At 38.1% G+C, this 70896-nt stretch overlaps 3 protein-coding genes across 6 annotated transcripts in view; 2 read left to right on the top strand and 1 right to left on the bottom strand.

Moving 5' to 3' along the window:
• The window catches only part of LOC118766654 (melatonin receptor type 1C-like), a 32231-nt gene extending 25956 nt beyond the window's left edge, over positions 1 to 6275 (top strand). For both annotated transcript variants that reach the window (XM_036510209.1, XM_036510210.1), the window contains exons 3-4: positions 1 to 229; positions 5721 to 6275. The exon at positions 1 to 229 is cut by the window's left edge. In XM_036510209.1, coding sequence (XP_036366102.1) covers positions 1 to 229; positions 5721 to 6059 — 568 coding nt within the window. In that variant the 3' untranslated portion in view covers positions 6060 to 6275. The remainder of the gene's footprint in view (positions 230 to 5720) is intronic.
• A 26619-nt stretch (positions 6276 to 32894) lies between these two features.
• LOC115220857 (zinc finger CCCH domain-containing protein 3) lies at positions 32895 to 53366 on the top strand. Its single transcript, XM_029791038.2, has 12 exons — positions 32895 to 33044; positions 37589 to 38869; positions 42786 to 42849; positions 43647 to 43786; positions 44127 to 44240; positions 44462 to 44576; positions 45644 to 45811; positions 46068 to 46263; positions 47525 to 47670; positions 48648 to 48805; positions 48922 to 48973; positions 52185 to 53366. The coding sequence occupies exons 1-11, from the start codon at positions 32969 to 32971 to the stop codon at positions 48951 to 48953; spliced, it is 2490 nt and encodes an 829-aa protein (XP_029646898.1). The 5' UTR covers positions 32895 to 32968; the 3' UTR covers positions 48954 to 48973; positions 52185 to 53366.
• A 6215-nt stretch (positions 53367 to 59581) lies between these two features.
• LOC115220713 (clumping factor A-like) overlaps positions 59582 to 70896 on the bottom strand; it is a 40044-nt gene continuing 28729 nt past the window's right edge. For 2 of the 3 annotated variants that reach the window (XM_036510423.1, XM_036510425.1), the window contains exons 3-4: positions 60735 to 60824; positions 59582 to 60686 (exon numbers count right to left, since the gene is read on the bottom strand). In XM_036510423.1, coding sequence (XP_036366316.1) covers positions 59673 to 60686; positions 60735 to 60824 — 1104 coding nt within the window. In that variant the 3' untranslated portion in view covers positions 59582 to 59672. The remainder of the gene's footprint in view (positions 60687 to 60734; positions 60825 to 70896) is intronic. The other variant, XM_036510424.1, reaches the window with a different exon arrangement.

Raw genomic sequence — 70896 nt, 5'->3', positions numbered from 1 at the left:
GATTGGCCTGTGGGTGTTTGGGATCATGCTGGAAACTGTAAATTTCATGCCATGGGGAAACCACGGTTACGACAAGAAGACGCTCACCTGCATCTGGGATCGAACCGCTAGCCTTGGCAATACCATCTTCATCACCATTCTCGGTATTTCATTGCCAGTGGTAATTACAACGGTGAGCTACATTATGATATTCTACCACTTCTACCAAGCGAAGGAAAGGCTCAATAAGGTGAGACCCATCGTTTCTTTCCTATCGAATTAATGTAAGAATAACTGCTCTCTGCAAAAGGCCACGAAGGGCAAAAAGGGCTCGGGAAATCTCTGTTTCACTCTTTAAGTAATTCAGCATCAAACCTGACTCTCAGGTTTGATGCTGACGCACTTTCAAATTAGATACAGCACGAATGATAAGTTGAAAAATCAAAAAAGAAAAATAACAACACCCCAAAACAACATGGCCAATGAAAGTAATAGTTGGAGGGTTGGTCGCCCTAAAAAGAAATGAGGTGGATGTGTTTAGAGAGGTCACTAAGTGGGAGGAAAAGGATGGCATGTAAAGGGAGGTGGGGAGGGGAGAGTAAAACTGCTCTACACAAAGGCGCCATAGAGATAGGTTAAGAGGCAAAGAATTGATAGTGTGAGGTGAATGTACTTAGACCGAGTCTGGCAACTAAGGGATAAGTAAAAGCATCAAAGAGTACTCAAGAGGACAACATTAGAAAAGCAAGTGTCCAACATCAAGAAAACAGAATCCCGATTGAGGAAATTTTCAAATGTGAATTTCATTTGTAAATCATAAGAAATATTAACTTCAGTTAATACTTCACATTCGAGTGAAAATCTACGAAGTCAGTGAAAGATGAACAACCCAAATTTGTCATATTTTTGTGGTTTTCGCAGCAGCATAGAAAGAGGATTACGTTCGATGTTGTAAGAATTAGCTGCCAGTTTCCATGGACAAATCAACGCAAATAAAGCACAAGAGTTCGACCACAACGTATCATTGATTTGGGTGCATCTTTACAAAGTTTATCAACGTTCTTGGAGAGCAGACAACCAATGGATGACAGTTCAGGAAGAGAATTTAGACAAAAGCTGAAAGCTATCATCCATAAAGAAAATTACGAAGTTGAGTATTTGTGCAATGCAAATGGAAGTGATATTTTTCGGTGTGTGTTTCAGAGTAAATCGCAAGTGTCCACCGAAGAAAAGCAGGTATTTGGACATAATATGCAAAAAAGGATCACATTAAAATTTAACCATTCCACAACATCACTGGTACATACTCATAAATCACTGCTTGTCCGCATCTAGTAATACACCTAATTTTGGGAAGCACTCCGTCGGTTACGACGATGAGGGTTCCGGTTGATCCGAATCAACGGAACAGCCTGCTCGTGAAATTAACGTGTAAGTGGCTGAGCACTCCACAGACACGTGCACCCTTAACGTAGTTCTCGGGGATATTCAGCGTGACACAGAGAGTGACAAGGCCGGCCCCTTGAAATACAGGTACAACAGAAACAGGAAGTAAGAGTGAGAGAAAGTTGTGGTGAAAGAGTACAGCAGGGATCACCACCATCCCCTGCCGGAGCCTCGTGGAACGTTTAGGTGTTTTCGCTCAATAAACACTCACAACGCCCGGTCTGGGAATCGAAACCGCGATCCTATGACCGCGAGTCCGCTGCCCTAACCACAGGGTCATTGCGCCTCCACACACCTAATTTAAGCTGCTTCAAGATCTACGACAGGATCTCATTTACCATGAAATACAAACCACAAACAAATCATGGATGACGCATTCAGTTTACTTCTTATTCAGGTTTCTGCAAGAATTTGTACCTATCGACCTATTTGTTGACAACACGAGATCATACGGTGTACAAGGTGACCAATTAGAATTGTGAAGCCTAGCTGGCCAAGCGGTTGTTTTTATTCCAGAACACCACTTCAAAGGTGCAGTCGCTCGATCAAGGAATCAAAGAAACAATACAAGAACTAATGTCGCCCGAACGCGTTGCGTGCTGCCTTCGATGAAGAACAATACAGGCAAATGATTGCCATAAATTATCAACTCATTCACAGTCAGTGATAGTTTATTTATTATGATCTCTGATTCTTGGAAAAACATCGAGTCGTTGATTCTACCTGGGGGAATTGGTACATTTCTGTAAGCATCTCGTACACGCACTAAATGGATCTCCATTGTTACATCGTGTTTCATTAAACTTCGAGCTTTATATTTTTGTTGCAGAAACGACTTACGGCTTGGTTTTATTTGTAAAATTTCTGAGCAGCAAATGTTTGCACTGAATGACCTAAACATTTCGTATAGCAAGAACAATAACACTGTTAGCATGATAGTAATTTCTGTTGCTACATACGTTACATATCAACACAACATTGTGTGTGTGTGTGTGTGTGTGTGTGTGTGTGTGTGTGTGTGGAATTTCTGTGGCACAAGTGAAAGGTCGAAGTGCACATGAACCTGGTAACTCTTCAACTATTTATAAATATACAGTATTTCTTCCTATCTCACTCACTCACTATAGGCGTAGGAGTGGCTGTGTGGTAAGTAGCTTGCTTACGAACCACATGGTTCCGGGTTCAGTCCCACTGCGTGGCACCTTGGGCAAGTGTCTTTTACTATAGCCTCGGGCCGACCAAAGCCTTGAGAGTGGATTTGGTAGACGGAAACTGAAAGAAGCCCATCGTATATATTTACATATATATGTATGTGTGTGTGTATATATATGTTTGTGTGTCTGTGTTTGTCCCTCCTGCCAACATCGCTTGACAACCGATGCTGGTGTGTTTACGTCCCCGTAGCTTAGCGGGTCGTCAAAAGTGACCGATAGAATAATTACTAGGCTTCCAAAGAATAAGTCCTGGGGTTTATTTGTTCGACTAAAGGCGGCGCTCCAGCATGGCCACAGTTCAAATGACAGAAACAATTAAAAGAGTATACCAAATTTACCAGAGTTTAAAAGAAGCGGAACAGGGGATTCTCAAATAAATATTTTGAAAAAAGTATTGGAAAAATGACTCCTTAAAGAGTAAAGCTGTTTAAAGAGTTTTGTTTGCGAAATATTTTTTAAAAGCCAGACATCATTGGCAACAGCTGGAGGATGTGGCTGGATAAATGCAATCAGAACTCTGAAATATTGTGAAGATGGAGTGGAGCGTAAGAGAATAATGTCGTGTTGGATAAGAAGAATGATGAATGAAGACACTATGGAGCTGAAACCGGTGGAACAGATAAGAACTAAACATAGAATACAATTTTGAAGTGCTGAAATTAATTGTAGCGTTTATGAAGTGTTTCAATGAAAGGTGAAGAAGAGCTCATCAAATAATGGAAACCTTATGGAGATTATTGTATTCATTGCAGACAGGTTCTAAAAGCTATCCGGCGGCTTGCAAAGAAAATCGAACCAACTTTGTTTAGAAGATATAAACAAGATTATAACAATGGGCAGAATAATGCAAGGTTTATAGTGTGATAATGAATGAACACGTATACAAAGCTATTACCATTTAGTCAATAAAATTTATAGAATGTACGTTTTTATGTAAATTGAATTATGTTTGTCACGCCTTTGTTTACATTGCCTACAAGTAGATCTTCACATCACAGTCAACGGACAGGAAAGCAAAACAGGCGAAGTCTAATGATTATTTCCTGAAAGACGAAACTAGTTTGATTTATGTTTATACTTAAAGCTAGTGAAAGGATTTAGTTGATCTTTGCCCAACGTGCCGCGGAGTGGGATCAAATCTGAAACCGTAATGTTTCGAAGCAAATTTTATGTAGCCATGCCTGAAGCTGTTAATCTGGCAACAAGATTTATATTACAAAGAGATGGAGGAAGGCGATTCGCCAAAACAAAACTACATCAGTAGAGTCAAGTTTAAGAGTTTTCCATCAGGAATTGAACGTACGGAGTGAACGGGGCAAACCACGAACTTTTCACCTCTAATATTTGCCACTGGAAAGAGACTATTGTCATCAATTGTTAATTTTTGCTGCTGTTGTTTAAATTCTACTCATTTCTCATCGAGCAGACAAACCAGTGAGCAAAAAGCGTTCCAGCCGCGACCAGCTGCCATTTTTTAGGCACCGTCTGTTTTCATTTTCAAATATGTTCTTTCTTTTTTAGAGTGGGATTTCAAGAAAAAATTAGCCATTTTTAGCAGGTCGAGCGACTATGTAAAGACTTGCTTCAAAGAAAAAAAAATTATCAGTTGTTGTTTAGTAAAAGGTCAGTACTGACTGAACAGGCCTATGACCAAATGTACTCCAGCTGTGACCATCCCGCTTAATTATTTATATTTTTTAGATATAGTCTATCTGAAAACTCCATTAATCGTTGTGTCCTTTTATTTTTGTGAGATGTTTGAATGTGGTTTTGTGATTTGAGAGAAATTTAGCTGTTATTTCAAGCACTGGTCGGGCGACCTCGCGGAGGCTTCCTTATTGGTTTGTATATTGTTAGTAGAAACAGACAGTGACTCTGAAGTCGTGAGAAGTAGGGGAACCGGCGGAACAGATTGCACTCGGCTGCCATTTCTGATCTTGAACATTTTATGCGAGAAAATAGTTGCATTTGTTTGGAGAGTATGATGCGGGTGACGCTTGCCCGAAATCTTTCTTTATAAACTGGAGATTTAGTTCTAGTAAAAAGTGAGTGGCTATTCGTTTGTCTTTCATCTTTTATTTGTTTCAATCATTAGACCGCGGCCATGCTGGAGCGCCCGCCTTGAAGAATTTTAGTTGAACGAATCGCCCCCTGTCCAATTTGTAAAAGCCTGATATTTATTCTTTCGGCCAGTTTTGCTGAACCACTAAATTACAGTGACGTAAACATATCAACACAGGTTTCCAGGTGGTGGTGTGGGACAAACACACACACAAACACATCTACGACGGGCTTCTTTCAGTTTTCGTCTGACAAATCCACTCACCAGGCTTTGGTTGACACGCGGCTAAAGTAAAAAAAAAAAAACATTTGCCGGAGGTGACACGCAGTGGAACTGAACCTGGAACTATATTGTTTGGAAAGAAACTTCTAACCACACAGCCACGCCTGAACTTATATTCCTCACTATTTTCACGCCATAAACGCCATATTGAAAAGACCGTGCAAGCTGGCTTAGAATATAAGACGAGGAATTAAGGGATCAGATTGATGATTTTAGTGTAAGATCAAGGGTTACTCTTTTACTCTTTACTCTTTTACTTGTTTCAGTCATTTGACTGCGGCCATGCTAGAGCACCGCCTTTAGTCGAGCAACTCGACCCCGGGACTTATTCTTTGTAAGCCCAGTACTTATTCTATCGGTCTCTTTTGCCGAACCGCTAAGTGACGGAGACGTAAACACACCAGCATCGGTTGTCAAGCAATGCTAGGGGTACAAACACAGACACACAAACACATACATACATATAAATATATATATACATACATACGACAGGCTTCTTTCAGTTTCCGTCTACCAAATCCACTCACAAGGTATTGGTCGGCCCGGGGCTATAGCAGAAGACACTTGCCCAAGATGCCACGCAGTGGGACTGAACCCGGAACCATGTGGTTGGTTAGCAAGCTACTTACCACACAGCCTCTCCTGCGCCTGGGTTAAGCATACGAAATCCCTATTTTATTTTCTCATTTAGTTTTCATTTTTTTCTCTCTTTTAATCCAATTCTTTTTTTCTTATAGAACCGGAACGAGTCGGAGAAGAAAAATACTTTGCAAGAATCCAAAAAGCTGATGACGACCCTCTTCTCGCTGTTCGTCGTGTTTGCCGTTTGTTGGATGCCCTATGCTTTCATTGCCCTCTCAGACATCCACGACACTTTCAATCCTCTCGTCCACATCTATTCGGTAACAATTGCACACGTGAATTCCTGTCTCAATCCGGTGGTCTACGTCACCAACAACGAGCATTTCCGGAAGGCTTTCAAGAGAATCCTCTTGTTTCAGTGTCGAGACGAGCAACGGAAGGTGGCCAACTGTTCCATCCAAGAGACTCAAGTGTACTCCATCACTAAAAACTGATGAAATTACAACTGTAACCGTACCACCACCACCACCACCACCACCACCACCACTACTACTACTACTACTACTACTACTACTACTACTACTACTACTACTACTACTGTGATCATCTTTAGTGTTTCCACTGCTTAACCCCCGTCTCTGTCACTGCCACTATCACCAACATTGCCACGACTACGAGATCATTATCTCTTCATAATCATTACCCATTATCATCATTATCATCATCATCATCAGCAGCAGCAGCAGCACCCCCCCCCCCCAAACGGCAGTCCTTGGAAAAATTTGAAGCCATTATTATTGGTGTTGTTTGTTTTGTTGCCGTTGTTTTTGTTGTTATCTTCTATAACCGACAATGATATGCATAAGATCTGGTCATCAAATCTAAGTAGAGACTTCAAACTTGAAATATTCAAAGCCACAGTCGAACCAATTCTACTATATGGCTCAGAAACCTGGACGTTATCAAAGAAGCTTGAGAGGCGGTTGGATGGAACCTATACTCGCCTCCTTATGAGAGCTCAAAATCTCTCGTGGAAGCGCCATCCAACCAAAATGCAAATATATGGGAAACTACCACCTGTGTCATCTCTTGTGAAAGGTAGGAGAGTCCAATTTGCTGGACATTGTTGTAGAGCTGAAAAAGAAGTAATTTCTACTCTTCTCCTCTGGAAGCCATCTACTCGCAATACCAGAGGGCGCACACTCTCCTACCCTGATGTAATCTCCAGGGATACAGGCATCCAGCAACAGGACCTCCGTAATGCTATGATGGACCGTGAAGTCTGGCGTAACATAGTAAATTCCATTGTCTCGACCACAGTCGAACAATGATGATGATAAACCGACAATATATCACATAGCTGCAGAGAATATTTAGATTTCACCATGTTTTATTCGGTGGGAAATATTATATTCTTCTTGGCTTATTCTTACCAGCAAAGGATTTGCGATTGTTGAATATACACTCCATTGCCTTGAGTGAAAAAAAAAAAAAAAAAATTAATACATTAATTTTTTTTTTGCAAACATTCAAAATATTGAATAGAGCTTCTTGTAAAAGGAGAGCAAGACCTGCTGAGCAAAAACGTGGTAACAACGAATCTGACCAGAAGAATTTCCAAGAAAATTCGAAAACTTTGCGAACACAAGCAGGCTAAAAGAGGAATGATAAAACGTTACTACAGTTAAACAAACTCAGTTGTGATCAGATATACAAATGCAAAAAGAAAAAAAATAACGACAGGTTTAATACTTACTAGCAGTATCGCCCGGCGTTGCTCGGGTTTGTAAGGGAAATAACTATATAAGCATTTTTAGAGAGTTACTTCCCTTATATGATAGCAAAAAAAATGCATTAAAAATGGAAAAGAATGATGGTAAATTTTTTTTTAAATCGTAGACTCATCGTAGACATTTTTAGAAAGTTACTTCCCTTATATAATAGCAAAAAAAATGCATTAAAAATGGAAAAGAATGATGGTAATTTTTTTTTTAAATCGTAGACTCATTGTAGACGTGCGCTAATACCCAGAAGGGCTCGATATGAATCACGACTATGAGATACCCGCTTTTGGTTAAACTGCACCGCAAAATGTGGAAGTAGTTAGGAATCTAAATCGTAGGAGACAGAAACCACACAACTTCAGTTTTTTTTATATATAGATTTACATTTGACAGATATTTGTCCTCATCTTGTTTGTTGTTAACACAACGTTTCGTCTGATATACCCTCCAGCCTTCATCAGGTGTTTTGGGAAATTTCGAACCTGGGTTCTCATTCCTAAAATACTTTTCGATGTTGTAATTATTATTATTATTATTTAGGTCACTGCTTGGAACCAGACTTGGAATCTTGGGGTTAGTAGCCTGCGCTCTTAACCACTACGCCATATGCCCGTAGGTAATTATGGAGTGAATTTTTAGGGCTTATAAATCTAATATTTTCCTATCCTTTCTTAATAGCAGTTCCCATATGCTATTCATATCTGCACTCGGTCTGCTTAGGAGGTTGTTGTGTCCTAGCATATGTGCTGCTTCTTTTAGTTTTCGTATTTTCCAGTGCTGTTCGCTGTCAATTATTTTAACGTCATCCCACAGGATAATGTAAATAATGTAAATAATGTACATAATTCCTCATCTCTTAAATATGGAACTGAGCTTTAACACTATTATGGCAAGAGAAATATGGCAAGAAATATGGCAAGAGAAGCTCTGCGCATGCTCAGCTCTCTTTCGAAAAACGGTGGGAGAATTATATCAAAAGACAGCGCTCGAGAAATTCATAAAAGAAAAGTCGAAGAGTAAAATCACATCCTTTCTATTTTTATTTTTTTACTAAAAACAGGGGGCGCTTTCGCATACTTACAAAGAAATAGATAGAAGATGCCTGTTTGTGCCACGATGTCTGCTCCACTAACCGAGGCAGAGAGGACGGGGAATGCATGCATAGCCTTTGAAACTATGAAGTACCTATCCACTGTCTGGTACTGCAGTATACAGGGAAACGCAGTACGTGGGTCACGACGAAGAACATTGGTTGCAGACGCTGGTCTTCGGTTCCTCATCAATTTTGCAGCACGATAAAGTAGAAGCGTTGAAGCGGCAAATTCACGTGCAACGACATATTGTCATTTGGAAGTCTGCTGCGACTTGCATTTCTTGTAGAATTCCGAAGACCACAAAGCTATGCCATAGCTGCAACCTTTGAGAAATAGGTAAAGAGAACAACCGAAAAACGCATCGAATCACATTTTCTTTCTTTCAGTAAATGAATTTAGAGAGAAACCCATTGTAAACTTTAAACAGGCTGAAGGCAAAAACTTATAAATTTTGTTTCTATTCTCACAACACACGCGCATCTAGGTATATATATAATATATATATATATATATATATAATATATATATATATATATATATATATATATATATATATATATATATATATAGCCCTCCTTATCTTGTTTTTCCTTGTCCTGTCTTTTACTGTTTATAATTTGTACTGTCGTTACTGTCCTGTTTTTGTTACCATTTTTTACCCCTCTGCGAAAAGATCTCAGAATTTTAATTGATTTGCTTTTCGCAGGAAGGAAAGTTTCTTGTCGAAGATACGTCTCGCTTTCAGCTTCGAAACGTAGAGTAGATGAAACCATAGCGACTGAAGAAGGGGTTTTTTCTTTGTGTTAATTGTCCTGTACTCTATTTTTTTGTTGTTTAAAAAAATGTCCAGTTCCTTTGGTTTGTGTCTATGTTTTCGTTTCTCATTGTGTTCGACGTCCCTTTGGTGTCCTGTACTCATATATGCGTGTATATGTACATGTAGAGGTAGGTACGTACATATATGTTTATATATATGCATATGTTTATTTTATTTATTAATATATATATATATATCCATATATATATATATGCAACGAATAGCTTCTTAGATTCTAAGCCAGGATTCGAAACCGAATCTACATTTTTCTACATGTTGTGTTCCTGCTGTTCTCAGCTTTTGCTCTAAGAAATTTACGAGGTCAATAGTCACACTTGATTAAATCTGTTGTGTAAATTAGCATTCTTAGGTGAAATAGAGTTCAAAAATATAAATACGGAACCCCAAATCAGTTCTGTCACTTTGGTCATTTGGCACGTAGTCGAAGAGCATTTCTCTCCCCTCACTTACGGATAGTCATCGCACGACAATAAAACCTTCTCCCCATCTACTTGTCCGGCCAGAGAGGTAGACTCTCTTACGCTTTCTTTCTTTCTCCCCCCCCTCTCTCTCTTTCTTCTATCTGTCGCCAAAAGATAAATATAATTACTTACAGAATGGATATCAGGACGGCAAATTATCATTGTATAACTACAATTCGAAGAAGTATCTTACACTGTAACAGCGAAGACAAAATAAACGGCTATCACAACCAGTGACGGACTGGCTAGGTTGCCCGCTTACTCGATGGCAAGTGGGCCCCTGCGTCATTAGAATCCATATATGGGGGGACCATCTTAGTATCTAAGGGGCCCATCTCCTCAAGTTTGAGAATTTTTTATTCACTCTTGAAAGAATGCATTAATTATTTCAGAAAAAATAAAATTAAAATTAAATGATGGCATTGTAGTTGCGGCTGGGACCCTTTTAGTTGCAGTTGGGTCCTCTTAGTCTCCTGGCAACCAATATTTTTAGACCCAGTCCGCCACTGATCACAACTATTATTTCTCTGTAGTAAAGAGATACATATATATTGTTTTGAGCTGAGTGGGAGTGCTAGATTTCCTTGTTCGAAAATATAAGGACACAGATCGTGTCGTATAGCCGGCTGTAGACGATGTCACCTGGGGATAAATTACAGCAACATTCGTCCTAAACCAGGACTGCCATGTTATGTTGGCAAATAATCTTTACTCCAAAGTACTGTTGCTGAATATCTCTCGTGAGATTTACAAATTGTAATTTTCTAATAGAATCTCTGCCTCTCATTTATTTGCAACATAAAAATCGTCACAATTTTGGTGACGCCAACGTGCAAACATGTGCACAAAATTTTTACACATCCATCCATCCATCCATGCATCCATCCATCCATCCATGCATCCATCCATGCATGCATCCATCCATCCATGCATCCATCCATCCATCCATGCATCCATCCATCCATGCATCCATCCATGCATGCATCCATCCATCCATGCATCCATCCATCCATCCATGCATCCATCCATCCATGCATCCATCCATGCATGCATCCATCTATGCATGCATCCATGCATGCATCCATCCATGCATCCATGCATCCATCCATGCATCCATGCATGCATCCATCCATCCATCCATGCATCCATCCATGCATCCATGCATCCATCCATGCATCCATGCATCCATGCATCCATGCATCCATGCATCCATGCATGCATCCATCCATCCATGCATCCATCCATGAATCCATGCATGCATGCATGCGCAAATACTTAAATGGTGTTTAACGAAACTAACAGGGAATCCTGCTGCATGGATGCTCGCGAGTCGCAAGGATCGAATCCACCTACAAATTATTGCATTCATCCAAAAGAATAGAAACGATGAGGAATCTGAAATAGTAGAACATTGCAGTGTCCGGTTCCGCTTCCTTTTCTTTTAAAGTAGATCGATGGCAGTTGTATCGGTAAAAGTCTTTGGTCGATTCACTAAATCAAATCTTCCCAATCACTTGGAGTTTTGTCTTTGTTTACTGTTAAAATAAATCAATTTAATTCAATAAATTGCGATGTAAAAATTGTAAACATATTTGTTTTGTTGTTTGTGTTGTTGTTGTTGTTGTTGTAATCATTTACTTTCAGATCAACCCTGGTTGAGCAGGCCAATGACCAAAGCTAAGAATTTTCCAGTTCTATATTTAAGAGATGAAGAATTATTTACATTATTTACATTTGACAGATATTTGTCCTCATCTTGTTTGTTGTTAACATAACGTTTCGGCTGATATACCCTCCAGCCTTCATCGGATGTCTTGGGGGAAATTTCGAAATGGGTGGTTGCTAAGGTAACAAGATGAGAGCAAATATCCGTCAAATGTAAACAATGTGCTAAGAATTTTTATCCAAAACTAGCAGTATCGCCCGGCGTTGCTCGGGTTTGTAAGGGAAATATAAGCATTTTTAGAGAGTTACTTCCCTTATATAATAGCAAAAATGCATTAAAAATGGGAAAAAATTATGGTAATTTTTTTTTTAAATCGTAGACTCATCGTAGACGCGTGCTAATACCCAGAAGGGATCGATATGAATCATGACTTTTGGTTACACTGCACCGCAAAATGTGGGAGTAGTTAGGAATCTAAATCGTAGGAGACAGACACACAACTTCACTTTTATATATAAAGATTTAGCTATCCGGAAAGTTATTCATGGTTGCAATATATATTGTTGTGTGAGGGCGCGTGGCTTAGTGGTTAGGGCATTCGGCTCATGATCGTAAGGTTGTGAGTTCGATTCTCGGCGACGCGTTGTGTCCTTGAGCAAGGGTACACGCGTTGTGTCCTACGTTAAGGGTACACGTGTCTGTGGAATGCTCAGCCATTTGCACGTTAATTTCACGAGCAAGCTGTTCCGTTGATCGTATCAGCTGGGACCCTCGTCGTCGTAACCGGCGGAGTCTTTAAAATATATTGTTGTACGGCAAAAGGGAAGCAGAAAAGGAAAAAAAAACAAAAAAAAAACAAAAAAAAAAAAAATGCGAAACAATTTGTTGCTGCATAAACTGTGTTAGATATACTCAATGTCCATTGGATTAAAGTTTTGCAATAACGCAGAAGTACCATACCCCTTTTGCTATAGTATTATATACACCTAACTTAGATAACTGCTTCCTGCTGGCCACAACGAATGCGGCTCCAGTTTTATTTTTTAAAAGACTAATCTATATCTATAAAACAGTCCTTGGACGAAAATTTGCATGCACATTTTGCTCTGACGGTTAATGGTGGCCAAACCGAAGCTAGGATCGAGCTGAAAGTTGGCAGGGATACTAAATGCGTGTAAGGATGAGACCCGCAGTGGTTAAAATTCGCAAGCTATAAAGATGTGGTTGCTATGGCAAAAAGAGTGATTTTTTTATCGATTCAAGGGGGCTCAGAGCCCCTCTAGGTTTGTGCGATTGGCTTTTAATGCCCAGCGCCATGCACTGTAGGCTGTTGTGCTTAATAAACATGCATTTTGTCGCGAAATTCCAGCTACTGGGAAACGATTTTTCATTGTGGAAAAACGAGTGCTTTTTGCCCTCATTTTCTTTTTAATTTTTAATAAAATTTTCGTTTTTTTTTTTTAAATTCCCCATCTTTAAAATGTGGCCCGAGTAGACCTGAATGTAATCGGGTTATAATACTAGTATAACCAAATATGCTGTTCGTTTTACGATACACAAAGAGATTTCCTAAATAACAGCGGCAAGATTTTCTAAGATAAAAACGCAGTTTCTTAGATTCGTGAATGTAAAGGAGACGTTACAAATGTCAGCAGTCTCATAGAATTTAGTATGAAACAGGAATGGTCCTCTCTGCCACTTCTTGTATTTTTGTTGACGATGGTGTGGAGTTAAGGGAAGAGGGAAGTATTGGGTCATTGACGCCACGTAAACGCCAGAGAGGCCTCGCCGGAAGGAGAGGAGCGAGGAAGATCATGTGAGCGGAGGGTCAACTAGCGTGAGCCTCTTCTGTTTTGGGATTGTCGGTCGGGACGGACGTGGTAACCACGTGAGGTGAGTGAATTTGCCGTTAGGCTGTGTTCGGAGGTTATGTGGGTAGGGGTCCCACGGTTATTTCCCTGCTGAAAAGGATCAACGTTACGAGAGGACCTGCGAGGGAGGTGAACTACGTTTTTATATATTTTAATATATTACAGAGTGGTTGCTGAGGTATTTCATTTGCAATAGTTTCCAAAAGGAAAGGGAAAAAGAAAACTGTTTTGCTTGCTCTGTCAGATGTCATTAATTTCAAAGGAAGACCGACAGGGTATCAACAGAGGTTACTGACAAAAGCATGGTAGTCCAAGCAAATCCAAAGTTCAAATATTCGTGACGCGATAAAGCTAATAAAGAGAACGAATCGAAACTTCATTGGAGGACGATGTGAAGTGCAGGAGGAGCTCAGTGGACGACAAGATCCCGATTTACAGTGAAGTGAAAGGTTTTTTGGTTCACGAAATACGTTTTTCTTGTCATTTAAACTGGTCTCAATTGTAAATTTTGCTGTACATCTCTGTTAGAAATTAGGGATCTTGCGATACACATATAAAGTAAGCTTATTTATCTAACTTTGAGAAACTTTAGACGATTTTATGGAATGCCTGTGTAGCAGCCTAAATGTTGGTATTTTCGCATCTCAAGACATTGTAATAAGTTAATGAAAAAAAAATATTTAACTTTCAAATGATTTACCATTTCGATGAAGAATGTGACTGTTGTTACGACAAGCTTTTAGAATATTGTCTCTAGAGATGAGTTGCAATTTTCCCATGTGTTTTGTCTGGAGGAAGATTGATTCTGCTACACTAATTTGTCCTAAGTAACCGGCATGAAATCGAACCTTTCAGATGGTACCTTCATGAAAAGATAAACGGTGAAACACTCCAGTTTTCTTTTTTATATCAGTTTGGGAATCGTGCAGCCACGATTTTTATTTAGACTAGTTTTGGTAAGTATATAAATGATGAGTATTATTTTTCGTATGGGGGAAAAAAGGACAGCTTAATGAAACCATCATTCTCAGAATGATAATGACAGACGAGGAATTTCAAAATAGAAAATTGGAAATAAGTTCTGCGTCACTGATTTTAATTAAGATAAAAATGTTGCAACCTCTTAAAAAGGGAAAAGTTTTATTCAGTAAAAAAGGAAAATGTAAACGAGCAACGTTTATTTAAAAAGAAGGCAAATCATTACGAATGCGTAATGTTAAAAGGTTTTAAGAATAACTTCGGTTTTGCAGGAGGTTTTTATTCTGGAAACCAACAGAATCTACAGAGTAATAAAACTGAACCAACGAATTTCTACATATTTCTTTGTTAACAACGGGAAGCAAGCATCTCTGTAATTTTTTTTTTTTTTGAAAGATACTCTACGAATGTAAATATGTTTGCAGACTTTTGAAAATAACCGAAAACCATTTCATCGCCGTACCCCATCACGGGACAAGGGAGATTTTTGCAAAACCGACACGTCATGTTACTCCTTCCGCTCCATGGCTCACTTCCTGCAACACTTCATCAACCAAGATGAGGTGGAGGCTTCGGGGATGAAGTTCTTCGCCTCGAAAGACAATAACTGGTAATAGTTTCAGGCTGTGAAACACGATGGCCTCAGTTGGAATGCTCAGCTGCTTGACGAATAAAGCAATAGGTAACCATATATTGCAAAACTTTCGACTCAGCACAGTAAACATATGGTAACACATGATACCTGAGGTAAGAAAGCTGTAAGGGAATTTTATTGCCTGTTGTTGAGCTTAAGATATACGGAAATAAACGACCGAGACATGAAGAATTGGCCAATCAATTAAAAATTGATTATAATGGTGGTGCCCCAGCATGGCCACAGCCTCAGAGCTGAAACATGTATAAGAATAAAAGAATAAAGAATATATAAATATAAACACACAAACACATATAAATATTTGAAAATATTAAAAAATATATAATGTATAATTTTAAAATTTAAATGACTAAATATATATATATATATGTGAAGTATATATACCTCGTTCAGAGATTTATTATATAATATATATATATATAATATATATATATATATATATACTAACAATATAGGATGAAGTCCCTTTCTCTACAGAAAAGGATCCCATCAAAAAGCGTGGCAGTATATTAAAAAAACCATTACGGTTAAAGTATAAACATCTTATAATTAAGGGCTAAAGAAAGTTATTCTATAGCCAATACACTGATTTATCCACTTATAATCCACTTGTTACAGGAAAATCGAACTGAAAGCGGGCAACTAACCTTTAGAAAATTTTAATTTCGTTATCTCTATATTGAATCAATTTCGGAATTAATCCCTATAAAGGATATATTCTTCTTCAGTAGAGCTTACGAGGGAACATAAATAAAATACTCACATGTGATCATGGAAAAAGCAGAAGCTAAAAACACAACTACATTTAAGTACATCATTTATATCTAAAAATAAAAATTCCTTAGTCAGTTTCAGAACAACGTGTTGACCTATCGCCGCTACATATTGTAATGGTTACAATTGTTACAAGGGGACCGGTAACCATTACAATATGTAGCGGCGATAGGTCAACACGTTGTTCTGAGACTGACTAAGGAATTTTTATTTTTAGATATAAATGATGTACTTAAATGTAGTTGTGTTTTTAGCTTCTGCTTTTTCCATGATCACATGTGAGTATTTTATTTATGTTCCCTCGTAAGCTCTACTGAAGAAGAATATATCCTTTATAGGGATTAATTCCGAAATTGATTCAATATAGAGATAACGAAATTTAAATTTTCTAAAGGTTAGTTGCCCGCTTTCAGTTCAATTTTCCTGTAACAAGTGGATTATAAGTGGATAAATCAGTGTATTGGCTATAGAATAACCTTCTTTAGCCCTTAATTATAAGATGTATATATATATATATATATATATATATATATATACGCACATATTGATGTATGGCCGTTGACTACTCAGGAGTTCTTCCGGCCTTTGAAGGTTTATATTCCGCAGGGGTTCAACAATGACTCTTCTCATCAAGCAAGTTCGGTGGGGTGGCCAGTTTAGTCGCCGACGAACCAACCATGTGACTGGTTGTACTGCGTTACATGTTACCAGCAATGTTCAAAAGTGACCGATGTGTGTGTGTGTGTGTGTGTGTGTGGGTGTGTGTATGTGTGTGTGTGTGTGTGTGTGTGTATAGGGTGCGATGGGTAAATTATCGCCATTTTATATTTTTAATTTCGCACATGCGCATTGTTTTTTGTCGACTACACAGTTTAGTAGGGTCAGTTGGGTACTCTCTGTGAAGAAAACAAACAGTACCATGACGCAATTCCCTCTGCCAGAAATTTGGAAACGACATGCTGTACTGCTTGGCATTTGCACCGTGAGTGATAAATATTGCACCCATAGTGATAAAAATCAAACATCCAGTCAACATCATGTTTGGAGTGATCACTAGTGATGGCGGTGTTATGCCTCCATTCATCTTGCCACACGGCCTCACACTCAACACGGAAGCCTACATCAAATGTCTGGAGGAGTAGTGCTGTCCTGGATCAAGAGGGTGGCTGCTGGAAGACCCTATGTCTGGCAACAGGACTCAGCAACATGCCACACAAGCAGGAGTGTCAGACAATTTCTGCGACCACATCACCCCTAATATCTGGCCACCTAACTCCCTAGACTGCAACCGCCTTGATTATTGTGTGGGGTACAGTTGAGCGAGAGATCAACTGAAGGCAAGGATTATGGCAGCATTCACCAAATTAAACAGAGACTATCCAGAAGAGTTGCAGGAGATTTCGAAGTCGTCTGGAGGTCGGGGTTGAAGCCATTGGCGATTTTATTGAATAAATTTACTGTTTAATATTTCAAGATATTTTAATGTAATTCTGGTAAATATCTGTTAAATTGAGATGTCAGTGTTATTTTCATTTTTGTGTAATTCAGACGACAGTTCATTCACCACATCTTGGATATATGTATTTATTAGAAGAAGAAAAGGTATTTAAAAATCCAAGCAGATATCCATAAAGCGCTGTTTTAAACGAGTTTGGTTAATTATATCCAACAATTGGATACCAATAAATGTAAAGATGTATACACACACACACACACACACACACACACACCACACACACACACACACACACACGCATATATGCATACATATACATACATGTAATACATCCTCACATACTTACGCGCGACGAAAATGAATCCTTTGTATTGAGTAACAAGTATATAAAAAATAATACATCAAAATGGATTTATTGATTTATTCAGGATCTATAGAATAAAATGAAAGATAATACTTGAATCGAAAGGCTGAAATGTTTAATAACCGAAGTCATTGTAACATTCACAAAAGGATTCGAATGATATTTAGTCCGACATAAAACAAGAAAGCAAATGGCTTCTTTGTTTGTCTGAATATAGTCTCACCTACACATAATGACGTCAGAATATACACCGACACATTAAGAGGATACATATTTACACACACTCATGCATATGTGTGTGCGTATGTGTGCGTGCGCGTGCGTGTGTGTCTGTGTGTGTGTGTACTGGGAAGCCTTTTCGATTAATTCGTTAAACAATAATTAACGATAAATATGGATTTAGGATTCACTAAATTTTATAACAATACCTGCTTGATAGCATATTTTTATCCTTATGCCAACGTAATGTATTTATGTATGTATGTATGTAACCCAGTACTACCTGTTGCATGATCGGTTCGTCGGCGACTAAACCGGCAACCCCACCAGGCTCGCTTGGTGAGGAGGGTGTTTATTGGTCACCCTGCGAGATGAAAAACAAAACCCGTCAAAGGGCGGAGGAACTCTTGAGAGTCAACGGCCATCCAATAAATGTCTTAAAGCTGTATCATGCACGGGGACATAGAAATAATCGGATTGAATACCCGATCGCGCAGTTAAACCATTAGGAGTGAAGGACTCCTAGCCTTTGTCAGGGCATCCATCTAGGAGAAGGCAACTCAGGTAACTGGGATAACTCCGACATAAAACCTGCAGCTCAGTGGTTACCGATGATATTGACTTGTTCTTCTTTTCGGATTATGGCTGCTGTTGTTTAATGAGTGGGATTGGCTCAGTGCACAGCCTTTCCTCACTTAAAAAAATATCTTCTTGCACAGGCATTGCACGATAACAACATTGATTAAGCTTCGTGCAATGGCCATACTCGATAACGAGGGGGCAGCCAACATACATGTATGTATGTATGTATGCATGTATGTATGTATGCATGTATTTATGTATGTATGTATGTATGTATGTATGTATGTATGTATGTATGTATGTATGTATGTATGTGTCTCTTCTATTTTTTAATTATTATAAATCTTACCCTGAAGAGGGAGCCAGCAGAGTGGACTGGAGCAACGTGAAATAAAGGGCCTTAGTCAAGGATACAACGCTCCGCCGGGAATCGATATAACGACGTTATGATTATGAACCGAATCTCCTAAACATTAAGCCTCTGATAAAAGAAGCACACGACAAAACATTCCGCAGCATAAAATCCAAATATTTTTATCATTTGATCTCTTCATTTCTTTGTTGCTTTCATTGTTTAAACACCGATTTAGAGAGAAAGTTTTGCCTATCAATTGCCTAGATCGAACACTATATATCGTAGTTTCTCAAGCTTTGTCTTCCGGCGTACCCTTCATTATACCCAGCAGTGTCGGTGCACCTCGTATGAACAATGTAATGTCAAGCAACTGGACACCGTAGACATCTAGGGTTCGGTATTCACGTGATCACGTTACCGACCAGACTTTTCCCGTGATCTCGTGATCGATCAGATGTTGTTATACATCGCTATTCACAATGCCCTTTTGCATTGTTTTAGTTGTCGGATGATGCTAGTCCGCTACCTCGGCGAGTGGGCCTCGATTCACTGTTAATTTCATTTAGATTAGTTTAAAGAGTTCAAATCATATTGTACTCGATTTTGTCCCTTATCTTTCCGGGGTCGATAAACTAAAATAATAGTCAAGTGCTGGAGACGGTATAATCGAATTTTCTCTCTCACTCAATATATTTGAGTGCCTCTTTAATTCTTTACTTGTTTCAGTGAGTTGACTGTGCCTATTCGGGAGCATCGTCTTGTAGAGTTGGCCAAAGGAATCGACCCCACCACTCCTTATTTTAAGTCAGATTCTTATGCTCTTGATCCTCCTTTCGTTGGACTGTTAAGTTACAAGGACGTAAACAAACCAGCGTTGGTTGCAAGGTGGTGGAGGAGATTAACACAAATAAATAAATAGACACACGTATACAACAGGCTTCCGCACAATTTCCGTTTACTCAATTCACTCACAAGGCATTGGCCGACTCGGGGCTGTGCTGTGGAAGTGAACCCGAAACCACGTGTTCGCAAAGCAAAGCTCTTTATCCCCACAGCCTTGCCTACACCCGTCTCGCATCCTAGATAATGCTTTTGCTTTCTCCATGTAGCCGGCGCCTTACAATAATACAGAGTGTCCAGAAAGATTCGCCCGATTTCTATTTTATTGTATTTTGTGTTGTATTATTATATACCCCACCACTATGCGCATTGTGTTTGATATCTTTTTTTAATGGCAGATGGATTGGACAGTGTGGACCGATCGAATGGCCAGCGCGTTCACCCGATTCAACCCCTATGGAGTTCTTTTTGTGGGATGTTCTTAAAGACATGTTATACAAAGAAAAACCGCGAACCGTCGAGTTATTAACGAGCAATTCACCACAATCGACGTGGATCTGTGCCAAAAGGTTTGTCGTAGCCTGGCTTCGCGTTTGCTTTCTTGTGTCGAAAACAATGGAGGACAGTTTGAATCATTTCGTTCGTAATTATTCCCTTGTTACATCATTGTCTCATTCGTAGTTATTATTCATCATTGTTCTATACAATAAAATTCATTGAAAAACCTACAATAGTTTTCAAAATAAGAATCGGGCGAAACTTTTTTGACACCCTGTATTTTAATTCTTTTTGAAACAAATTGATTTGATTCTCAGTTAAAACAATTTCATTTCTTACATAATGCTAAAACTCTTGAGCAAAGTAATAAACGTTGCCACCTCTATAATCATCATTATTGTGGAGGCGCAATGGCCCAGTGGTTAGGGCAGCGGACTCGCGGTCATAGGATCGCGGTTTCGATTCCCAGACCGGGCGTTGTGAGTGTTTATTGAGCGAAAACACCTAAAAAGCTCCACGAGGCTCCGGCAGGGGATGGTGGTGATCCCTGCTGTACTCTTTCACCACAACTTCCTCTCACTCTTACTTCCTGTTTCTGTTGTACCTGTATTTCAAGGAGCCGGCCTTGTCACTCTCTGTGCCACGCTGAATATCCCCGAGAACTACGTTAAGGGTGCACGTGCCTGTGGAGTGCTCAGCCACTTACACGTTAATTTCACGAGCAGGCTGTTCCGTTGATTCGGATCAACCGGAACCCTCATCGTCGTAACCGACGGAGTGCTTCCATCCAATCATCATCATCATCAGCAGCAGCAGCAGCAGCAGCACCAACCATTCTTCAGTTTCTCCGAGAAATATAACGGCTACAGCAGAGACTAAAGAATCAAACCTATCTTTATGGATAAATATATATATACGAATTCATGTCCGCACATTTACGAGTTTCTGTGATGTTAAGGAAAGTTCCGGAATAAGATCGTAGAGTGAAGAGCGAAATAACTTGTTTCGTTCGTATTTAAGACTCATCAGAATATGCATTGCAATTTTCACTTAGAAATAATTATCCCTGATACATTGTCTAATCTCACTTTGGTGAGGGCGCGTGGCTTAGTGGTTAGGGCATTCGGCTCATAATCGTAAGGTTGTGAGTTCGATTCCCGGCGATGCGTTGTGTCCTTGAGCAAGACACTTTATTTCACGTTGCTCCAGTCCACTCAGCTGGCAAAAATGAGTTGTACTTGTATTTCAAAGGGTCAGCCTTGTCACTCTCTGTGTCACGCTGATTATCCCCGAGAACTACGTTAAGGGTACACGTGTCTGTGGAATGCTCAGCCATTTGCACGTTAATTTCACGAGCAAGCTGTTCCGTTGATCGTATCAGCTGGGACCCTCGTCGTCGTAACCGGCGGAGTCTTTAAGTCTTTTTAATCTCACTTTGAGCCTTGTTCCTCCTCATTTAGTCGCGATATTTGCTTTTAATAAAAACGATCGACCAGCTTTCCTCGCTTCGCTTTCTTTCCTTCGTTCTCCCTCTTTCATTTTTCTCTCTTTCTTTTCTTTATTGATCACGTATAATATCTTCTATATTTCCCCCCACACTTTCCTTTCTTCTCGCTTCGGTTTCTTTCTTTCCCTGATCTATATTCTCAATCCTTTTCTTTTCTATATTCACAATCCACGACAAGCGTCAACAACCGTTCCGCTGGTCAATGCAAATTCATTCGTTACACAACACGAACTACTCAACGTTCAAAGCCATCCAACGCTGAAAAGGCACCCCACCCATCTTCCCTCTCCATTCACCCATCCACCCATCCATCTCTGTCTGTCAGTCTGTCTGTCTGTCTGTCTCTGCGCGTATATGTGTGTAGGAAGAGGGAGACGTATGTATATATGAGATGCGTATGAATTTATTTGTTAATATGTGTGCGTATATGTGAATGTGTGTATGTGTATGTGTATGTATATATAAATATACACATACACACACATATGTATAGATACATGCACATACACCCACATATGTGTGTATATATATATAACACACACATGTGTATATATACATAAACATACACACACATATGTGTGTATCTATATATATACACATACACACACATGTGTATATATGAGAAAAATTGATAGTGAGACAGGGCGAGGGGGAGAAAAAGGAAGAAAGAGAGAAAGGAAGAAGGAACGAGAGAGAGAGAGAGAGAGAGAGAGAGATGAAGAAAGAGAGATAGAAAGAAAGAAAGAAAGAAAGAAAGAAAGAAGAGAGAGAGAGAGAGAGAGAGTGGGGGCGGCTTATTTTATAAGAACAATAACGGTACAAAATCCAAGAGGAGAAAATAATGTGGATATCAACCAAACGATGTATTAAGTGAAAACATACAAAAGCCAACATTATGAAGGGCAGATGTTTGAAAAGAAGTTTGTATTGTCCGTTTTTCTACCGTCCAGTCACTTAGTGCCAAATTTGCGAAGAAGTGCGAATATATTGGACATCTATTAAACAGTCCGAGATTAAATATCTTATAGCTTTCTTTTGCTGTCGTATCTCGCTTTTTCTGTGTTCAAATCCTACAAGACGTTAACTTGGATCTTCGTCCTTTCTGATTAAATGAAAATAAGTGCCACTAATTATATTAGTTTATTTAATTGACAATATTCCCTCCCATATAAAAATAATTGTCAAAGAAATTTCATGCTAATCAGATTTTTCAACAAATTACAAGAAACTTCGATGACGACATGTTTTGATGTGCATTAAAATATAAGTAACTTATAAATGTATATATACATATACACATACATATATATATGTATGTATATATATATATATATATATATATATATATATATATATCTATATATATATAGAGAGAGAGAGAGAGAGAGAGAGAGAGCACAATTCGCCATTCTCGGTAGATTGAATAAATAGATGGAGAACCTTTATCGATTTCCGAACTGTATTGGGTTCCCATCAGAAGTGTTTATATCAATTCAACCAATTCCAGGAACCTGTTTATATACTCAACAAATCCAGGGGCTGCCGATTTGCGTACCGAACGTGTTTAACACTTTATTTGGTGCTGCTTTGGCGTGTACAAGGGAGATGACTTCAGGTTAATTTAATTGTTCATTTTTCAATTTCTAGAAACCCGCAAGATGTTGGCTAAAGAGTTTCACTATGTGATCAGCGACAAGACGAAGGCAATCACATCTTTTACAAAAAACCAGCACCAAATTCACATCATTTCTTAAGAAAAAGAAAGGTGCTACTTTGGCGTGTGATCTACAACTTAAAGGGAGATTACTTCAGGTTACTTTTTATGGATTTTATTATTTAAATCAGTATAACAGAAAAATGTAATCTCCCTTGTTGATCACGCGCCAACGCAGCACCCTTTATTTTATATAAGTGACTTAGTGGTTAGGGTGTTGGACTCATGATAGAAAGATTATGGTTTCAATTCCTGGACAGGGCGACACGTTGTATTCTTGAGCAAAACACTTCATTTCACGTTGCTCCAGTCCACTCAGCTGGCAAAAAGAGGAATCCTGTCCAGATGGGGAACGGAAACCGGGAAATCGGCCCTATCAGTCTGGTAGGAACTTTGCTTTCCTGAAATACTTTCCCTCGTTTAATATGAGGGAGTGCTTATTTTAAACTCATCTCCATTACGCTTATTTAGTTTGTCAAAGTTCATATTTTTTAGCCAGATTAAGAAAACTTTGATTAAACTCACCATAAATATGTCCAGCATGGATCTGTTTCAACGAATATGGCGCTACAAGCCAGCTTGCCAGTACGAAATGATGGTTTCGCCTTTCAGTCTTCCCGTATTTCTTTTATGACTTCATTGTTCCGCTGGTCGGCGGTCAGCAATCCCTCATGCTTTTTCTCGGTCTTTGTTCTCTCGTTGTAGGAGCTGGAGACCGTTTTGGCCACTTTGGACGGTAAACATAAGCATCTGACCTTCAGATATTAAAACAAAAAAGAAATGACACAATTAGTAAGAAACTGTTGGATCATTCGATACAGACAGGTGACTCGGACGTCGCTCGTCTGTGGCCAACGAATGCTTTTCACCTGTCTGATTGGGAGCCATGCTTATTGCCAAAAGTGAGACTACTTTATCAAGAATACCTTCGAATTGTTATTGCATTACACAATAGTGGTACCAGCACATCCGCTGATGAAGCCACTTGTTAACGAATTGATGTCTGCAGTTTTACGAATGTTACTAGATGTCAGCCAGACACACTGAGTTTGTGTGATATCAAGGTGCGGAGTTCCTTGTATAATGGGGAATGTCGTAGATTCGTTTGAGCAAACACATATCATTTATACTTTCAATGAATGATGCTTCTAGTTTTGCAATACAAGTATAAGATGGGAAAACCCCCCACCATATACTTCTAAATAGCAACACTTTGGAGTTTTAACCCGTAGCATCAGAGACTACGGGCGTATATGGTTCAACAACCTTGAAACAACTGAAGAAAACTGCAAATGACAGGTCGAAGTGAATGTCGAAACTTTGCCTTTCTTTTGTCTTCTGAACAACTTTCAATGTTTATAATATGAGGCAGCACAACTCGAATAATAAGTTAGAAAATTACTATTTTTAAATCCCACAACGAGAGATATTCAGCAACAGTACTTTGTAGTAAAGATTGTTTGCCAACATAACATGACAGTCCTGGTTTAGGACGAATGTTGCTGTAATTTAGCCCCCAGGAGACATCGTCTCCAGCCGGCTATACGATACGATCTGTGTCCTTATATTCTCGAACAAGGGGAAACTAGCACCCCAACTCAGCTCAAAACAATATCTGTCTATCGCGATTTCCAGGTTATTTCTCTTCATCAGCATAGAATAATAAGCTAGATACAAACCAGAGATACTTTGGAAACAAGCAAGAACACGTAATTTTAAAAGATTTTATTATTTTCCCCATGTCAATAAATCGATGATAGCTTATGGAAAATATTAAATATTTCCCATAAATAGTATTGTTTTACCGATTTCTTTTCCTGGCACGGCATATACTGAAGAGAAAGCTTCACGTTGTGAAGAGTCTACTAAGCAAGATATTCGTGAATATTGCTATGAATTTTGTAAGAATAGATACCCTTTAGAGCAGGAAGTTTTCACACTCAAAGAAATCCACGAACAAACGAAAACAAAAGAAAAAAAAAACAAACTATTAAAGCGAAATATCTGGAAAATATTTTGTCCATATCAGTTATTTTCCAAATAGTTATTATCTATAATCGCAATAAAGGAACTGACAGTTGCCATCCATTTTGTATGTGAGAATAACCTCAATTTTGTTTGCTGAGACGTTGTTAGATGAGGAGAGTAAAAGAGAAAGATACAAAATATCCATAACTATGGCTGGTCGAGTATACCTGAGATGGAGAGATTTTTCTCAGGTGTAAGCATTATAGTCTCCATTGTTATTATCCTTTAATCGTATCATCTCTGTGTGGATCCCAATTCACAACCACCCCCTCGTGTCTATCTGTCTGTCTGTCTGTCTGTCTCTGTCTCTCTGTCTCTGTCTCTCTGTCTCTGTCTCTCTGTCTTCTGTCTCTCTCTCTCTCTCTCTCTCTCTCTCTCTCTCTCTCTCTCTCTCTCTCTCTCTCCCTTCAATGTGTAGAATCAAAGCATACATAAAGACGCTGAAGAGAAAAACATTTTTTACACCTTTCCACAGAATATGGAGGAAAACTACAAAACTATTTTTCGGTTTATAATACCACCTCCACCACCGCCACCACCACCACCACCACTATGAGTAGTAGTAGTAGTAGTAGTAGTAGTAGTAGTAGTAGTAGTAGTAGCAGCAGCAGCAGCAGCAGCAGTAGTAGTAGTAGTAGTAGTAGTAGAAAAAGCAAATGGATGCTCAAGAAATATAGGATTATAGCGAAGGACAGTGTAGAGAAGATTTTAAGCTATGAGCGACGGGACACCGCAAAATGGTTTCGATTTTCAGCTCGGTGTTACACTTTATTTACTTATGGAAAAATGTAAAGGTTACAGTTTTCATTTTGTTCCAGGAAAAAGCAATGTAACAGCACCACAAACTACTGTTGGCTAACGTGAAAAGATAGATACTGTACAGGCATTGAACATGCTGAGCTCACAATGCGGTTTCGTTTCTCGGTGGAACCCAACTCAACGCTCTTTGATGAAATCTTTCATTTGTTTCAGAGATCAGACTGCGGCCATGCTGGGGCACCGACTTTGAAGAATTTTAATAGAATGAATCGACCACAGTATGCTTTCCTTTTTAAGTCTGGTACTTATTCTATGAGTCCTTTATACCGAACTGCTAAGATACAAGTACGTAATTAATATTCAGCGGTAAACAGACACAAGGGCACATGCACACACACACACACACACACACACACACACACACACACACACACAATATATATATATATATATATATATATATATATATACACATGAAGTTAAATATATGTCCGGTCATAGAGTGACCAATGTTTCCGCATCCATAAAGTGCTAAGCTTTATAGACAACTCGTCAGACTCCAATGGCCGTGAGCATATGACTTCTTTCCAAACGGGAGGTAGAAAACCGTTACGGTCAGTTAACTTGTAAATAAAGAATAATATACAGTGTGTGAGCCTTAGAATAGGAACGAGATATCTCCCTTTAAACTGGTTGGCAAATCTTATGGACCCAAAGGGCAAGTGGGGAGTCTTCGCCATTGGGCTGGTTCCGGCCTGCAAGTGCCTTTTACGGCCCTAATCGACGAACGGGGAACCCTACGCCTGCACTAGGTAGCATTTGAAGTGGGGGCAGGATGTAGATCTCGTGTCTAGAGTTTAAGAGACCTTCCAGATCGAGCGAGTCTTTAAGGATCTTTACCCGCTCTACTATGCAAAGCTTGCATCGTCTGCTTCCGTTTATGTAGGACTCCGGTTGTGTTATGACCCTTTATTTTAATTCCATATGGAGTTCTGTCATCCTTAAGGCGTCACACGTGGTTGGCCCGGGACGTAACGTAACCTCTTTCCGGAACCCTAAAAGAGGACTTGTGGTTATACAGGCGCCGTTTAAAAGTAGTTCCAGCCGACCCGATGTATCTCCGAACTTGAGTGCTGGTTGTGTTCACACCTCTGGTGTATCTTCCGTTGGCTCCGGGCCTGGGGTTGTTGTTGCCGCTGCTGTTGGTGGAGCTGTCATCGGTGTTGTTATTACAAAGCGTGGGTCCGGCAATATCGTTGTAATTGTTGCCGTTCCACTAGTCATATATATATATGTATGTATGTATGTATGTATGTATGTATGTATGTATGTATGTATGTATGTATGTATGTATGTATGTATGTATGTACGTATGTATGTATGTATGTATGTATGTATGTATGTATGTATGTATGTATGTATGTATTTATGTGTGTATGTATGTATGTATATATGTATGTATGTGTGTATGTATGTATGTATGTATGTATGTATGTATGTATGTATGTATGTATGTGTATACGATGGGCTTCTTTCAGCTTCCGTCTACCAAATCCAAGCAACAAGGCTTTGTTCGGCCCGAGGCTAGTATGAAAATCTCTTACCCAAGGGGCCACGCAGTGGGACTTGAATCCAGAACCATGTGGTTTGGGAAGTAGACTTCTTACCACAACAGCCACAAAGTAAGTTTGAAGAGGCGAAGAGAAAAAGAAAGAGGCAGAGAGGGAGAGGGAGAGAGAGAGAGAGAGAGAGAGAAGAAGAAGAAGAAGAAGAAGAAGAAGAAGAAGAAGAAGAAGAAGAAGAAGAAGAAGAAGAAGAAGAAGAAGAAGAAGAAGAAGAAGAAGAAGAAGAAGAAGATCTTTTCTGAGGAAAAAAGAGATAAAAACGAGATATAGAGTAAAAATAAATAAAAACAAGTTCAGATAAAAAAGAAAAAGAAAAGAAAGGAAAAGAATGAGGAGACGACACAAGAATGGAAGAGTGACAGAAAGAATACAAAATATATTTAAAAAAAAGTGAAAATAGAGAGAAAGAAAGAAAGAAGAATGGCAGAGAGCGAGAAAAAGTAAATGAAATGAGAAAGTGTTAGAATGTAGAAGGAAAAAATGTTAGAAAGAAGGAAAAGATTGCGCTTGCGAGAGGATTCGCAAAACGACTGCAAGAAGAATATGACAAAGAAACGAAATAAATGCCAAAAAGAATCGTTCGCCACCAAGAAAGAATGAGTGAAAAAATGAAGACACGCAAAGAAGAAGAAGAAGAAGAAGAAGAAGAAGAAGAAGAAGAAGAAGAAGAAAAGAAGAAGAAGAAGAAGAAGAAGGTGTGGCAGAAAGAATGTACGTGTGTGGGTGTGATTGCTGTTAAACCAATTTTGGTAAACTCCACGGGACACAACGAAGTTTGCGTTGAATTTATGAGTGTACGGGGTAGAATTTAGTTTCTAAAGATCTGAGGTGGGTTGGGTGGGGTACGGGTAGAATTTAGTTTCTAAAAGATCTGGGGTGGGTCGGGTCGGGTACAACAGCTGTCGATGCCGTTGCTCTCGAGTTTCACTTCAATCCTGATCAAATAAACATTATGATCAAATGTGATCCAACCGTGATCGTCCCGTCTTTTTTTAGGAATTATCTAATGTTTTCGCTAATATTTTCGTCCCTTTTAAGATGGTAGGGTATATGTGATTCGGAGTAGATTTGGCTGCTGTTTCTTGCAACTCATACAACCAGATTGCGTCTCCCACGTTGGCTCCGTGTCAGGACAGTGTTTATGTTGTATGTAGTAAATATATTGGTATGTTAGTCTTAGGTAGACACCCAGTGCGTGCGTGAGTGCGTGCGTGTGTGTGTGTGTGTTCTTATACCTATGTATAACTAAGTATATATCTATGTATGTATAGGTATATACATGTGTGTGTGTACGTGTGCATATAATGCTTCATATTAACTCTCACATATGTATGTATGAATAGCCAACACACACACACACACATAGTGGCGTCACTTAGTTTGGAGATAATTAGTGTTAATTATTTCCGTTATCTAATTACTAACGTCTCTCTCTCTCTCCTTCTCTCTCTCTCCATCTATCTATCTATCTATCTATCTATCTATCTATCTATCTATCTATCTATCTATCTATCTATCTATCTATCTATCTATCTCTCTCTCTCTCTCTCTCTCTATCTATCTATCTATCTATCTATCTATCTCTGGGGTGGTAGGAGGACGGAGTGTGTGAATTACAACAGAATATTTTTAAACTGCTTTATGTTGATTTCTTTATTAAAATTCTAAACTAACATCATGGAATTACGGGTAGTATTGAGAAAGCTGGTGAAGGCTCGTGGCCTAGTAGTCGAGGTGTAGCACTTACGATCACCAGATCGTGCGTTCGATTCCCGGACTGAGCAGCGCATTGTGTTCTTGAGCAAAACCCTTCATTTCAAGTTGCCCCAGTCCACTTAGCTGCAAATGGCTAGCCCTACAACAGAATAGCCTTCCAATCAGAAGGAAATGTCGGCCTGCTCACTTAACCAACAGGGGCGGCAGCAATCGAAAGCTAAAACAATAGGGAGCGCATTGTGACCAGCGAGGTATAACGACATCCGATTGTCTGGTCGGTCATGCGATTAATAAAATCTACGATGAACTTCACGTAATTTAATTAAAACTTATTTTTAACAAGTCAAGAGATGACAGCAGTATTCATTCTGACAGGTAGTGTTTAACGCCACCTAGATACGGCTGTCCCCTTGGAACCAATGATACTGCTATTTTTAACCCCAGGAGGACACCTCACCCAGCTGATTATGCACTCTTCACTCGATATATATATTATATAATATATATATATATATATAATATAATATATATATATATACACACATACATACACATACATACATATATAAATATAATATATATGTATATATATATGTATATATATATATATATATATTATATATATATATATTATAATATATATATATATATATATATATTATATATATATATATATATATATGTATAGCGCCATACTAATACAATTGTTTGTTTGTTTTCCACCTGCCTTCGTCTTTTGTCTATTTTCATAAAGCTTCCCGTTATATATATATATAATATATATAATATATATATTATATATATATATATATTATATATATATATATATATATGTATATATATGTATATATATATATATATATATATAGATATATATATATATATATATCTATATATATATATATATATATATATATATATATATACATATATATATATATATATATATATATATATATAGATATATATATATATAGATATATATATATATATATATATATATATATAGCAGAGATACTTGGCATTGCTCGGGAATAAAATGGCATAGTTATGTTGAAAGATGTGAAACGGGAAAGTGCCACATTGAAGACAAAACATTTGTGGAGTAAATGATTTGCTAACTCTTCTAAGCGGCACGTCATGCGTCCGTTTGGAGGATACCAGGCTTTAACCCGTGATGGAAAAATAGTGGTGGTGGAATTGGATTTTTGAATGCACTGAAAAGCTGTCTGTGAGTGCTGTAGAGTGCTTTCAGCATACCGCTGGGGAAGCTACGTGTGAATGTGCCGGATAGGTTCTTTAACCCCGATGACACGCATTGTGAAATGGCAACTATTGATAACTTCAACATAGAGGAAACTGATGTGATATCAGCCGTTGAAGAGCTGAGCTCGAACTCGGCAACGGGCTCTGGTGGATTCCCTGCAATACTCCTAAATAAATGTAAAAGAGCTGTAGCTAGACCGCTTCAAATCCTTTTCCAGGAGTCCCTCGGGATGGTGAAACTCCCCAAAAAACTAAAAGAGGGAATAATATGCCCTATCCATAAAGGAGGAAGCGGGGCAGAGGCTAGGAATTATAGACCTGTCTCTCTGACCTCCCACGTCAGTAAGTCATGGATGGAACGCATTGTCAGGAAGAGACGTATTGAGTTCCTTGAGGACAATGACCTGCTCTCTGACACCCAACATAGTTTTCGCCTGGGAAAGAGCCTGTCTTACACAGCTTCTGCGACACTATGACTGGGTACTGAAGCAATTAATGAACTGATCAAAGGTGGATTTGGTATACCTCGACTTTGCGAAGGCATTTGACAAGGTCTACCATAGAATGATATGCCACAAAATACGGGGACTCGGCATCACAGGAAAAGTCGGAGAGTGGCTGCATGATTTCCCGAAGGACAGGAGCCAAACTGTAGCAGCCAACGGAGCTCTCTCCACAGAGACAACGATAGTGAGTGGAATGCCCCAGGGCACTGTGCTGGGGCCACTGCATATCGGATATGTCATCAGTGACAGAGGCAGCCATGCTTACCAGCTATGCTGACGACACAAAAGTTGCACAGTTAGTCAAGGAAACCTCTGATGCTATGCTCTTACAGAAAGATCTAGATGACATCTATACATGGGCTGAGGATAACAACATGCAATTTAATGCAAGTAAATTCCAGGCCCTCCGCTACCAGTTAAGCACTGCTCAGGAATCATGACATCAGTATGTTGGACCAAGTGGAGCAACGATCCCAGAATCAAATACGGTGCATGATCTTGGAAAAGAAATGAGCAACAATGCCTCATTTCACACACATGTCAACAGAATGGTAGCAGCATCCAGAAGACTGGCTGGTTGGATTCTGAGAACCTTCCGGACAAGGGAACAAGAAACTATGATGACACTATGCAAGTCATTTATCCTCAGCCACCTGGACTACAGCATTTAGCTATGGTCACCGTATACTACAAGGACGATAGCAGAGCTTGAAGCAGTCCTACGATATTACACAAAGAAAATTGCATCAATGGAACGACTGAGCTACTTGGACAGATTGACAGAGCTACAACTCTATTCCCCGGGAGGAAGGCGGGAGAGGTATGCAGTGATATATATATATGGGAGATACTGGAAGGACTGGTACCAAACTTTGGAACAAAGAGCTATACCAGACCACGAACAGGACGTTACGGTGCTGTCCCCACTGTGCTGACTGCTTCATCTCGGGCAAGGACGATGTGCTGCAACAGCTTGGGTTTCAAGGGCCCACAGCTGTTTAACTATCTGCCGAAGCACCTGAGGAGCCTCCATGGAGTGGATGTAGACGTTTTCAAACGTGAACTTGACCTCTGGCTCGCCGAGATCCCGGATGTGCCAATATCTAAGCAAGAAACTCAAAAGAGGGCAGTAGCATCGAACTCCATCCTTCACCAGAAGCCACCTCCGACAAAGGTGGAATGTGGAAAGATGAGTATAATGGCGGTGCTCCAGCATGGCCACAGTCATTGGACTGAAACATATAAAAGAATACACACACACACACACACACACATATGTATGTGTGTGTGTGTGTGTGGCTGTCCCCTCACCAGTGCTTGACAACCGGTGTTGGCGTGTTACGTTCCCGTAAGCTAGCGGTTCGGCAAAAGCGACCGATATTATTGGTACCAAGCTTAAAAAAAAAAAATCCTGCGGTCGATTCTACAAACAATTCTTCAAGGCGGTGCTGCAGCATGGCCGCAGTCTAATGCCTGAAACAAGTAAAGGGTAAAAAAAAAATGTGTGTGTGTGTGTGTGTAGTGAGTAGAAAGAAAGAAAAATCGATAAACTGAGTTTCTCCTAGTAAGTTCCTACAACTTGAACAGTTATCGTCGACACTGACGGAGGATCTATTTACTGCTGTGAATACACGGGTGTGAGATAAAGCATTTATTTGAGTGGGTGGCAGCGACCACGAAGCAGCGCGATGGCGGACCGAAGCAGTCACGGGGGGAGAAAAGAAAGAAACAAACAAATAAGAGAAACAAACGAATAAAACAAAACAAAAAAACCCCAAAAAAGTGGGTGTGCTGTGTCACATGACATCGTGACGTCATGTCTTATCCGGAAGTGTAGGTTTCACAAAATGGCCGAGCAACCTGGTTTGTCTTTGGAATTCCAAGACGTGAAGATTCTCAAACAAGAAATCTCCAAACTTTCAGGTAAAACAACCAAACATATACACACACACATAAATACAGAACAAACGGAAAACACAAATATTTATTTACTTATATTTTGGTAAACGCCATTTTGTTATAGAAACAATGTTTTGTTTGTTTTTTATTCTTAAAAATGGTTTCGAAAATTTTTATTCTTTAAAATTAATGGCAAAAAAACCCCCAAAATAATTACAAAATATTAACGAAAACCTGTATTAGATCTTTTTAAAAAAATTGTTTTTAGTAATCATATTTTTAGATATAAGAAAATCTTTGCTTTTTGGGTTTTTTCATGCTTAAATATAAACACTTTTTTTTTAAATTATGCAATTCTTCCAAATTTCTCCCCAAATTTTCTAAACTCGCCTTATTATTATTATTATCATTACTATTTTATATATATATTTTTTTCCCACTCTCAATTTTCTGTTATAAACCTGGGCAGCGTTACTGAAAACTGCGTCTTTTGATTCCTTGTTTAATAAATTGTTCATTTTTGTTAAATTCTCCTGAGTGAAAAAAGAAAAATATATAGCTTCTCTTAGTGAAAGTCAACTATATATATATATATAATATATATATATATAATATATATATATATATATATATTACCTTCAGCGTTTAATACAATGTATGAGTTAATTGCATTGTAATTAAAAACATTTGTGTATTAAGAATCTGGGTACTTAACCAACACCCATATCCCCTATGTTACTTTGTACTATCATCATCATCATCATACAATTGCAGCGTGGAAGGTTTTTGTAAGCCATTTAAGAAACACACAAAAGCCGTTCGATTCACTTCAACATTTAAGTTTAATTTGTCAAAATATTTTCGTTGCTAAAATCCGCGACCTGTTCACTGACAAAATATTTTGACAAATTAAACTTAAATGTTGAAGTGAATTGAACGGCTTTTGTGTTTCTTAATGGCTTACAGAAACCTTCCACGCTGCAATTGTTTTCGTTTCAGCACACGATCTCAGACCAAATCACTTGCTATGCAAGTACATCTCCGTATATATATATATATTATATATATATATATATATATATATATATATATATATATTACCTTCAGCCGTTTAATACAATGTATGAGTTAATTGCATTGTAATTAAAAACATTTGTGTATTAAGAATCTGGGTACTTAACCAACACCCATATCCCCTATGTTACTTTGTACTATCATCATCATCATCATACAATTGCAGCGTGGAAGGTTTTTGTAAGCCATTTAAGAAACACACAAAAGCCGTTCGATTCACTTCAACATTTAAGTTTAATTTGTCAAAATATTTTCGTTGCTAAAATCCGCGACCTGTTCACTGACAAAATATTTTGACAAATTAAACTTAAATGTTGAAGTGAATTGAACGGCTTTTGTGTTTCTTAAATGGCTTACAGAAACCTTCCACGCTGCAATTGTTTTCGTTTCAGCACACGATCTCAGACCAAATCACTTGCTATGCAAGTACATCTCCGTATATATATATATATATATATATATATATATATATATATCTTTATTGAGAGTATATATAAAACTCTGTGTGTGTCATTTGTTCATATTACTACTGGGAGTAAAAAAACTAATTGTTGAATATGGCAAGATTATTCTGGGTGGAGTTTGAATTAAGCTCTTTTTATAAATTAGTTCTTCATGTCACGGTTGAATTAAATCCTCAAATCTGTTTGGTTTTAAGTTGTTTTCAGTAAATCAGGAAAAGTGCTTTGGTTTCCTGGAAGATCGAATTGTTAGTGTCAATAAATGTAGCTGGGCAATAAGTATAAAGATATGACTAATTAAGTTGTATATTCTCATATTTCAACCCGAATGAATCAGTAAATAATTATTTAAATGAGTTTAGCCGTTGTTTGGACTTCTTTGACCGATGCATTCCAGCCATGACCAACTCTTGTTTTTCCCATCCACACAACCCAGAAGCACAATTGACTGACGTGTGTCTCTTTTGAAAATCGTTGTGACGTTTGGGAAATTTGGCTGCTATTTTTAGCGGGTCTAACCTTCGGCGCCTGTGTGTGCGTGTTGTATATTTGTTTAGCTCGAAGTCGACCTTATTTAGATTCCCAGGTATTTCTGTTCTAACCAATCCATTCTTCGCCCCCTCCTCGTACTATGAGAGAGATTTCGCTGTTATTTCTAGCAATCTCAGCTACCATGCAGAGGTTCCTCGGTTGGTCTGGGTGTATCCTAAAACACCGTCCGTCTCTGGTCTTTCAAACCTTTGTGTCCGATGAGTTTAGCAGCCGCCGTCCTATCTTCTCTCTCTCTCTCACACACACAATAAAGTACATGCTACCTCATTAATCAAGTATTGTGGTTTGAACGAGTTTTGCTTGCTGACTTTCAAACAGGTGGAGCAACAACTATGCTAAAAATCCTTCTCCTTATTTATCAGCAAAAAACGTCTCTCTTTATCGCTGTCTCGATTTAAATAACAATGAAATTATTGTATACACTGCTCAGGTGCACCACGCTGTATTATTTTGTGCATTCATCTTAAATCACAACCAAATTTGTTGACTTTTCTCTGCCAACTCCATTCGATATTAAAAAAGATGGTTGCTTTGTTAAAGAATAGCTTAATGGCTTAAGTAGTTTTATAGGTTCAGTACTTCCTTGTTTATAAAATATTCCAGTCGGCCCATCCTTTTATTTTTTTTCCAAATATTTTCAGAATATAAAATTTATAAAAGACTTTAAATTAAAGAAGAAATTAGTTAAGTAAAAATGTGTTCAAGGTTGCATAACTTATTTCTCTCCTCGTTTCCATGATTTTTATAATTTCAGTTGTAACATCTTCGATGAATTTTGGAAATTAGCCCCAGTCCTTTAATTCTTTTCGTGTTTGCAGACTCGATATATCTATCCTACGTTTTTAAACTTGTAATTTAGAAGAAGAAAAAAATAATAATCGAAAAAAGGTTGAAAAGAAGCAGTTTACAAACAGCCTGTTATATAATTAGAAACAAATTATGGGATGTGAATAGGTTCATTAAAAAAACCGAAGTCGTGAAAACGATGCTTTCTGTGGTCGTAATTTTTGTATAAAAATGAGTTCTGAAAAATAGTGTTCAAGAAGACAAAAAGACAAAAAAAGAGATGACCTTCTTGTATAGTAAAAAAAAAAAAGTGGCGATGTGTGTTGGGAAGGAATTGGCGAAAAGATTCTAAAATAAAAATGAAAAGAATCGTTATCTCCGATGTTTAAAGCAGGGAAAACTGAAATTAAGAAGTTCGAAAGGCAGGGCACATATCCTCGGCTGGCTGTTTTTATAATGGTCCTATTTTAGTAACATAAAAAGGGGGAAAAAACAAAAATATACAAGATGTGAAATGATAAGTCAAAGTACGAACGATGAAATGAACTTGTACTATTACTACTACATACATTGTGTGTGTGTGTGTACACACACAAACTGTTGCAAGAACACCACCTCCTCATTGTTTTATTGTTTCAATGATTTTCTAAAATAGGAAGTAACGCAAAGGCGTTCCAACTTTGGCCATCCAGTCAATACATCGTCTGCATACAATATATATCTATTAATATACTTTTAGAATTTTACTTGTTTCAGTAACACACTATCATGTAAAATGATTTCACACACACAAATATTCACAACAGGCTTCTTTCAGTTTCTGTCGATGAAATCCACTCTGAAGACTTTGGTTGGCCTTGGGGCTAGAGTAGGAGATTGTTTGTCCCAAGGTGCCATGGAGTAGGACTGAACCCGAACACATGTGGTTGCAAGTTGAACTTCTTAAATCACTTAGTCATACCTTTGCCTTTTAAATGATATACTGATTGGATGGTCATGGCTGGAAAGTTTTTGTGTAATTTTAAAATAATTCATAACATTTTCTTGATTTTAGTTTATGAAAATATCCCAAAATAAAACGAAAAGTAGTTTACGTCAATGATTTATTAAAAATATACATTGTCAGATTAAAAAAAAAAAAGGAGAATTAGAAAAGAATTTCCCATGTTTACATAAGTTGGGTGTGGAAGTTTTCATCCAGAAGAAATTATTTGTGGAATTCTCTGAGAGAGAAAAATAGAATTGGAAATATGACACAGCTTTAAAATATTTGCATTTATAAAATCTCATGTTGAAAATTTCTTGAAATGATCCCAATAAATTCAAATAAAAGAATGGATTTCTGTTACATTTATTTTTTTTTTCTTTGAGTTTTAAAAAGCATTTAGCACTTATAACCATTTTCAACTAATCATTTATCATGTGGCTTTGAGGTTTCAATGATGTGGTTGTATATTTTTGAAATGACATTGTAGAGTAGGTATGAGAGGCAGGATCTAACCAGTTGTCCAGAATAATGCAGAGTATAGGTCATTAACAGTTAATCATTGCATGCATTTGTTTTGTATTGTGTTTATGACTTGTTCCCAGGTCAACTTCTAGAATGTTCTACTTTCTAATCCCATTCCTTTCTGATAAAAGAAGCCTCTGCCACACACAGTCAGACAATCTCTAACTTTGTTTCACTTTGTTTAGGTTTGATCCAAAAAGAAAAACAAAGAAGAGCATTAAGCACTTGCCAGGGTAACACCTTAAGTTTTTCTCGATTTTCTAATCGTTTTACGAAATCTTCTCCCACTCCAACCTTGCCCACCAAAACATTCAGGTCTGGTACCTACTCCAGAATGTGTTACTTGAATTCAAAACTGACACAGGCGAAACCCAATCAAACTTACCAAAACTCCGCTTCAACCTCAAAGACTGTTGTTTCTAATAATTACTCCAATACTCTTCAGTCGCATTCCCTTTCTTCCAAGTTTTCATATCCTTTCAAATCAAAGAATTCGTATTCTATGTCAACCAAAATTCCCTGTTCATCGTCTCCATCAGCATCATCATCACAAAGTAATAATGAAGTATCGTCAACGTCATTATCATCACTGTCTTCACCCAATAAATCACTGAGTTTATTTGAAGCAAAATCCAAAATGGTTAAAAATGCTCAGGAAGATCTCATAAAAACTGAGGCCAAATTACAATGTTTAAAGACAACCTATGCTAAATTGTGTTCTTCAGCTCCATTCAGAACTGCTGCTTCTCAAAACACAAATGTTCAAGAAATTATTCATCCTAAAGACACTGCAACTAAATCCATAACATCTCCAGTCAAAGAGAAACCTTCAGAGCCTTCTCCAAAACCTGTTGCTATTAAACAGCCAACTTGTTTCAAGAACACAACAAAAGCACATGCTATTAAACTGTCTCCAAAGACTTCTCACATTAAATCTGATGTTTCTCTCAAATCTTGGATTCGAATTCCATCTGCGAAAAAAGCCCCTCTCCTGCCTTCGTCATTGACTGTATTTCCTCAGCATTTCTCTTCTCAACACCTGTCTACAGTTCCACAGAAACCAGTTCCGCAATCCTCCAAAAGTCTCAAATCTCCGTTGGTGCAATGTCATCGGTATAAAATTGTCAGGAAACCTGGTGTCAAGAAGCCGACGACGACTCCACTGCCTAAAAGTACCAAAATTCTTAAACAAAACAATCTTACAACACCATTTAAGCTAATCAAGAACCAGTCTGCCTCCTCTCCATCTTCCAGTTCAGTTAGTCTTCCACTGAGAAAGACAGGATATTCCTATTTTTCTTCAAAGAGCCTCTTGCGTGCAAGAGCTTTAAACCGAAATGCCAATTCTGTGATTGCCAAAGACTATAAAAAGAGGCTTGCTGCATTGTTAATTGATTTTGGCAAAGTTGCTTATCGCCCAAAGAAATTAGCTTCCAACAACTTATCCAAACAAAAGCTTGTCAATGGTGAGTATTTTCTTATAATTTTAAATCTTTTGACTTTCTTTTACCAAGCTGGCTGAAACCGGCTCTGGCTCTGTAGTACAAATGTTATGTTTTCATAAGTTTTGAATTAAAATCTTTCACCAAACCTTAGTTGCAATTAATGTTCCTAACACTAACTTAATGATAACTAAGTTATTTTACTAAATTCTTTGTTATATTTTAAATAATTGAGAGGAAAACAGGGCATCTCAAAATAAATACAGTAACGAAAGGGTTAAAGTTTATTTAAAAAAAAATATCTCCACAGAATTTCTTCTTGTTAGCATTGATTTGACCATTGTGCCAAACTGTTGATGTTTGCTGAACAAATTGGAGCAAAGAAACTGCTACCGGCACTTTTCATTAACCCCTCATTAATCCTTTTATTTTAATAAGTAAATCAAAATGAAAGAGTCAGTCCCTTGATCTTCTTAAACTATTCCAGAGTAACAAGTCACTCAGTTTAAATGTCACTCAATTTGCAGATTGAGGGCTGTTGGAAAAATAGGGGCAGGCTGAGAATTCCAGAAGACTTATAAAATCAGGGTGAAACAAAACTGGATAGCATGCAAGAGATGGGGGTTAGTCTGTGTGTAGATGTTAGTTGAGAGGAGCCCATCCCATTGTAGTAAATAATCATCCTCATCATTTAGCATCTGTTGTCCATGCTGGCATGGGTTGGACAGTTTGACCTGGGCTGGCACACTGGAAGGCTGCACCAGACTTCAGTCTGGTCTGGCATGATTTCTATGGCTGGACGCCCTTCCTAACACAAACCACTGAGTGTAATGGGCTCTTTTATGTGCCAGGAAATTGTATTTGTGCAGACTAGTAGCTGAAGCACATTGGTGAGGGAAGCTTTACTAATCAGTTGAATGGGTTTTTATTTTGATTGCTGTCAAGTGTGTGTGTGTGTGTGTGTGTGTGTGTACAACAGTATTTTTCTAATGTGAATCATAGTGTGAGTTTTGTTAAGGGGCAGCAAATGGTTATTCTATATTGACGAATCTTAGCTTTTGTGAGGCAATTTTCTGAAATATTTGATAACCGTAAGAGATGATCCGGCACCATAACATCATGTATTTGTGGAGCTTTTAGATTTTTCATTTATTCCTGATTAACCCCAGGTGTTGCACTCCTGGGAGTCAGATAGTGGGTTTGATTTCTGCACCGGATGGTATGTTCTTGAGCAGAACTCATTCCATTCCATGTTGCTCTAGTTCTGTTTGGGGACCAGCATGTTAAAAGAATAGGCCCAGTGTCCCTTCTGCGTGCCATAAAAAGCAAATAAAAGAGATTGAGGTAAAAACCTTGTAAGGCCTCTACTAGCAACGACCGCCCAAAACAGCTGCATGGGTTGTTGCGTGAGTGGTGCTGAGGCCTCTTCTGTCAGCAGTGAAGAATCACCAACAAATGCTGGATGCAGCAGTGTACTGTTACAGTGCATACCCCTATACAACAACAACAACAACAACAACAACTCACAATCAAAGGCCCTCCTAACCAGGACTTCCTGGTTTTATTTTCTAAGGGTATCTAAGAACTCATTATCCACTGTATCCTTTCTTTTTTCCAGATGATGTGAAGTAAATTTGGTTAGTGTTCCTGTTAGGTTGAGCAACCATTTTAAAGGCTCCTTGCAGGTCTCCATTGTGAAGGTTTTAGATTTTTATGTCTTTTTGGAAACAGACTAGATCGTCTGTTTTGAAGTCACATTTGGACCTAATTATGTGTGTATATGTATGCACGTGTTTGTGTGTGTGTGTGTATACTGTAGTTTATAGACAGGTGTTCTCTATATAGAATACACGCTCAAGAGGGTTGAACTTGAGCTGGTAGATGAGTAAATGTAATAAGAAGCAAGTTAGGCTATTCGATTTACACAGAATATTAAAATACATTTAATAGGAAAAAATGTACTTGGGTGCGGATATAAAATAGTCTGACTTACACAATATAATATATATATACGGCAAATAAGTGGAGAGGATACGAAATCGACAGACATCAGCCAGTAGATATTCCAGTATCTCTATGCATTCCAATGTATTGGATTGATACACATGCATTAGTGGTACAGATTATCAAATAGAAAGAGTTGGTAATTGCAAAGACGAGAGTGTGGAAGCATATAAGCGTATAGGAACGAGTGATCAATTGAGCAAATTGTCTATAAAATTGAATGGGTGTGTAGGTGCCTACACACCCATTCGGTTTTGTAGACACTCGTTCCTATATGCTTCCACACTTTTGTTTTTGCAATTACCAATTACCAAATCTATTTGATAGTCTGTACCACTAATGCATGTGTATCAATCCAATACATTGGAATGAATAGACATACGGGAATATCTACTGACTGATGTCTGTCGATTTCGTATCCTCTCCACTTTCTTATTTACCGTATATATATATATATATATATATATATATATCATCATCATCATCGTTTAACGTCCATTCTCCATGCTAGCATGGGTTGGACGGTTCGACCGGGGATCTGGGAAGCCAGAAGGCTGCACCAGGCTCCGGTCTTATCTGGCAATGTTTCTACAGCTGGATGCCCTTCCTAACGCCAACCACTCCGTGAGTGTAGTGGGTGCTTTTTACGTGCCACCTGCACAGGTGCCAGGCGAGGCTGGCAACGGCCACGGTCGGATTGGTGTATTTTATGTGCCACCGGCACGGAAGCCAGTCGAGGCGGTGCTGGCATCGGCCACGATTCGGATGGTGCTTTTTACGTGCCACCGACACGGAAGCCAGTCGAGGTGGCACTGGCATCGGCCAGGCGCTGGCATATATATATATATATTCTGTAAGTCGGACTATTTTATATCCAACCCATGGTAGCATGGAAGACATGTTAAATGATGATGTGATGTCTATTTATTGGTTCATGTTGAGATTAATGTAGAGGTATGTAGCCAGTAGTACTCCAAGCCAAAATTCCGCTGTTGTTTCTGTAGCTCCAAGTTTTAGTACTTAACCTCCTGGCACCACTCTCCCTCGTTACCATTTGTAACCTCAGAATTTGTGAGAACAGCTGCCATCATGTGTGTCCTCTTCCCTGCTCCTACATTAATTATTATTTAACAATTTAATACATCTTGCATATATTTCAGATTGTAGAAGATACAGAATTTATGAGTATTCACAGCATTAAATCATTGATGACTATAATAATGATTAATTAAATTCTGATTGTCATCAATGATTAATTAATGCTTTAGTTACTCATAACAATTAGGCGAGTCTTGGCATTTACTGTTTCATATCTCTTTGTCAGTAATTATCCAGGTACTTTAAGAATCTCTGACCCCATCTACTCTTACTCATAAAATATTGATAATAAATCGATGACAGTGCCGCCTGATTGGCACTCGTGCTAGTGGAACGTTAAAAGCACATCCGAGCGTAATTGTTGCCAGGGTCACGGATTGGCTCCTGTGCCAGTGGCACGTAAAAAGCACCATTTGAGTGTGATCGTTGCCAGTGCTGCCTTACCTGCACATGTGCCAGTAGCACGTGAAAAAACAACATCCGAGCATGGTCATTGCCAGTGCCACTGGACTGTCTCCCATGCAGGTAGCACGTAAAAAACACCTTTTGAGCCTGGTGATTATCAGAACTGCCTGACTGGCCCTCATGCCGGTGGCATGTAAAAGCACCCACTACAATCTTGGAGTGGCTGGCATTAGGAAGAGCATCCAGCTGTAGAAACTTTGCCAGATCAGATTGGTGCCTGGTGCAGCCTTCTGGCTCGCCACTCCTTGGTCAAACCGTCCAACCCATGCTAGCATGGAAAGCGGACGTTAAATGACGACGATGATGATGATGAAACACATTGCATATTATTGATAATAATATTTTTAACATTTAATTTTTTTTCCATTTCCAGTATCTGTTTGTCGTACACCAAGTAAGAAGACTCTTGGAAAAACCAATATCCCACCAAAGTTCAAGTGAGTCCTTTTTAAGTTGAAATTCTTGGAAAGAGATGAGTTTTTTGCAGAAGAATTTGTTAAAACCATGTCTACTATTATTTGATTTCCAAATACAAAAAATGTCCAAGCCTGCAATATCCAAATTCCCACTTTTTATAGCTAAGGCTGCTACTTGTCTCTTGGTCAAATAAAACTAACAAAAAAAACTCACAGATTGCTAACTGTGACCAAAGGCTAAGCATCAAAGATAACAATCATACAGCAGTGGTGTGTTGCTCTTGTAGATTTCTCAAAACCATATCTCAACTGCTAAAGTTGATTTATGGGTTTCTCTTAACTTGATGCTCACATATTAATGCCATTCTGATGGTAATTAATGAAGATTACTGCTACTACATACATCTCTCTTTTCAAACCAACCTGCTCGACACTGCTCCTGGTTCTGTTGCTTTCAGACTTCATGGTTTGAAATAATCTAAATTAGAAATTCCCATCAGAATTTCAGGTCGTCTCTCAAATACCAACTTAACAGTTAATTTCACTGAATTCTGGGTCTAAATTAATTGAAACAAAGGCATTGTGTGTGCTAATCAGACCACAGTGAGTGTTGTACCAAAGGAGAAATTCACAATTTGTTAAATATATCTCAAGAGTTACTTTGATTTTGAAAGGTTTAAAATGGTTTTCAATTTTAAACTGGGCAAAAAACGTTTTATGTTTGTGATTTCGCAAACTTCTATTATTTTCTTCGTATTAACCCTGAAATGCTATTTCTATGTTTTCACTTTCATGTTTGGTTTATGTTTTAATAAAAGGATGAAGATTGATCGACGTCGAAGACTATCTCGAAAGTACAGTCCATGTCTGCAGTTGAAATCATCTCCTTTTTCTCTCATCAAGACTCCTTTGAAACTGAGTGGATATCGGAGGAGCTCTGCTGCTGCTGCTGTTAAACGTAAGGAACTTTAATAGTTTTTCTATGTCAGTTTGAATGAAAAAGCAGTTTCCAGAGAAAGTTTACATAGACACGTAATCTCTGTTATGTAGCTTTTATTTTAAAGTGTTTTCACATCTTTTTTTCTTTCAGTGATAACCTTAGATGGGAAAGGTTTTTCAAATGTTTTAACTTAAGCCATTTCATACAAAGGTAGTAGCAAGAACATACATTTAGTTGAGCTTAATCTGTGTTGTTTCGAATATACTTCTAAGAATTACAAGACCCCCCCCCCCTCTCTCTCCCTAGCACTTTGATTAAGCCTTCGTTATATCTTGTCTTTTATCTTTCTTTTCTACAGGTGCCCACTTTAGTAAATTTAACAGCCTGAAAACTATTACAGTACGAGGAGTGAAATTTCATGTGGAAGCTGGTGGGAAGACACTCCGTCGAATGAATACCAAAACTGGATCAGGTAGTTATGTGGATTGAAATGCTTTGTTTCTGAGTGTTAAATGTTTCATTTGTGAGCAGAGTATCAAATAAAAACTAACTCACCGTAATGTTTTTGCAAAAATTTGAATTGTTATTTCATATTAGTTTTTCTTGTTGGTAATTTAGATATTTTTGCTCTGAGATTTTATTGCAGTAAGAAGAGGTAATAAGTTGCATACTTTTAATTACTTTTAATTGCAGGTTCTGCTTCTCGCTTGATGGGACTTAGAAAGCTGAATATTGCTGGTGTTGTGTATACTCAAACATCTGGTGGTATGTTGAAGAGAGTCGATAACCCAACAGTTGTTATGGCAAAGTGAGTTTATTGTCTTCTCTCATAGTTTTATAAATATATTAAGTAAAATTGGGCCATAAATCTCTCATTTCAAACTGTTCCTTTTAACCTTTTCATTACTGAATTTTTAATTGAAATAGGGTGTATTAACTTAATCCTTAAACCTGAGTTTTAGATTTGTTTTTTAATGTTACTCTAACTTCATTTAGTATAATGTGTTGTAACACGGATTAAAAGGATGCTTGCTTTTATCTAGAAACTTGAAAATAGAAATACATTCTTGAGTTTTTTTGATTTTTTTTTTTTTTGTGAAATTGCTTTATATTCCTTTGTAAAACCTCTTAGATTTTAGAAAATTACTATTTTAAAATCTCACGAGAGATATTCGGCAACAGTACTTTGTAGTAAAGATATTTTGCCAACATAACATGGCAGTCCTGGTTTAAGATGAATGTTGCTGTAATTTAGCCCCAGGAGACATCATTTCCAGCTGGCTATACAACACGATCTATGTCCTTATATTTTCGAACAAGGAAATCTAGCACCCCCACTCAGCTAGATCCCCTTGTTCAATGAAAGAAAATAACCTGGAAATCGCGATACACAGATATTGTTTTGAACTGAGTTGGGGTGCTAGATTCCCTTGTTCGAAAATATAAGGACACAGATCATGTCGTATAGCCAGCTGGAGACGATGTCTCCTTGGACTAAATTACAGCAACATTCATCCTAAACCAGGACTGCCATGTTATGTTGGCAAACCATCTTTACCCTTAGATTTTGTTACTTCTTTTTAGAGAAATTACAAGGAACAAGTTGATATTGTATCATTGGTAGAGGCTCGACCATCTGTTAGATATATGTCTACCTGCTGATTGCAGTGTGTCTAATAAAGGCAGGAAGATCAATTAGGTAATAAAGCATCAAGCCACCTGGCAACTGGTGAATTGTTAAAATGGTTCGGGTTTTGGGTTGAATTATGTTTCAAAAAACGTTCTTCCTTCCATCTTTGCATTTGATTTTACTCTTTTTTTGTAAAGTTTAAATGTTATTTCTTTCATGACTGATTCTTTTCTTGTTTATTTTAGTCGTGTGGTCACTCGAAGTATTGCCACGGCTGCAGCCAGGCTACGGAAAGGTTATTCAAAGCCGCCAGCACAGAAGCCGTGTCTGTTTTATAATCGATTTGGAAAGTGTAACAAGGGAAACAAATGTCCTTACGTTCACGATCCAAAGAAAATAGCCGTCTGCTATCGGTAAGTGTGTGTGTGTGTGTGCAGGGTTGGCTGAGTATGTGAGAAAAGAAAGACTATTTGTAATTCAAAGGTCCAGCTTTTGCTTGTAATTTACATCAAGAGTACAACTGTTTGTGGTAATGAATAAGTAGTTCCAGTGATTGATAAATTAGTAATTATTGTCAAACCGACAGAATATCCATTTGCTTTGAGTGTCTGTTGTAACTATCTTCTTGTCTTCTGTTTCTGGTTCTAAAATATCACCTTTCTCCATCAGAATGATTCGAGGCGGTTGTAAAGTAGAAAACTGCCCATTCTACCATCAGCTCTCAAAGGAGAAGATGCCGAGCTGTTCTTACTTCCTGAAAGGCCAGTGCAATCGGGATAACTGTATCTATCCACATGTCAAAGTGAATAAAAATGCCATCATTTGCGAAGACTTCCTCAATGGCTATTGTAGTTTAGGAGAGAAGGTAAGTTGGTCGAGTTACCTCCCTTGACGCGTGTGTGATGTCGGCATTTTATATGGAAGATATTAAAGCAATTTTTTTCAGTTGGTTGATGCTTTCCCTTTAATTTTGAAAGGTTCTTTTTGTATTTAAGCTGTGGAAATAAAGAGGCAAGCAATTTTAAGTGTTATGTTTTATAGAATCTTTAAAATTAGGCATTTTATATATTGTTCCATTGGCTAAGAACTGGCCTTGCTAAGAACATTTAATATTTTTGCTATCACAGTTAAAAAAAAAAACAAAAAAACTATCACTTTTTTACTCTAATTATTTTTAATTTTCAATTTCTAAATTTCTGAATCAACATTTGTTGATGAGATATGGAATGAACCAGAATACATAGAACAATCCATTATGAAATAGGTGTTGCCAAGTTGAAAGCTTAAAGCTGTGGACATGTTGATTAGGATTAAGATGATCTTTGTTGGTACATTTATGATTTCATATAAGATGATTACAATCCAAATGATATTTGAATTGGTTTTGTTTTGTTTCTTTTTAATCAAAAACCTAACTAGTCTTACCTCTAAAATTATATGTGGATGTGTCTTACTAAATTAATTACTAACTCAATTGATGTTTTCTTTTTACTTAGGTTCAAAGTTTCACATTTCTAGGTGAAGAGACGTGACATTTGTACCCTTATTTTTTTCAAAGGATATTAGCAACATAATTGGAATGGATCTAGCAGAAGATCTTTGTTCAGTCCGATTCTCTTAAGAACATAAGTTTATATCAACAACTCTTGCTCCATCCAGTTTGTTCTCCGATTTTGTACTTTTAATAGCCTCACTGTTGTTCTTCTCTGTTCACCCCTAGATATTTGAATTTTTATTTTGTCATCCAAAGATGACATGAATTTCCCCCGTTTCATGATATAAGGAAATTGAAAGAATTTTTTTTTTTACCCCTCTTCTGTCTCATAACTTTTGACTATGCAAGGATTTGCACTTAGCATAGTAAAATAACCAAATACCCATTAATTATATACAATAGCAATGTTATGGTAAAGGACTCATCGACTGGTGATGTCTAATTTACTGATAGGTAAACTAAGTTCATTAAAAGAAGTGTTTTTCCTGCTAAACAAAACAACAGTAATTTCAGGGTGTACAGAATTGGTCCTTTCTGTGTGGTTTGTTGCCATGACTATCAGTCTGTTGATATTATCTGTAGCCTGTTTTAACAATTGCTTCAATTCTTTGGCTCCCTTTTAATGTTCCAGTGTACTCGGAAGCATTCCCTTGTTTGTCAGAAATTCCGTGAGAATCAAGTTTGTAGCCACCATGCCTGTAAGTTCAATAGCCGTAAGAAGATCTCCAAAGACGGCCCAGGAAAATCTAAAACTGTTGTGGTGAAGCGGAAAAGAACGTAAGTTGACAGATTTCATTTTTGGCTTGGGCTCAGCCTCGTTTTGTAACAGCGTGCCAGCCTTCGTTACCATGTTTTATTTAGGCTTCCTATTACTGGAATGAAAAGTAGAGGGGGTGGGAAGTGTAGCAGGGAGTGTATGTATTTATTTCTGTTGATTGTCTCTGTTTTACACATAATAATGTCTATTGCAACATTCTGCATAGGTAAGGATGGAACGATACTATGGAAATACATTTCATAAACCTAGAATATGCACTTTATATATATATATATATATATATATATATATATAGGCATTTGAAAAATACACAAATATAGTTTGTTGAACTTTATACATGCTGGATTTCAGCCGAGCGTTCTGTATCTAGTTCTAGAAATTATGATTGTAAACGACAGACTATGCTGATGATCTTGCAGATGTTTGCGTATCCATATACATAAATATTAACAAGTGAAACTAATTAGTACATAGGTAATCGTTTTTTTTTATTTCATATATTTTCATTTGTCTTGCTTATTTTTACACTTTGGTTTTTTGCTGAATTTTTTCTTGAGAACACATTCTTCATGGAAAATGGCGATTTTGATGTCTATATCTAGCATATAGGCTGTCCATTTTTTTAGTGGTCAGTCCTCTAAATTTTGTGTGCATATATATATATATACACACACACACACACAAACACACACACGTGTATTTTGAGATTTGTTTAATCCTACACTTTTATGAAATATTCTTTTAAAATGAGTTTTAAAAAAACTTATATACTATAAATTAGAGATCATGTGATTTTATTCACTGTGATCTGCAACTTTATGGCTGTAGCTGCCACTGGTGCAGCTGCAGTCAGTATTAGCTGTAAATGTGCACTTGTTACTAATTGCACAGTTTTAGCCAATGTTTGCCAGTTGTTTTTGTGACTGGAGCCAAGTAGTCTTGCAACTGTTTTGGGTGAATTGTTAATATTTTTCAGGAACTCCAAGTCTTCTACAGCAGCAAAATGCCGTGTAACAAAGAAAAGCTTCCCAGAAGAATTGGCCAGTCTGTCGTTTATTTCATTGGTCAACTCCTCCGATGAATCACTGCTGGACACTTCAACTACTTCCAATACGAATGAAATGAAATCACCCAGTAAGGCTTTTGTCTTTTCTTTTTAATTTTGTCTCCCTTTTTTTCAAGCACTTCTTAGTATTTACACACAAAACTCTTCTTTTCGTGTTATGATTGTTTTTCATCATTGCTTTCAGAAGAGACCCTACGTATCAAGCCTCGCCTTTGAATTGTAAAGTAACACTGCAGGTACTTTGTTTCCTTTTATTTTATTCTCAATAATAATTAGGATTGGAAGAAGGGTTTATGCAGAAATGAAGGGAGGGAAAGACAATTCAACTCAAGTATTTGTTTCTAAGTGTGCTGCAAAAGAATTATTGTTGTTGTTGCTTGTGTCTGTGAAAGAAATTGGGGAGAGAAATCGATTTTCCTATTCTGATGTTATTCATTCACAAACTTTAAGATTCCTTTGTAACTTTAATGTCTCTTGACACGAGCCTTCCTTTAGACAGGACATGGGTGACTTTTTCTCTGGACAATGTTCTGTCTTAAACCTAATTGAGGAATTCCGCTCCGAGGTATAATCCTAGTTATTTCATCCCTGTGATAACCTCATGTAGACATGTTTGACTTTTCATGGACAGTTGGTGATTAATCTTGTCCGAGATCATGTATGGTGTGACAAGAAATAGATATGTTGCCTAGCGGCTTATGTATTTCTCATGAAATGGCTACAACTGGGAATTGAGGCTAAAATACGAACCTAGAGTCCTGGAAGCTTGACTCATTTCTCGGGTGTTGGAACCTTTGATCATGCAGTGTATTTCTCTGATGAGTCTCCTTATATTTTTGTTGCTTTAGGACAAGCCTGGTTTAAGCAAAATCTCACACTGCAACATTTCTTTGCCATTGTCTCATTTTGTTGTGTTACCTTGACACCTTACAGTTCTAACCTTACACCTGCTTCTCTCACTGAAACACATTTGCTGCTGGCACCACAACATGGCTGGCAATAAAAATTGAAATTGCCTGAAGTCCAAGGAATATAAAAAAGGAAAATTCTTTCAATTATGCTGTTATCTTAGTCTTTCTGGCAGTTAATTGTATACACAAACACACACACACATATATCTGTGTATATATATGTGGATTTGTATGCCTGGCACACACATGAGTGACGTTTTGAAGTTCAGTCTGCCACCGTATGGTCATGGAATCGATACCCCTGAGGTGGGGTGGGGACCCTTCTATTACAGCTGCACACCGACCAAACATGCCTTGTGTATGAAATTTGTGTGTGCTGTGTCTAAGTATCAGTGGATGCCATCATCAATATTGGCCACAGTGAAATATTGTGACAGCCTTCACTTTCTCTTTTGGACAAATTCTCTGCGGTTCAGCAGACTTTCAAGCACCTGGTGGAACATAATGAGCACCTTATTTGAAAAACGAGTGTTGGCCACTGGAAGGGCATCCAACCATAGAAGATCTGTTTCTGAAATTTTGTCTAACCGATACTGGCCTAAAAGAATGGATGCAAAAACCATAACAATGATAAATATATAAATTAGGTTGGGGAAGATTCCTAGGGACACCATCTGCATGAAACTTAGTAGTAATGAGGTTGCTAACAAGACAGAATTACTTAGTGGCAAGAATTGATTGTTTTTCAGTTTCACATATGGTCAATAATAGTTTTGCATTTTGGTCAGTAGACTTAACTATGTCAAAGGATTCACTGAGTCACGCAGCAAACTGCTTGATAGGATTGTAGTTAATTGGTGCTTCAACCATTAATTAATTCCTTCCCTTGCCTCATCTTGCAAGAGCTGGAGAGTTTCCACTTGTTCCAAAAGGCCAGAGTTCTATGAGCCTCTCGAATGATTTCATTAATCTTAGTAAACCAAACAGCAGAAAGTAGATTTATAAACATAATCCATTGTTCTGCTATGGGAACTTCTCTTTCATTAAATCCATCCTTTCATAAGGTTTTGGTTTAACTTATTCACATGGAAACCTCTACAAATAAGTGGCGCCTCCTTTTTACTCTGAATTGCTTTAGTCCTGGAAGGTCACTGCATCCACCTACCTGGTCCCTTTTCAATTCATTTTTTCCCCCTTTTCTTAGACTAAACAGGAGTCTACAATTCTTTAAGGTGAGTTGCTAAATATATTTCCTAATGTAAAACTATATTAACCCTTTAGCATTTAAAGTGTCCCCTACAACCCAAATATCCTGTTTTATGGTCAATCTCTTTAAATCTGGCCTCTCACCTCTTCCCTATTATTCTAAAAAAAAAAATAAACAATTTTATCATCAAAATCTCAAATATTAATTCTAAGCAATGTGTCTATATAAAGCCTTTTATTGGACAGAGTAAGCTGGATGCTGAAGGGTTGTGGGTTGATGTTTAGAAATATGCTGTTAAAACCAATATTTCAAGTGTGACATATTTAGGCTTTTTATGTAGTCCACAGCAACGATTGATGTCAATATAAAATGCTGAAAGGCGTGGAGTGGCTGTGTGGTAAGAAACCTGCTTCCCAACCACATGGTTCTGGGTTCAGTCCCACTGCATGGCACCTTGGTCAAGTGTCTTGTACTGTATGTAGCCTTGGGCTGACCATGGCCTTGTGAGTGGATGTGGTTGATGGAAACAGAAAGAAGCCCGTTAAATGAGAAGGGATCGGTAGTTGTGGTGATTTGCTATATTTGAGAAGGCACATTAAGTAAAATTTGGGGTCCTCCATAGCTACGGGCTTGTCTTTTGCAGATGCCAGTGACACGTAGAATGCACTCGTGCCAGGGCTGTGCAAATGCACTTGTGCTGGTGGCACGTAAAAAGCATGCGGCACATGCTGTGCAGTGATTGTCTTTAGGAAGGGCATCTGGCTGTAAGAGACTTGGCCAAAACAAACTATTGGAATCTAGACAGCCCACCCCCACCCCACCCCCGCAGCTGGTCAGCTCCTATCAAACCGTCCAACCCATGCGAGCATGGAATACAGATGTTTGACGATGATGTGTTTGTGTTTGTCTCCCACCACTTAACTGGTGTTGGTGTGTTTATGTTCCTGTCACTTAGCAGTTTGGCAAAAGAAATCAATAGAATTGGTGCCAGACTTAACAAAATAAGTGCTGGGATTGATTCCTATGGCTAAAAATTCTTAAGGTTGATGCCCCAGCATGGCCGCAGTCTAATGAGAAAAGATACTGGTAAATTATTGGTTATATAAGGTTTACTTTTTATACTTTTTTATTACTGGTCCTTTTCTCTATTTCTCTTTTTTTTTTTTTCTTTCTTTCTTTTGCGATAAATAATTTTCTAGAATTGTTGATTGAATTTTAAGCTTTTAGCTGTTTAAAATATTTCTTGTGTGAAACAAAGAGAAAAAAACCAAAATTTCTTTTTAACCACGCATATCGTGGTTGTTTCTTTTTTTCTGCTCTTTCCCACAGCCACGAAACCATTTTCTTGCCTTGAGTTGAACTTGAACCCTGGACATTACTGGTTTGTTTTTTTATTTTTTTTTTCGCCTGCTAAAATTGGATTCCCTGGTTTGTACTTTGGTCTTCCATATGGAAGCCCTTTCTTTTTCCCTTCTTTTAAACATTCTTTATCCATCATTTCTTTAATTTCATTATTTCTAGTTTTTAACCTGTCCGACTTTAAGACAGGTGATCTTCTTTTCGAAGAAGACTTGGCAAACATGAGTTAATCTTCATTATTTTATTAAGACCCTTTCTATTGTAGAATGACATTTAAAAGTTTTCTTCTCTTTTTTATTATCTTTTTGTTTTTTTTTTTGTTTTGGTTAGATCTGTTCATCTTAACCCCCCACCACCTGATATCTCTGCTGTAGCATGATTCTAAACTCCCAGAAAGCTCTTTAGATTCTCAATTATAGCAGTTGAAACTCAATACTCAGAGTTTTTGTATCTTAATTTAGATCATTATTTTTCTCTCCTAAAGTGTTAGTTTTTTATTCATTAAGCAAGTCTCTCCATTGCTTCATTTTTCTGTTGCCTTTAACTGAACATCATTGTGAGTGTGAATGCTTGAACTGAACAGTAATGCGGACAAGTCTATCACGTTTCCACTGTTACTTCGTTTCCTCCCTCTTTCATTCTGAACAAAGCAAATTTTGTTACTTTCTCATCCTTTCATATTCATCTTCTTTTTTCTTGCTCAATTGGAAAATCTGAATTATTTACAAAAAACTTCCCTGTTCCACCATCTTTTTATATGATCCTAAAATAGGTTTAGTCTTGGATGATCAATCCTTTATTTATTGATAATCTTGTTTAATGTAATTAGCAACAAAATCAACTGGACGCCAATAGAATGCCACTTTGGTAACCTTTTACACCAATTAAGGTCAAACGAGACAAAAGAAATATATGTATATAAAAAAAAACTTATACACAAACACACATACTAAAAAATAAACAAATAATGGGTTTTTGTTTTTTACATGAAAACCTTTTAAAATTTTCTGTAATTTTTAGTATGAACTTTAAAAAGAAATGAAAAAAAGAGTGAAAATAAAGATTTAAAAAAGATACAGATGATTAAATAAAGATTATTTAAGAACAAATATATTTGGCCGATTACTTATTGAAAAATTTAAAAGAAAAAAATTAAATGAAAATCTTGAGTTTGTAAAAAAATGTAAAAATGTATTGAATTTTGGAAAATAAAAACAATTGAAATATTTTTTGTTTTATGTTTTTTCCTTTAGTTTTGTTGAATAAAAAAAAAAATCGATCAATTTGTGTATATTATTTTGTAATAGCTGTCTCTTTATTTTCTTGTTCATTATCCTTTTGTTTTTCATTTGCTTTAGTCATTGGACTGTGGCCATGCTGGGGCACTACCTTTCTAAAGTATTCTTCCATTTCTGTCAGTTAATCCTGTTGGGGCCATGGTTCTAACAGAATATTTCTGTAAATGTTTCAAGTAATTTTGAAAAAAAAAATCAGCCATAAATGCAGGAGTGGCTGTGAGGTAAGTAGCTTGCTTACCAACCACATGGTTCTGAATTCAGTACCACTGCATGGCACAAGTATTAGGCTTACAAAGAATATGTACTGGGGTTGATTTGTTCAACTAAAGGCAGTGCTCCAGCATGGCTACAGTCAAATGACAAACAAAAGAAAAAAAAAATTGGAAATGGAGCCTCTGTTAAGAGATGACACAGAACCGAGTTGATTGGCAATTCTCTGTAGTTGAGAAAACCTGTTCATCTGAGCGAAAACGGAAAATTAAATACTTCTACATAGGTCAATGGTCCAATTGAATGCTAAGATGTGTCTGGAAGCCCAGTTTCATGTATCTCACCATTGAAAAGGGATTGTGGATCCAGAGGATTAAGCAACACCAAGGGTCTGCATTGGATCCCATCCCATGGCATCTTGGGCTCGTGTCATTTATTCTGACTCGAGTCTTGTCAGAAACTGCATTGGATTCTTTTTTTTTTTTTCGTTTTCCAAAATCTGTAAAAGAACTTCTAATGTTATACTTAAGCTTAGAAGTCATGTGATTTCTTGATCATGAACTTCCTAATTGATGGGCACCAGAGGTAGGTATGATGTTGTGTACTTTTTTCTCTTTCCTATTCATGAGGGAATGAAGATCGGAAGATGGAGGTGCAATGGCCCAGTGGTTAGGGCAGCAGACTCGCGGTCACAGGATCGCGGTTTCGATTCCCAGACCGGGCGTTGTAAGTGTTTATTGAGCGAAAACACCTAAAAAAAGCTCCACGAGGCTCTGGCAGGGGGTGGTGGTGATCTCTGCTGTACTCTTTCACCACAACTTTCTCTCACTCTTACTTCCTGTTTCTGTTGTACCTGTATTTCAAGGGGCCGGCCTTGTCACTCTCTGTGTCACGCTGAATATCTCCGAGAACTACGTTAAGGGTGCACGTGTCTGTGGAGTGCTCAGCCACTTACACGTTAATTTCATGAGCAGGCTGTTCCGTAGATTCGAATCAACCGGAACCCTCATCGCCGTAACCGACGGAGTGAAAAAAAGAAAAAAGAAGATCGGAAGACATTACATACTGCTTCTACTGTGAGCATTATGGATAACAACTCTAATGAAAACCTCTCCTGGATCAGTTTATTGAGCAATGAATGATTACCAGCTTGATACCAAAACCAAGAACTGTATTAATTTATAGATTAAAGAAGAGCAAATCTTTGGTTATGTTAGTTAGTTAGTTAATTTGGCTCAAAAGCAAATAGCAAGGCCATGTAGGGGGACATGGAGTTAAGTACAGGGTGGTGTTCATGTAAAGAGTTCAGGCCACTTGAAGTCAAGGGAGGCTTTGAACAAAGCGGTTGTCGGCATCTTCACCATCTCGTCGGGCAGCTTGTTCCACGGATCCGCAACCCGGACGGAGAAAGCTCCTCTCCTTCAATTGAGATGAAATCGTCGCAGGTAGAGCTTTTCGGAATGACCCCGCAGCCGGCGCTCTGGAGCAGGAGTGAAGAACAGCTCTTTCGAGAGGTTATATTTGACCATTACTCTTCAGTGATACCAAGTGCTCTGTTAAGATCAATGGTCAGGTTTAAGGGAAACTGCTTTGTATCATTACAAGAGTTTGTGGCCTCCATTCTTTGTGCAACCCAACTTCTGAATTGAAAAGAAGTACGTGAGAAACAAGGAAGTCAGTGGAGTCAATAGAGCAATGCAGACCATGGGCCGGACTGGAGCATTTATGGAGGATAGCCACAATAGGAAGAAAGACGGAATAATTTGTGGAGAATGGATTTCTCCTCAGACTGATGCAAAATGGTACTTTCATTCCTGTTCAGTCTTAAGAGATGGGACTGGGGGATACTTGGATAACATGCAAGTCATTAGAAGCAGAATAGTTTCAAAGCTGTAATCAATTCCAGAATGTTCTTGTTGGTGCAACGAATCTGCAATCCAGCATCATCAGTTGGGATCAGGAACAACATGTGGGTGCATCGTATGGGTGGCGCAGGAACATAAGCAAAAGAACGCTAATATCTAGACTTGAAACATTGTAATGACTGGAAGGTGGAGGGCAGTTGCACTTAACAGGCATATTGCAACAATGTAAGGGAATTTATGGAATGGTTCCACATGACAAATCAAAAGTACTCAATCATTAGTTGGCATCTAAGAGAAAGCTGTGTAGAGTGTGTATGTATGTATATATATATATATATATACATACATGTGTATATATATGTTTGTATATACATATTTATGAAGACATGTTGGGGCAAGCGAAATCGAATTGAACCAGCCAGGACCCCTGGTCTGGTACGTAAAAAGCACTATCCGACTCATGGCCGATGCCAGCGCCGCCTCGACTGGCTTCCGTGCCGGTGGCACGTAAAATACATCAATCCGACCGTGGCCGTTGCCAGCCTCGCCTGGCACCTGTGCAGGTGGCACGTAAAAAGCACCCACTACACTCACATAGTGGTTGGCTTTAGGAAGGGCATCCAGCTGTAGAAACATTGCCAGATAAGACTGGAGCCTAGTGCAGCCTTCTGGCTTCCCAGATCCCCGGTCGAACCGTCCAACCCATGCTAGCATGGAGAACAGACGTTAAACGATGATGATGATATATAAACCAGCTTAGAGAAGAAGAAGAAACAAATCGAATCGAATTGACGCGAAGGCGCTCAGTCATACAATAGTGTAATAAATAAAATATATGCATACATACAAACATATATGTACGTACCTACATCTACATGCATATATAAATATATATACGTGTGTACAGGACACCACAAATAGACGTAGAACTCAACGAGAAACGAAAACGTAAAAACAGCATGGAACGGACCATTCCTTTAACAACTAAAAAACAGAGTACAAGACAACTACACAAGGAAAAATCTCCTTCATCGTCCCTAGTTCAACTCCAGCGTGTTTCGAAGGTGAGGACAGAACACATCTCTTCGAACTAGTCCTTCCTGCGAATGTTTCCCTGCTTGTCCGCCAGTGGACTGTGAGTTGATGTGGTGAAGATGATCCTCAAATATATATATATACATATATATACATACACACACGTGTGTATGTGTGTGTTTGTGTAAGAAAAATGGTAACTCACTTCGTTGCTATTAAAGTTTCTTGATCGATGCAGTCCTTCAGCTGACAGCACGAATGATATGGTTAAGGCTACAGTATAAGTGAGTACCCCGTATGTTGTTTTCAAGGACTTGATCAGATCATGTGGTGACGTGAGTGTAAGTCCTTAAGTAAATTGGCTATTTACTGAGGGAATATCTCTGTTGTTCCTAAAGGGGTTTACTCTACAGATTACTTTTGATAATAGACGATATTGACACGGTTTTAAAACCCAGTAAACAAGGCATGCCCATTGGTTTAGATTTTCAAACTCAATCTCTTTGACTAATACGATTAAAAAACTCAAAAGAGTCTCTAGTGTCGCAATGAAGTGAAACAGTGTCGGAAGAGCTACACATTGCAGAAACAGAATACGACAGTGCAACATAGGTATTGCAGAGAAACATCAAATCTTATCGGCCAAGCGATATGTATCTCTCTACTTGTCTCCAGACGAATTATATCTCAGTGAATTTGAAACCCAAATAGGTTAACATTACGTTCCATCAAAATATATATTTGCCATCTTGAAGAATCAACTTGTGGATTTCAGTATTACCATTACTTAAACCTACACAGGAGATGCCCTTTATAGACAACAAGAAACTGCTCTTCAGTTTTGGGGAGCAGGCACCCGACGCCGCTCGGTTTAACATCGTCTTTTATTCATGGGTACTTTTAGCAGAATTCAACCAGTTGCAATCGTATGGGATGATGGCGGAGCGCTGTCCTGATTTCACATCACACTGACACCAACTTCCATTTAATGCCATAAAATATAATGGAATCGCAGTTGACGAATTTAATTCGTTCTTGAAGGACGTTCGTTACTTGAAATGTTCGTAAACTGAAACTATTCTTTTCATAGGAGATTCAAATGAAAGCATGGCAAATTCGAGCAGCAACGTGCACTGAGCTAAAACTAGACAGCAACCGACAATCTCTCGCTGATATTCTTAACTTGTCGGCTTGCGTGTTCGTTACTCGAGACAAAAGGGTTGGGTGGGGTGTATATCAATATTTATACACTAGAGTATTATAGATCCATTTTAGGCGATTTTGCCAATCGGTTTCCTAGACTCTCTACAGAATGGTGGGTAGGAAGAGTATGGAGAAGGTTCTCTGCTACTGGGGATCAGAAAGAGCTACATCCAGTTTATGGAAATTGTGAAAAACCAGAAGGAAAAATACCTATTTCTTTATTACCCACAAGGGGCTAAACATAGAGGAGACAAACATGGACAGACATAGGTATTAAGTCGATTATATCGACCCCAGTGCGTAACTGGTACTTAATTTATCGACCCCGAAAGGATGAAAGGCAAAGTCGACCTCGGCGGAGGGACAAGTTCGGAGAGGAAATTCATCGAGAGTTATTCCCCTTGCATAAGGCTCAGCGTATTTTCCCGTTGTAAGGTGTAAGTTAGCTGCAGAGTGGGTTTATGGCTTTGACAGCACAAACAGGAATAAAATGAGAGGTTTGTGTGTTAGTAGGAGGGGAGGGAAGATAGACTTAGAAAGGACCTGATTAGTACCCTAGGCTCCATGGGACTCAAGATCACCATTGAGACTAATCTCACCACCGTAGGCTTTCTAGATGTTACGTAAGACCTGGGCTCAGGTCCACACAGGCCCTATCACAAGCCAAACGAGAGGCTGTCCTACATCGACATGGCCCCCTTCCACCCCACTATTGTGTTCATGAACCTAGTGAAGGTTATCAGCAATAGGATCTTGAATCTATCCACTGGCCGAGATATCTTCGGCGCTGCCGCCCCCTACATCTCCAACATGCCAGGCACGGCCACTACAGCGACAACAGACATACCAGCACCGCCAGGCCAATGCGCCATAATGATAGAGCGCCAGCAACACCGGTGGCACGAAAAACATCCCCAGGCCCGGAGCCAACCAGAGATACACCCTGTAAATACATCGGATCGGCCAGCACCCTGCAATCACCAGTCATCCTTCAGGCTCTCAGAAAGACGTTACGTTACGTTCATGGCCAGCCATGTCTGGCACCTCAAAGATCAAGGGACCCCATATGATATCAGGTGGAAGATCTTAGAACAACCTGGCCCCTATACTAATGGGAGTGGGCTTTGCAAAATCTGCATCACTGAACGAGCCAAAATTCTTAAAAGCTATGCTACGCCTGGCTCGCTGAACACTCGTAAGGAAATATGTACACTGTATGTCCATTTCAAGTGCTACCTCCTGCAAAATTCGGATTCGCCGCTCGCTGATTAGGCTCGTAAGAGACCTTAGGAAATAGGTCCCCATCTCCGATTAAACCTTGGTCCAGGGCAGACAACCTGTCCTCACTAACATTTCTTTTCTTCTCCGATAGCCGTTTGACCAGTTGTCCATAGTGTTTCTCCACCTCCGCAAAGTGAAGAATCAAATTGTCTTTGTATAAAGCTTTATGAGCTGTCCACAAAGTTGCGGCTTTGGTGGTTGCGAAACCATTGGTCACTCTATGACCAGAATTTAGCTTTAGTGATTTAAAGCTCTGCTGCTCTATTCTTTAGAGTGTGTGCTTCTTATTCAACCCACTTTCCGCCGGCGTCACTGAAAATAGTGAATTTGTTTCAATTGATTTTGACGTCTTTCTGCAAAAAATTGTTACTGTACATGCAAAAATAAATAACTAAGAAATAATAAATAAAAAATTTTATTCTTAACTTTAATATTTTCCTTGCTTTTGCTTTTTTTTGGTAATATTTTTATTGCTTTAATATAGAATGTTCATGTCTTTTTTTATGTTGTTGTCGTTGTTTTGCTCCGTTTTATTGTTTAAGAGAATCTTTAATCTAATATTGGATTCAAAGATCGGCTAAAAAACTATCAATTTTCTTCTGGAAGTCTTCACTCAATACTTTCTTCTTCAATTCTTCATTGATTGGCAAAACTTTAGGCTCTTCTTTGTCTCCAGACACGAGTGACTGGAGACTTTGATCGACCATTTCTTCGAGCGTCTTCATACAGGCATCGATTTCAATAGAATCCATTTTATCAAGGTCTTTCTTAACAAATTTTGCGACAGGATCATTTTCCGATGGCGAATCCCCTCCACTGCCTTTCACAAAAGTGTTGGATCTTGGTAATTCTCCGTTTTTTACTGCAGCAGAGTTTTCTGATGGCTGATCAATCTTGTCTTCTGATGAATTTTCCAGTTTTGGATCATTTGATTCTGCTGGAGTTTTTCCTTCTGTAGATTCTTCAGATTTCGGCTGCGTTGATGATGGAGATTCTGCAAGACCCCCATCGCTAGATCCTGAAGGTACTTCAGGGTTATTCTCAGTTGATGCGTGGATAGAAGCATCTACATTTTGATTAGTTGGTGTTTCTGAATTATCAGATCCTAATTCGATGTGTGCTGACGCATCTTTCTCTGCAGAATTTGTTCTGGAAGTTTCCGTCTTCCCTGAGTCTTGAAGCGAACTATCATCGTTTTCGCTATTTGCATTTACTTCGGCAGAGGAAGAACCGGCTGTTAATCGCAACTCATCGGAGTCTGTGGAAGAATCGCCGTCTTTTACATTAATCGATGCATCTATAGAATCCTCGGCACCATTGTTTTGTCGGTTGGTTGAATTTTGTACGGATGTTTTAGATTTCGTGTCTGTCTGTGAATTTCCGGCATCATCATCATCAGCAACAACCTCCTCGTCTGCTTTTCCTGTCGATGTGGGACTGCTTTCCGGACTACGTGATCCTTGTTGCTGTTGTTGTTCTTGTTCGTTTACTTGCAGGTTATCTGAAGAATTTGTTGAATGTTTTTCTTGAGATCTTTCATCGGAGGCTGCTGTAGCCTTATCACTATCTTTGGAATTATTATTACCATTATTATCATTATTATTATCATTATTATCAGTTGTATTACTGACTGATTGGCTGCGGGCGGAAGAGGCTGAGCCAGGACGACTTCCTTCTTGGTGATTTTTTTGCTTGCTGTCTTTGACCTCTTCAGACTCCTGCCAAAGAGAAGAGAGAAATATTATATATACACACACACACACACACACACACACACACACACACACACGTCATTATTCAGCTTATTTGAAGATTTCTTGCCATAGAGAAAAAACCGGTTTCTAACCTAGATCCAAGGCTTCTTTGTTGGAATTTTACATCAACAAAGTGTGCGTGTGTGTGTGTGTGTGTGTGTGTGTGTGTGTGTGTGTGTGTGTGTGTGCCTGTATGTATTTATGCCTGTATATTAAAAAATTACACTGAAGGGCAATAAAGGAACAAACGGAAAAGATCGCTTACAAGACGTGGACAGGTTCATTCCTCGTCAGTTGTCGTTAAAGAATCATAATAATTTCGTGTCTTTAACCACACACACACACAGACGAATTAATATTATATTTGCAAGTAGTATCACGAATCAAGTACAAAGAACTCAGTAGGTTTAGTAAATATATTTTGTTTTAGTGAGACATAAATTGCACAAAGTAATATTCGTTTCGTAAAACTGAGAAGTAAATTAGAAAAATATAAATAAATAAATAAAGAAAGAAATAGAAGTTTGTTACTGAAAGCCGGAGAATGGAGAAGCTGTCGTTGGAATAAGTTTTGTCTGATATGCCATGGCAAAACAGTGAAGTCTGGTTTAGAATACTGGATTTTACCGCGTACACACACACACACACACACACGCGCGCGCGCGCACACTCACGCATACACAGATGCGCACTCTTCTACGCACGCACACACACATATACGAGATGGGTAAATGGATGTCATAAGACAAAATACAGAGCTTAGTTATATGAAAGCTTAAAATGTTTTCCTCAAAAATGTGTTTGTGAGTGTATTTTTGTATGTATATGAATACTGTGTATCTATTTATCTATACATACATACATACATACATACATACATACATGCATGCATGCACACACACACACATATATGTATGTATGTAGATATACATATATATACATTTATATGTACACACACATATATAATACACCCAATATATATACCTATATATAATACCTATATACAATATATATTATATATATATTATATATTAAATATATATATATATATATATATATATATAATATATATATATATATATATCATCACAATCAAGGAACGGCCATAATAGGCCATTCACCCACTAGAATAACAGCCAAAAGCTTCACCGCAAAATAACATCAATTCCGTAAACCAGGAGAAAATTAAAAAACTTTACCCTGTAATTTCTTATACGATGCACCGTTTCATCTACTGTTTAATGGTAAACTAACCTGATTAAATTAAATCAAGCCAATCTACCATAGGCCCTTAGAATCATCAGTAAGAAATAGCCAAGTCGGAACAGATATTTTTCACGAGGCATTTCCGTCCCTGCCTCGGCAATATCTTACCTAAAATTTTCAAATCATCCACTCGCGCCAAATTTATCGGCAGCAATAAATATAAGCCGCCGATTCCATTACGGAATTAACCAGAAAATTCATAATTAATCAATATAGGGTGCCAAAAAAATTTTGTAGAATTTTTTTGCCACCAGCGGCCTAGTGGGAAAAAATTAAATAGTCATAGACCATTTTTAAGTTCAACATCACAATCAAGGAACGGCCATAATAGGCCATTCACCCACTAGAAATAACAGCCAAAAGCTTCAACCGCAAAATAACATCAATTCCGTAAACCAGGAGAAAATTAAAAAACATTTACCCTGTAATTTCTTATACGATGCACCGTTTCATCTACTGTTTAATGGTAAACTAACCTGATTAAATTAAATCAAGCCAATCTACCATAGGCCTTAAATCATCAGTAAGAAATAGCCAAGTCGGAACAGATATTTTTCACGAGGCATTTCCGTCCCTGCCTCGGCAATATCTGACCTAAAATTTTCAAATCATCGCACTCGCGCCAAATTTATCGGCAGCAAATAAATATAAGCCGCCGATTCCATTACGGAATTAACCAGAAAATTCATAATTAATCAATATAGGGTGCCAAAAAAATTTGTAGAATTTTTTTGCCACCAGCGGCCTAGTGGGAAAAAATTAAATAGTCATAGACCATTTTTAAGTTCAACATCACAATCAAGGAACGGCCATAATAGGCCATTCACCCACTAGAAATACAGCCAAAAGCTTCAACCGCAAAATAACATCAATTCCGTAAACCAGGAGAAAATAAAAAGAAAATTAAAGACTTTACCCTGTAATTTCTTATACGATGCACCGTTTCATCTACTGTTTAATGGTAAACTAACCTGATTAAATTAAATCAAGCCAATCTACCATAGGCCCTTAGAATCATCAGTAAGAAATAGCCAAGTCGGACAGATATTTTTCACGAGGCATTTCCGTCCCTGCCTCGGCAATATCTGACCTAAAATTTTCAATCATCGCACTCGCGCCAAATTTATCGGCAGCAAATAAATATAAGCCGCCGATTCCATTACGGAATTAACCAGAAAATTCATAATTAATCAATATAGGGTGGCAAAAAAACTTTGTAGAATTTTTTTGCCACCAGCGGCCTAGTGGGAAAAAATTAAATAGTCATAGACCATTTTTAAGTTCAACATCACAATCAAGGAACGGCCATAATAGGCCATTCACCCACTAGAAATAACAGCCAAAAGCTTCAACCGCAAAATAACATCAATTCCGTAAACCAGGAGAAAATTAAAAGACATTTACCCTGTAATTTCTTATACGATGCACCGTTTCATCTACTGTTTAATGGTAAAGTAACCTGATTAAATTAAATCAAGCCAATCTACCATAGGCCCTTAGAATCATCAGTAAGAAATAGCCAAGTCGGAACAGATATTTTTCACGAGGCATTTCCGTCCCTGCCTCGGCAATATCTTACCTAAAATTTTCAAATCATCGCACTCGCGCCAAATTTATCGGCAGCAAATAAATATAAGCCGCCGATTCCATTACGGAATTAACCAGAAAATTCATAATTAATCAATATAGGGTGGCAAAAAAACTTTGTAGAATTTTTTTGCCACACAGCGGCCTAGTGGGAAAAAATTAAATAGTCATAGACCATTTTTAAGTTCAACATCACAATCAAGGAACGGCCATAATAGGCATTCACTTCACACCCTAGAAATAACAGCCAAAAGCTTCAACCGCAAAATAACATCAATTCCGTAAACCAGGAGAAAATTAAAAGACCATTTACCCTGTAATTCTTTATACGATGCACCGTTTCATCTACTGTTTAATGGTAAACTAACCTGATTAAATTAATGGTAAACTAACCTGATTAAATTAAATCAAGCCAATCTACCATAGGCCCTTAGAAATTAAATCAAGCCAATCTACCATAGGCCCTTAGAATCATCATTTTCTGGTTAATTCCGTAATGAAATCGGCGGCTTATATTTATTTGCTGCCGATAAATTTGGCGCGAGTGCGATGATTTGAAAATTTTAGGTCAGATATTGCCGAGGCAGGGACGGAAATGCCTCGTGAAAAATATCTGTTCCGACTGGCTATTTCTTACTGATGATTCTAAGGGCCTATGGTAGATTGGCTTGATTTAATTTAATCAGGTTAGTTTACCATTAACCAGTAGATGAAACGGTGCATCGTATAAGAAATTACAGGGTAAATGTTTTTAATTTTCTCCTGGTTTACGGAATTGATGTTATTTTGCGGTTGAAGCTTTTGGCTGTTATTTCTAGTGGGTGAATGGCCTATTATGGCCGTTCCTTGATTGTGATGTTGAACTTAAAAATGGTCTATGACTATTTAATTTTTTCCCACTAGGCCGCTGGTGGCAAAAAAATTCTACAAAATTTTTTTGGCACCCTATATTGATTAATTATATATATATATATATATATATACTCCAGCATTTAAGCTGAAACATTTTGAAGATTATATTCGCACACTCGATCATAAGACGTCCGTTTTCCATCTAAAATTCATGTTTACTATCATAATTTTCTTGATATTTAAATCTTATAATCTATTCAGTTTCGTGTGGTTACATATCGTCTGCATATCTTATTCAAGATGTCAGACGTTAGTAGAAATCGTCCTGCTAAAATGGCGACGAATTCAAGTGAAAATGACGTGCCGAACGTAAATAAAAGCAAATTGATATCGTAATTTCTGACATACAACGGTCGCCGTCATCTTTGGATTATTAGATAGATTGGAAAAAAAAGATGTTTTCTATTTCTCAAATGAAATTCATATTTATATTATAATATACAGTAATATAAGTGTTAAAAATTGGCGGAAAATAATTATTTAATAATGTCTTAATTGAAATTATTTCAAAAGTGTATTGTAGTCTTAAATTTGAAGAATTCATAAGCTTAGAATTATAAATAAAGCGTTAGAATTTCTTTCAAGTTTGTGGTTTCAGTTAAGTTCATGGAATTTTCGAAAGTGCTATGCTAGATGCAACATTATAGACGAGGTTTGTTGTTTACAGCGTAGACGTCTGTTGTTCCACGTAGAAGTCCATGGCTCTTTGGACATCGCTTTACTCTGGAATTGCAACTGTTCTTCATGTGTAAAGGATTTTGCCATCAACAAGGACGCTGACAGCTTCTGCAACCACTGTAAAAAAGGGGCAGAAAACAATCCCGACAGAAGACTGAATCGTGTACAATTATCAAAGGCCAACCACCGAATGACTGCAATTAACATTAAGCAGTTTCTGGACATACACATCAGACGCATACTATCTCTGAGAAATCTTCTTGGACAGGCTGAGCGACTCGGAATACAAAAATAGAAAGAAAAAAGAAAACAAATTTTCATTTCCGTAAAGAACCGAAAAGTATCGAATTCGATGGATTCAACACAGACTAGATCCTTGTGAAGTGGAGTCTTGTGGAAGGACAAATCCAAATGGAGCCAGTTCTGGTCTGATAGTAAGATATACGCAACACACAGTTCCTGGCGGAGTTCTAAATCTCAGCTGTCTCCAAAGAACTCTAAAGGAAGTGAGGCTGTAGCATGGTCTGGAGAGGTTCACGCTGCAAGGTTTTAGCTTCATTCATTGAATGCCTGGCACAATGGAACTAGAAGTGTACAAAGCCATTTTGAGGGACGCTCTTTTACTGTGTGATCAGTTGCCACTTAAATCATCGATCCTGATGACCTCAAACCCTGCATGCTCCGCTCCTCAAATCAAGCTGATTTCCTGGTATGCTCAATCCTTCGATCTCACTTTGATCTAAAACTTTTGAGCTGAAGTCGATCATTTCAACAAAGTTTAGGGGTCGTTGAACCTCAGTACTGTCTTCAGCCTCATCAAATAATCCTAGCCTCGAACCACCATTCTTCATTACCAGAATCTGATCAAGTTTGTCTGTCCCACATGTTGCCAAATCATTGAGAGAAAATACATCGCACTGAATTTTGACCTGTGGACATTTTGCTCAGTCAGAAATCAGCTGTTGTTTGTGTTTATAATAATATTTTCACTTCTGAATGTAAATATGTGATGTGTAGAATTCGGTATGAAATGCAAAAATTAAACACATTGGAATAAAAGATTTTTCTATGTAAAACTAATTGTTATGTGTTTATAGAATATTTTAAGCAATATAAAATAATATCGGTTTTGTTGGTTAATTTATTTTAGAAGAAATCATATTACTGGAATTGGAAGAAAATCTGTTCAATGATTCCAAACGTGGCAATCACTAAAGACTCATTTAGTAAGACGAGTACAGGCGTTCTCCTATTGATTACCCCCACTACTTCGCTGATTCAGTTTTCATAGATTCTTAAGGGCTTAAAGCAAATGTCTCTAAGAGGGGATCTTGAAAGGTCAGCTACAAATTAAAGTAGACACAATCCGAGGTTGATTAAATCATTTGATTTTATATCTTAACCGCTCAGGCTTATTTTATGGTCAATGTTCTGAAATTTGTTGCTGGAAGATTCGAAGAGAAGCAACATGAAACATTCAGGAGTGGGAAACATCGCTACCCACCGATCAATTGCGGGATTTTATTGTAGAAGTGGGATTAAAGAGGATTAATACACTCAACGCTACCAGAAATAGGAGAGAAGTCATTGATTCAGAGTATCGTCCCGTATCTGTAACCAAACACTAAATTACCCCGTTTGTAATCGAAACCACACATCCAGGACTGGGGACTGCAGCCATGAAAGCAATTACAAGTTCTCTCAAACTGTTATGGTCATTAGGTGTGTCCCTAGTGAGAGCGACGTCATGCTGTCCCATATCTTTGAAATGGGCCTTAGCATCAATTCAGACCGTTATGTGAAGCTTCCGAAGAACGCGGTCAAACCCTGGCGGGAGAGGGTTGCTACTGGGAGGCCAGATGTGCGGCAGCAGGGTTCGGCTTCTTCTCTTAGCCCTAATTTCTGGCCTCCTAATTACCCCATTTGTAATCCCCTGGATTACTATGTGTGGGGCACGGTTGCGAAAGACAAAGCTGAGCTAGTCGCCAAGATCAAGGAAGAGCGCCGAGACACAGTGAGGAACGTATGTGCCAGGTTCCGGAGCCGTGTTGAGGCCGTGGGGGTAAAGTGAGGGCAGCTACTTAAAGTAAATTGTTGTCTCCCATTCATAATCTCGTTGACATGTTTTGATTTGTTAAAATACTTTGTTTTTGGGTTGGGACATTGTTTTCTTTCCTTCATGCAAACTGTCAAATTTAACCCGAACTCACTGTGTATATATATATATATAATATATATATATATATATATATCTATATATATATATATATATATAATATATATATATATATATATATATATATATATGTAGAAAAATACAAACTGGACAAGAACGTAAAACATTGAGAAGACGATACAAAAAACACGGACGGGACATTCGAAGCCTTCAATTATTCAGTCAAGAACCGGATCATCCTCGCAATTTCGGCTGATTAATCTTGAGATCGCTCCGATCCGGCCAGCCCCAAGGAAAAACTAAGCTACGATATATATATAACGGGAAGCTTTATGAAAATAAACAAAAGACGAAGGCAGGTGGAGTACAAACAAACAATTGTATTAGTATGGCGCTCAGGAATATAAATAAAACAAGTCTTTTACGTTTCGAGCCTACGCTCTTCAACAGAAAGATACACAGAAAAGAAACACGGAGAGAAACAAGGAGGGAAAAAAATGCGTGCAGAAGCTAGCGATTCAACATGGCGAACTGATTCTGGCCAGAAGTCAGAGATCAAACGTGAGACGCAAGAGCAAAAATAGGGGAGATAACAGGGTCAAATGACTTCGCCCCAACATAAGGGTGCGTGTGTGTATGAGGGAGTATGTGGTGCGTATGAAAGGTCTGGACGTGTGTATGTATGTATGTATGATGTGATGTGTAATGTCGTATGGTGTAGTGTAGAGAGGGGAGATGAGGGGGAGAGTGAGAGAGAGAGTGGAGGAGAGGGGAGGGGAGGAGAGGGGGGATATGAGGGAGGAGATGAGGAGGAGAGGGGAGGATAGATGAGAGTGAGGGTGAGAGGGGGGAAGAAGGAGTGGTGAGGGTGAGATGAGAGAGGGGGGAGAGGGGGGAGAAGGAAAGAGGAGAAGAGGAGGGAGGAGGAGGGAGAATTATATATACAAGTATATAAAAATAGAGAAACAATTTAGAATCAGAAATAGATTTATTACAAAACTGGATTCAATGCATACGTACGTTTCGAGAACAATGCAAATGTGTAAGAAAAAAAAAATTTAATCATAGTAATTATAATTAGAATTATGCATTGTCATTCTCATCAGTGTGAGGAATCTCTTGAAGAACATCACGAAAGTTTAATAAGATGAAATAGAATAAAATAAAATAAAAATAAAACAAGATACAATAAGAGAATAGAAATGGGGCAGTAAAGGGAAATCGGATAATTTACAAACCAAGTTGTGAAAGGGCAAAATATTAACAACAATAATAATAGTGAGAGTGACGAAAAAGAAAAAGAAAGCCATATCAATGTGTATGCAAGACTATGTGTGCAGTAAAACTATAAGACAAGAATCTAAAACATAGTATTAAAAACATAGTAACAGGTCGAGACGAAGTACAATTCAAGCAAGGTCACGTGTGCCTAGTTGAGTACAACGTAACAATTTCACTTGCATGTGTGTATACACATACACCCATGTTTACACCACCCTCCCACACACACAGAATGAGAAGAGAAATGGTTAAATTCTATTTTACTCACACCAAAAAAGTCGTTGGCAAATTTCTATTTTACTCACACCAAAAAAGTCGTTGGCAAATTTCTATTTTACTCACACCAAAAATGCCGCTGGCAAATTTCTATTTTACTCACACAAAAAAAGTCGTTGGCAAATTTCATGCTCGGCTACTATTATGGTTTAATTAAAAGTAGGATTCGGGAAGTTTTTTTAGATGAAGAAAAGAGAGAATGACTCCACGTTGGAAGCTGCGTATGAAGGTGTCGAGTTATTCGGGGCCAGAGACCAAGTCCGAATCCTTAGAAATTGAGTTGACTCCGATAAATGGTGGCGAAAGATGAGATGGCGGTGATGGTGATGATGGTAGGAAGCCAAGCAACACATTTGAAAGGGGAAATGAGTGAAAAGACGGCTGTAACGCTAAAATGATCAACATCAACATCTGATCAGCATTGATTCCTTCATTCATGAGACGTTGAGAGACTGTAAGACAACGGTTCATCTGTAAGAAGACACGGCTTGAAGGTAGGAGCGCGGTCTGTTAGATTAGGAAATGTTCCGAAGCAAACACCGATAACGTGCTTTCTTTAGGCGTTGTAATGTGGACTGGGCCACAAAGGCAGACCAATCAATCACTGGTTTATGCTTAATCGATGACTCTTATAACACAACGGTTCGTTAAGTAGGTGTTCAAGATACTTGATATTGTGGACCCCCCCCCCAAAAAAAAACGAGTCAATTAAAAGGATGCAAGTAGTTAGTGTCATGAAAAAAGAAAGTTTTATGTGAAATCAATCAGTTGATCATTCATGGTTTATTGATAACCAATCAGACATCGATGAGTCGCAGTCATCAATATTAAAGATGGCGATGCTAAAAGATATCTTCTTCTTCTTCTTCTTCTTCTTCTTTTTCTTCTTCTTCTTCTTCTTTTTATAAAGATTTGTATTCGCCAAGTGAATCCTGATATAGATTCTTTCTTCCGGAAATAAAATGCTTCTGTCTCACTACCCCTCCCTGCTCTCTCTCTCTCTCTCTCTCTCTCTCTCTCTCACGTGAGTGATTGATTGATTGTAGAATGTGTATGATTGACCAACAGAATGTGAGTGATGTGACATTTCGTGATTTAAGGCAGCTTGGAAAACGGAATAATTAAAACTAACAGAAAATTATCCAGATTTTAAAATCTGGATAAAATCAATGGTTGTGCACTAGATAATGTTCTCCAACGTACACTATGCCCCCCCCCCAAAAAAAAAGAAAGAAGAAAAGAAAAGAAAACGAAAGAAAGATGGTCCAATCATAGATGGAACACTTTCGACCATAGCTTTACTCGATCCGGCTAACCTGGGGCTAATCAACAGCCATTGTCTGCCGGCTGTCAAGTCCCCTATTTATAACCTCCGCTTGTAAATAAACCATTTACGAGAAACTCTTTATCTCAAAAGCCTAAAATAGAATTGTCGTTGGATTTGCGTCATTTGTTTGGCGTACACTCGGTCGGCCTTTTCTTTCTTCCTTTCTTTCTTTCTTTCTTTCTTTCTTTCTTTCTTTCTTTCTTTCTTTCTTTCTTTCTTTCTTTCTTTCTTTCTTTCTTTCTTCTTTCTTCCTTTCTTTCTTTCTTTCTTTCTTTCTTTCTTTCTTTCTTTCTTTCTTTCTTTCTTTCTTTCTTTCTGTTTCTTTGCGTATCTATATATGTACACGTGCATTGGTGCGCGCGCGCGAGTGCGTGGGAGTTTACATGGATAGTACATTGTTTGTCTATACTCTTCTATGCTAGTGATGATGATGATGATGATGATAGGAAGCTGGTTGCTGCCGGTTTTAATCGATAAACGACGATAACGAAGACGAACGCTGCGATGATGATGACAGCGATAACGATGGCGAT

The sequence above is a fragment of the Octopus sinensis genome, linkage group LG17, assembly GCF_006345805.1.
Source record: "Octopus sinensis linkage group LG17, ASM634580v1, whole genome shotgun sequence".
In the NCBI taxonomy this organism is placed as follows: domain Eukaryota; kingdom Metazoa; phylum Mollusca; class Cephalopoda; order Octopoda; family Octopodidae; genus Octopus; species Octopus sinensis.
The sequence above is the reverse complement of the archived record's forward strand: the minus strand, read 5'-3'. Positions and strand labels throughout refer to the sequence as shown.

Bases quoted from the DNA above. Each gene is read 5' to 3' on its own strand.
- LOC115220857 (XM_029791038.2), top strand. From the start codon at position 32,969: ATGGCCGAGCAACCTGGTTTGTCTTTGGAATTCCAAGACGTGAAGATT. The intron at 46,264-47,524 runs GTAAGTTGGTCG...TTAATGTTCCAG, and splicing joins ATTGTAGTTTAGGAGAGAAG to TGTACTCGGAAGCATTCCCT. The intron at 47,671-48,647 runs GTAAGTTGACAG...AATATTTTTCAG, and splicing joins GTGGTGAAGCGGAAAAGAAC to GAACTCCAAGTCTTCTACAG.